Source organism: Adiantum capillus-veneris, chromosome 26 (genome assembly GCF_014529385.1).
Source record: "Adiantum capillus-veneris isolate H3 chromosome 26, ASM1452938v2, whole genome shotgun sequence".
NCBI lineage: Eukaryota > Viridiplantae > Streptophyta > Polypodiopsida > Polypodiales > Pteridaceae > Adiantum > Adiantum capillus-veneris.
The window spans coordinates 109,540,570-109,612,658 of record NC_140956.1 but is presented as its reverse complement, the minus strand read 5'-3'; the positions used below and the strand labels follow the sequence as shown (position 1 = coordinate 109,612,658).

Below are 72,089 nucleotides of genomic sequence, written 5' to 3'. Positions count from 1 at the left end.
TGATCCAACCGATGTGTTGCATTGCTCATGAGAGATGTGATTGTTCTCGAACAACCATCACCAAGTATCAAATTCTGTATGTTGCTCCCGATACTTGACCATCTCTCTGGTTGGTCGAGTAAGAGTGATATTTTCCTAAGTTAGCAATAACAATAACAAATCGTCAACTATAGTCTTTATAGTCACCGATTTAGGTTGTAATTTAATCAATCTTACATATTTGTCCTTCCAGGCTACCTTGCCTCCCGAACCATAGTGTGTGGGAGTTTGTCTGGCGTGAGCTTCGCGTTGTTGTCTATAGGATGAGCCCGTCGCAGCCTGATCGCTCTTTTCTTGCATTGCCCACTCCCACTCCGCATCTGCCATGTTGCCACCGTGGTAGCTTTTGTCTAGATCTCTAACCTGGTTAACTGCTGCACGTCATACACTGGACTGTTTGTTTTTTCAAAAATGTTTTTATGTAGCCCTCCAACCACTGTTGTGAAAAACGTTGATCGAGGGCATTTGGAAATTTACCATGCAACGCATCCTCAATGTAGCGTGCATGATCAGGCAGTTGGTCTCTAAACTTTACAAAAAACTTCTATTTACATTGAATGTATAAGAATCTTGTTAGGAAATAAGACGTAGCTAAATAGATAATTGAGTAGATTACTTAATGGAGAGAGACAGATTTATATACACGAGATTATAGAGTAGAGAGAGAGAGAGAGTACACACGATATACGTGGTTCACCCAATGTGGGCTACGTCCACGGGAAAGCAGCCACTTAATGGCTTTAGTACTTCAAAACAAGAAGTAGTTTACAAAGGGATTATACCCTTAATGGAGCTCCCGCCTTGCTTCACTCTCACCACCTCACACTCACCTTGTTGCATCAACTTCACACTATGAAATGTGTGTAGAAATGGCCTCCTTTTATAGGCCAAAAGGGCTGCCCTCTCTTATGAGAGACAGCCATGTGTAGCCGCCCTTGTGCGAATAAGTCCAAATCGGACCCTCCAATCCGCCCATGTGTGGCCGCCCTTGAGAAGACAAGTCCGCTTTTGAATTCGGCCACCGGCCACCGGCCATTGACTTCCGACCACCGGCCACCGGCCATTGACTTCCGACCACCGGCCATCGGCCATTGACTACCGGCCACCGGCCAACCGACCGGTTGTTTTCCGACCACTTTCCGGCCGCCGTCCGGCCATAATATTCTGGCAAAAAAGAATATTCTGGCGAAAAAAAAAGTCTCAGGGGGCCTCCACCCCCGAGGCCTTTAAAGTTGCCCCTGATTCTTGTCCGTGAAAATTTTGGTTTCCGGTGAGTGATTTTCCTTCACGCACGATGGCTTCTCCTCATAATGGGGGCCTTACAAATGTGCGCTTTTACCACAGAAAATTACAAGGGTAAATCAGGCTACATACTTAACAAATCTAAAGATGGCGTCAAAATTCCCTACCCTATATTGTACCAAAGCCCACCTCCCACCATATTTTACCCTATAGTAGCGCCCATGCGTGTCTGGCATGGGTGCGTCAGTATCCTCGTCCTTTGTGTCACTGGCAGCACGCTCTAAAATAGGAGACTCCATTTCCCCACCACTACCAAAACAAGCGAAGCCACAAGATCCCCCGCCGCTTTATCTCTCGCGGCACTCACTGCCTTGAGACGAGTGTCGAGGCGCACCGCTAGAGGAAGTACGTCGACGGTTTCTGGCAAAGCAGGAGTGGAATGGAGTGGTGTAGGACCCTATGATGCCATGGGAGTGGGACCCTGTGACTTTATGGGAATGGGACCCTACGATGAAAGGGGAGTAGGACAATAAGAAGGGGCCGTAGACTGAGGTGTCGTTGATGCGAGGCTCTGGATGTAAGGAGTCCATCACCGCGGAGAAAGCCCGTAGGTCACAAGCTGCTGTGGAGTGTAGCGGCCAAACAATCCCTCCATTGAACGGAGGTATTGGTCTCGTAAAGAGGGAGCCTGTTGTAGGTGTGGATCTACGACCGGTGGAGGAGCTTGAGTAGAGTAGATGTAGGATGGCCATGCCTACAAATACAAAAATAAACCTGTGACACTCATGGTTTAGGATTAACTAGTAAAAAATAATCTTATTTCTTTGCTTGTTCTCACCGCCTCAAGACTCGGGTCCATTGGAGGCGATGCCACCGGGATGGGATCCCACCTGGTGTTGTGGTAAAGCCCCATGTGGTCGGTTAGGCCAGGTGCCCATCCACTATACTTATTCATTATGTATAAGGGGGCTCACATGTATAGAGTGAGTTTTAGCCCCTGCAAACACAAGGTCTCCTCTCTTCTCCATTGTTGTACACACTCACACATGCTCTCGCTCGCGCACTTCAACTGGTATCAGAGCTCAGGGATTGGGAGCACCATTAGAGCTCCGCGGAAGGCAGGCGGAGAAGCAGCAAAAATTTCAACACGTTTTTGCAAATTTGTTTTGGCCTACCAAAACGTCTTCATTCAAGCCGATTTTTGCAATTCTTACTCAGTTTTTTGTCCTCTTCAACTTTGCAGAAGAAAGTTTTCTCAAAATCTTTACCAATTTTGAGATATGTCACTCAGACTGCCTGCATGTCTAGGGTACACAACTGCAGATTTTTACATATCTGTTTCGACTTGTAAAAACAGCACATTTCAGTCCATTCCCTTCCGTCCCGACTGTTTTCGCATGGTCTACAACTTTGCAGAAGGAAGTTTCTGCAAATTCTAAGCGGTTTGGAAGATATGGACTGACAGGCTGTAGGGTATTCGGAAAGTTGAAGATTATGTATACCTATTGTGGTGATTTGCTACATTCGGAGAGCTCGAGTTGAGCTTTTGTCATTCTCTTGTTTTGCGCATTGATGTTTTTCTCTCAGCGAAGAGAGTGTGGGTTGATATGTTCAACACAATTATGGGCATACCTTGAGAACACTTTGTGGATGTATGCATTCTTGTGGACTCTCAGGATTCGAGAGTGGCTTCATCATAGGTTATGTGCATTGACTTATGCAATTGAGCAGATTTCAGAAAGTGTGGTGCACAGATTTGCAGAGAGTTTTACAAGCATTTTTGGCATGATTGTGAGCTCAATTTTCAACTGATTTGGATGCTCATTTGCTACACATTTGGTACATGCTTGATGCTCGTTTATATTGCCATGTGGTTGCACATGATGTGCGCTTTTCGGCGAATGGTATTCTTTGCCTTGCAATGGCATATGTGGGCTGGTTTTCAGTTGTTTTGAGCATCAATTTGTGTGATATTTTGGTAGGTTTGTGTCCAAGTTTATGCTAGTATATGCCTCGCTTATAGAGTGCGGTTGATGCACTTTGTGTTTCGGATTACAGGATTGTTTTCCAAGTTTAGGGAGTTGAGAATTTGGGGTAGCTCATGTATGCTTGAGTGCAAATTTTGTGCATGATTTTCTCATGGTTTTGAGCATGTTTATGGCATGTATGGTTATTATGGTTAGATAGCCAAATACTGCAGAAACTCTGTTGGATATTTCTTGCGAGTTTATTTGTTTATGCGCATGGTTTGCAGTCGTGTTTTGATTGCATTTGGCACTCAGTGGTTGCTTTGCCATAGTGTCTTCGCATCGCATTGTGAGAGTGTTTGCTCACCAAATTACGTCATTTGACATACATGTGGTAATCTCTTCAGAGGGAGATTGTTGATGATAGTTTCATTGATTACCACATATTGCTCTTGGATTAGAGCGGGTGTTTTGGCATCATTTGAGCGGTTTTGCTCACTTGTTCGTTACATTCATTTCCATATTTGTTGATACTTCCCTTAGACAACTTCTGCCAGCTTATGTTGTATTTTGACAGTATTGGTGTATGCGTTAGCCAGGCTTTGGCTATTGCCAGTTGATCGATTTTGTCACAGGTTATCGCCATGGATTTGGCATGTACATCATTGTCAAGGTTTGCGCTTGTTCATACAAAGTTTGATGGTTCAAACTTTGAGCATTGGAAAGCAGGTATGCATGATGCATTGACTCAGTTGGGCCAAGTGTTGCCACTACAGGGCATGGATGCTAGGCCAGAGTCTATGACTGACGATGAGTGGGAGGACTTGGATGAGCTTGCACGTTCGACGATCAGGTTACACCTTGGTGAGTCTACCTATCGCATTGGTTTAGATGCATGTACAACTAGAGGGATATGGTAAAGATTGTGCAATGCTTTTGGCACAAATGAATCTAGAGAGATGTCTATAGTCAAAGGACGATCTCGCAGACATAGATGTTGTGTGTTGGCATTGTGGTCATACAGGACATGTACGTAGGCGTTGTTTTCGACGGATGAGACAGTGCAGGAGACAGCACAAGAGGGATGCTATCACTTTGGATGATGTGGGAGCAGATGTAGCGTATGTGGTTACGCATGACGGAGATGTCGCCTTTGCTCCCATGTTTACTCTTGACTTTCTTATGTCGGTTTTTAAAGACGCATTACCTTCGTATTGGATACTAGATGTGAGTGCTAGATTTCATGTCACACCGAGTCGTGAGTGGCTTAGCACATATGCTAGTGGTATCCTTGGACGTGTGTGTCTAGCTAATGGTTCAGTGCATGACATAGTTGGTGCACGAGATGTCACACTATTTTCGCCAAGTGGTGCATCATACGTGTTGCAAGATGTACGCCATGTGCCAGGTTTGACGTAGAGCTTGATCTCTGTGAGTGAGTTACGAGACAGCGGATGCCAAGTAGTGCTGGATGAGCACGGTTTCAGATTGCATCGTGGACAGCTAGTCATAGCGAGAGGTGCTACTGTTGGCACGATTCATGTGATGCGAGTACATCACGTACGAGACGACACAGTCTTCGTGAGTACGCAGCCATGCAAAGAGACGAGGCATGTCTCCTTTGCGGATAGGTTGCATGATGCTCCAGTTTGTGAGCATGTTGTGCTAGTTGTGCACCAGGGCATGTCATTCATGGATAAGATGAAGGATATGGATGGCTTGAGTGTTAAGGATTCAGTCATGATTCAGTCATTCATGGATATGCTTAGGCCAGAGGTTGATGTGTGTGAGCTAGAGCTAGGCATTGCTCTTACCACACAGGGTTCAGGACAGACAGATGCTCTTGGTGCGCATGTGACATGCGATGGACACAAGAATGGATTCCGGGGATCAGAGTTCGGGTGTCAGGGTGATTGCCACCATGAGTGGAGTTCTGAGCCAGATTTGACTGAGATGGTTAGATTGACAGATATTGCTAGGATTGCATCAGCATTCGAGAGTCTCATATACAAGATACTGATCTCGAGACCCGAGATTGCATTTGCAGTAGATGCATTTGCAGTGGGAGCAATTAGTCGTGCAGTGGGGGCTGACGTTGGCCTTGAGCATAGGGGTACTTTGCAACGTATGATGAGATACCTGCAGGATGTGTGCGGCTTTGGTGAGGAATATGGTGTTGATCGCTCTATACTTTCTCTATGATTAGAGCTGGATGCACACATATTCAGTGAGCCAATGGGTGTTGGCTGAGGTCATACTTGGGATGGCCTTGTACAGGTTTTGTACGGTTTTCTTTTCTCTCTCATGGCCACATTGGCCTTTACATGGGAGGTTGTTGGGGTAAAGCCCCATGTGGCCGGTTAGACCAAGTGCTCGCCCACTATATTTATTCATTATGTACATAATAGAATAAGGGGGCTCACATGTATAGAGTGAGTTTTAGCCCCTACAAACACAAGGTCTCCTCTTCTCGTCTCTTCTTCATTGTTGCACACACTCACACACGCTCCCGCTCGCACACTTCACCTGGGAATGTGAACCAACCAAAAGAAGAGCCAAATGGCTGCTCTGCACGAGGTGATCTCTCGTTTGACATCTACATTACAAAGAGCAATATGAGATTTAGCTTTCCCCCCTACTCACTCATCTATAAACACGTAGACAAGTATATTAGCACAAAAGCACGTAGATACATATACATACTAGTAGACCTAAGTAGAGGCTAGTAGTGCCAAAGGTCAAGTGGCACCTCTTTAGTTATCATCACAATCTCGACCGTGGTAAAACCAAAGGTACGTTGCGGTAATCCATGCATGAGTCGATCAATGACCGCAATGCCACGATTAAAAAAGGACTATACCCAAGAGGAAGCGTCTAATCTTCGGGTACTATGCTCCCGTACTTAGTGCTTACATACATGCATAAACAAATATATATGTACACATAAATATATATACAATTACGTAAATGTAGCCATCATTTTGAGTAGAGATAAAGAGTTATGGTTGTAAATGTAGCCATCGTTTTGTGTTGTGCGTAGTGCGAGAGTGCTCCTGCTTCTGTAGAGTGCTATAAAGAAGAGCTTCTTTATTGTGCTTCTCTTCACAGCAGCTCCTTGTTCGAGGGATTACTTTGCACATTGCATGCTTGCCTCCATTCTGAGGTACCGTACCGTTGAAAGTTGTCCAACCTAATGCCTATTCCGTGGGGAGAAAGAGAGAGAAAGATAGAGAAGCTAAGGAGAAGAGAGTATAAATTAATTTCTGAATTCCATAGGCTTCACGTAAAGAAGGTTTTTTTCATAGCACTCTACAGAAGCAGAAGCATACCCGCACTGTGCACACCACAAAATGGTTGCTTCGCCTACAACCATTGCTCTTTATCTCCCTAATTCTTTATCTCTCTCTCTCTCTCTCTCTCTCTCTCTCTCTCTCTCTCTCTCTCTCTCTCTCTCTCTCTCTCTCTCTACCGTTTTTTGACCTAGTAGACAGCAGTTCACTCTTTTGATCATAACTCCTTCATTTGAACTCCAATTTAGATGATCTTTAGCTTCAATCAAAGAGCACAAAGCCCTCTACACAATGATGTAAAGACAAAAAAAATCTGAGCAATGGAAGGCTTTGCTGTAACAGCGTCTCAGAATTGAAAAAACTCTCAAAAGTTTTTGTTGCCAACATGAAGGCAATGGTGGACAAAACTCGCAAGGGTGGAAAATCCACACTTGCCATGGAGAATGATGCAAAATCTCCAAGGAATTTGGATGCTAATCCAACCACATCGTCTACAACAACGGAAGCAATGATCATGGCTTACTTGGTCTCATTACAAGAAATCATCAACAAGCAAGGTGAAGAGCTGCGCGCACTTGCAATAGAGAATGGCACTTTAAGAGTTTTTGTTGTGGAGAATGAGCACCTCGAGAAGGTTCTTGAAATGCAAACAACACGCTTGATGCATCTTGAGAATGAAGTTCAAGGATGTAAGCGCTCTCTTGTTGACATGAATGTATTGAAAGAGCGGTTGAGCAAAGTTAAGACTTATCATGTATTGAAAGAGGAAACGATAAATACAATACGACATGATGTATGTGAGATGAGAAATGTATCCAAATCATGGGTTGATATATGTAATGATAATGTGGTTTCTACATCTCCTATCACGCAAGCTGTTGTCCAAGCAAAGAATGTAGAGAATGTGGACACTCAAGAATTGCAAGAACGGCAAAAATGCTCAAAGAACATCGTCATTCGTGGAATCAAGGAGGAAAGCATGGAAACTCCCCAATCTCTTGCGGTTGCTATTGAAGAGTTTTTTGCTACATACTTTGGCATGTCTGGAATCATGCCTTATGGTGCACATCGAGTTTGGAAACAAGGAGTCCCTCGCTCGGGAGAAAGACCTATTGTATGTACCATGGCTGATCAGCTAAAGAGAAATATCATCCATGACAATAGTTGGATCTACCTCAAAGGAATGGGTTGTAATGTATATGAGGATCGCACTCTTATGCAACAAAATGTACGTCGCAAAGCATATGAGAAAAGAATCAAGAAGGTTAAGGTGTCATCTCAAGAAGAAAAGCACTTGAGGAGGATGCAACTCCACCCAACAAATAGGGACACATGATCTATGAAACCAACTCACACTTGCAAATAAGCTTTTGGAATTGTAACAGGTATCCATGGAATGCGAGAATTGGCATTGATGAGCTTACCAATGACTCCAATGTGATACTTCTTGTCGAGACATGGGAGCATGATGTGCAACAAATTCTTGGATTTGACAAATACTGTTAACCCTCACGGCTCACGGACACCCCATCACCTACGACGGACGTGTATTATGTATTTGGTAGAGTCAGGTACCGGGCTTGTCGAACCAATAGGAAAAGGATAAGAGTGATCGCCGATGAGAGGCGCACTCTAACTGGGACATTCAAGGGATTAGTTGGCTAAGCATGGGCGCCCAAGTGTGAATGGAGTGAGCTCATATAAAAGCCAACTAAACCTAAAATTCACTTATTCTCTCATTTGTGCAATAGAAGAGTGCTCTTGCTCCATCTCCATCTCCATCTTCTTCTTCTTCACCTCCTTGTGTGTGTGTGTGTATGTGAGAGAGAGAGAGAGAGAGAGAGAGTGCGATCGAGCATTGCGGTGGCACGACGGCGGTGAAGCGGTTGAGCGCGACGTAATGGCGTCTCCTTCTTCTTCGCGGCGAGGAATCCTCCACGACAGGAGCATAGAGCGGTGAGTGACACACCATTGCCCTCTTTTGAGCTTACTAGTTAAGCTAGTTGTGTGCTTGGAGCCGTCTGTGGCTCGCACACAGTGTTAGGCAAGGCCCTTGCTTCGACAGTGCGGCAAGGAGCGCACATTTTTTGTGCCGCTGCCGGGGAATCGCCCTGCACTAAGCCCAAGAGGCACCTTGTGCTTCTCCTATGAGTTGTTTGTAGTAGGAAAGAAGAGGAAGAGGAAGAGGAATGAGTTATTTTTCTGCAAGTTGTTAATTTATGTATTGTCTGCAAGTTCTGTGATTTCTGCATAATGTTGTGTTTTCTATTTACACACAGTCTTTGCACAATTAGTAGTCGTTAGCTTGTTCGCAGTGAATGAATAAGTAGGTAGACAGTTAGCAATTTCAATTTGCACACAGTCTGTACACAGTTTTCTGTCAAGGTTTGCTTGCACACAGTCTTTGCACAGTAAGGTAGTGAGAGAGGAAGTAGGTGGACAGTTAGCCCACTGTCAGTAAGCAGTTAGCAGAGTGGTTAACAGATTAGTTAGTAGATTAGTTAGTGGTTAGCAGCATTGTTAGTAAGTAGATAAGGTAGTGAGCTGTCTGTGAGCTATTGACAGAGGGGTTAGGTAGGTGTTGACAGTGTGTGTGGCCAAGAAAGGGTCACCTAAACCGCGCGCGGTCGTCGCCTCAAAAAAAAATAAAAATATATATATATATATATATATATATATATATATATATATATATATATATATATAATTTAAAAAAAACCGAAAATATTTAAGCGTGAGTGACTAGGGGGCAATTTTGATCGAGATCGGGATCATTTCTCCAAGCCCAGGCCCAGGCCCAGGCCTCAGTCCTCAGTCTTATGATATATACTAGACTCACTCTTATATATATACCCTACCCCCTCAAGAGGGAATGAGAGCATGTGGAGCAAGTCCTCCACATGCTCCCTTCTCTTTCCACTTACACCCTTAGACTTTCTAATTTGGGCCTAGTTCCCTACTAGAAATTGACGGTTTTAGGGATTCCGAGGGCATAAAGTGACCAAACAGAGGGCTGTAAAGCACGGCACGTCCCTCTGACCGAGACGCTCGTTTTGAGAGCATGTGGAGCAAGTCCTCCACTCTCCTCCCTTCTCTTCCCACTTACGCCCTTAGACTTTCTAATTTGGGCCTAGTTCCCTACTAGAAATTGACGGTTTTAGGGATTCCGAGGGCATAAAGTGACCAAACAGAGGGCTGTAAAGCACGGCACGTCCCTCTGACCGAGACGCTCGTTTTGAGCTATCATACGTTCTATTCTATAGCTGGGTCAGAAAAAAAAGGACCAAAAAATCAAAAAATAAATAAATAAGAAAAGACTTGGGTTGCAAAACACCCAAAATTACTAGGTGAGCAGCCTTCACGAGCACTCACTGACACTTCTAGGGAATCCAAGTCATATGAACCTACGCTCTGGACGAGTGTTAGAGCACGAGCATATTGGTAGTGCCTCCATTTACGCGGGCACACATTATTCCTCCACCCTAGGTTCTGGACCTTCGACCGGGACTCAAGGTAGCGCGACCCAAGATCCTCATATCGCGTCTAGTGATTCTTCCTTTGACTACGAAGTCATGGAGGGGTATCCTACACCAAACCCTGATAGTTCAAGTCAAGACATGCATGCCATGGGCCCACAGCCCGGGTCTAGCGTGTTTAGCCGCTTAAAAGAGACCCTTAGTAGAGCTACTCGCTCCGAACATGCGGTTAATGAAATAAATGAAGGGAGTGGGGAAGTAAATTCGTCATTCATGCCTAAAATAGACCCTATGCTTCTTGAGAGTGTGCATGTGAATGTTCCATCCACTGCACCTCATGATCCTTTAGGACTATCTCCCTCTGAGGTTTTACTACCCGATGGTAGGAGTCTTGCCGAAGTACAAGAGATCGAACGCTATATGCAAGCAACAAGGGAGAGGGAAATTGAGAACCTACGAAGGCTAGAACAAAGTCGAGCCCTGAAAGCAAAGGCTCCTATGACAACAATCATGCCAGCCGAGCAACCGAGTGCTCCCAAGGTAGCAGTCACGGAGAGGCAAGTGATGGGGAGCAATAATGCTTCCACTTCGAGGGAAACCTCCAGCACCCCAAGCCTAGATGGGATATTCCTAAACGAAAATTGGGAGTATGACCTACAAGCAGAGGCTTTAACTGATCGCTACACAGGACACACCTATCATGTGGGTTGGTTAGATGTTCTACAATCCACATCGGGTGCTACTAGCATAGATGAGCAACAACAGAAAGTCTGTGATGTCCTCCATAGGATTGTCGAGTTAGAAAGACAGAACACAAGGATCAACATGCCTTCAACAGGCCTAATGAGATTCTTGGATACGGGAAAGGCCAACCAACCAACCCTATCACAAATGGAGACTCCCTCAGTGAGCCCCATTGATCCTCCATATGTTGCTTCGCCAGGAGCCTTAGTACAATCTGAGCCCACAAGTGGCAGCTTTACCTTCCCAGATCTAGCTCATCTTTCTCTTAATGACACTATGGCTACCATGCATATCCCAGTGGTGAGCATGACAAGAAGTACGCCATGGAGTTCATTTGTTAACACTGCACCGATGCCTAGTAGCACAATGCCCCCAACTATACCTACATGTATGTATCAATCATGTGCACCTGTCGTACCTCAGCCTCATGTAGCTCCTACACCTCTGATTATTCCTAGAGCTTACAATCCACAATGGCATTATCCAAGCTCTTATACAAGTGGAGCCATGCCATTTAATAATAACATGCCATATCAGGCACCCCCTATGCCTAGGGCCACGCCTGTAAACTTTGGACCACCGTCTGGTACACCACCATACGAAATATGGGACCCAAGAGCCGCGCGTATGCCAAGGCCAAGGCCAACTCCCATCTCACATGTGGTTCCAGGAGCACATCCACCCATTATACCTACTCAAATAGGAGATTTGGCAGCATTTGCTCAAACTATCGGTCGCTCTATTGCGGAAAACATGCGTAGTGCACCTGATAGAGAGCCTAGGAGCAAGGCAGTTCAAGTAGCTAAGCTCACACAGAAATTCAGTGGAGACGAAGATGCTAGGAAGCATATGGAAGTCTTTGAACATGTGTGCGATTCCTTGGAAGAGCACAATGAGCTACATAAGTGTAAGGCTTTGAGTTTGACCCTAAGCGGAAAGGCTGGAGATTGGTATAGAACCTTAAGAGTAGAAGAGAAAACGATCTACTCTACTCTTAGGAGACTGTTCTTAAAAGAATACATACGAGAGGGAGTACTTTGGGGTGTAGCCTCTCAGCTCCAAAAAGCCCAACGAGAAGAAGGTGAATCCGTGAGAGACTTCATTAGTCGCCTAAAGAATTTGAATTCTTGATGCAATCCAAACGAGCGATTCAACAACAACCAATTGCTCGATAGATTCATTAGGGGACTACGACATGAAAGTATCTATAATGGCCTAGTCATTAGAGGTATCACTACTTGGGAAGCAGTCACCATGAATGCAATCCAATTGGAGGATAATTTAATGATTGCAGGAGAAAGAGTGTCTGCCGAGCCGAAGTCTAGTAGCTCGCAAGCATCAGGGCATGAGCCAATGAAGATAAAGCCAATCGTGAAAGAGCAAACGATATCTGAGATGACTTTGGCAGATCTCACCAAGGCCATCCAAGAAAGCCTTAGGGGTAATCGTGCTCCACAAAACACTCATATGTATCCAAGAAGGGAGCAGCAATGGTGCTCAATCTGCTTGGGCCCACATACTACGAGTGAACGCCCTACTTTCATAGTAAAGTTTAACGGGACTTGTAACGCGTGTGGTAGGTATGGCCATCAAGCGAAGGATTGCCTAATGCTTAAACGCATCATGGAAAATAGACCGCCTATAGCTTGGGCAGACTCACCTTGAGTTCCTGCATTGATGCCTACCCCACCCATGGAGCACCAATTTCCATTATAGCACATGGTCCCTAGAACCCAAAATGTGGTCCAAACCACTCCGTTGCCACCTCCAGTGCTAGGACCGCAACCCCCTCATCCAAGAGTTACACCTATGAACCAAATAGGTTGCGAGTCATCTAGTACTTATGTAGATTGCGAAGAGGACATAGACTCTAGTATCACCTATGGAATCGACATGCTTGAGGAGTGTCCCATGTACTATATGGAAGACCATTGGGGACAAATCAAACCGGTATATCAAGCTACTGCGCTAGCAGCAAGAGGCCAAAACATTAATAGTTTTGCCAGGAGACCACCTCTTCAGTGCTACGAATGTGGTGGACCACATCGAGTAGCTGAGTGCCCCATTAGAATGCAAAAGAATGCTGCACTAATGCAAACAAGTCAAGGGAGTGCATTGGCAATGCCAATACTCATTTGTAATCGTTGTGGCATAGATCATTTGATCGCACAGTGTCCTAACAATCCAAACGTGCCGAAAATCACACCATTGAACTTAATAGAGATTGTTGATGGGACACCACCAACTATAAACATAGCACCAGTGAATGCACTCACACGGTCGATGCTCCAAAAGCAAAATTACATCCTCGAAGAGAGAGATGTTGCATCCATTGGCCGAGCGAGAAAGAAGAAAACACGAAGAAAGAAATCCCTTAATGCTTCTAGCTCAAAACCTAGTTCAAAGACTAACATAGGGACATGAGAGGATCCCGTGTATATGAATGACCCTGAGGATGACTCAGATTCGATAGAGACCACGGAGACCAAAACTGTTACTACAAAGGAAAAAGCCAGTGAGGAGGATCACGAGAGGGAATTATGACGAACACCAAAAGAGTATTCAAAGTTAAACCACCCAGTTGCGAACCCCCAACATAAGCCACAAGAGACAAAAAATGAGGATTGCAAGAGAAATATTGGAACCTATCCAAACCCAACAGTGGAAATTGAACGAGTCCAACAACTGAGGGGTTTGGTGGAAGAAACTCAACGAACATTAGAACCTGAACCCAAACATATCCAGATGTTGGACACCGTGTTTCCCACACAAGTTCAACCTCACAAGAACTACAGGCCGTTAGCTATACCCAGTATCATTCGGGAAGAGAGTGAGGGTAGGACATCTGAAAGTGGACACACACCTTTCCTACTAGAGAGAATGTTTGGTGAGGGAATGCCCGACCCCCTTGAGGAAGTGGAGATTCCATCTTCACCATTCTCTTGTCAGGGTCCTACGTCCCACAAGATGCCATTAAATGTTGCCAAATTGATGGATTTCATGTCTTCAGAAGTTAGAACCACCATCATGTCCAAACTATATAAAGACCCCGAGCTAGTCTCAGATCTTCGAGCCTTCCTCAATGGAGAATTACACGCCGGATTACCACAGTTTGCACATATGAACAAACCTGACTCGGTAATGAATGATGAGGAACATTTAGCACCACCATCTGACCTAGCGGGACATGAATCTGTAATTGAAGTACCCGTTAACAAGTTGGGGCAATACTTTGAAGGTGATGAATCTAATGCTACTCTACCAATCACTACTAAAGGATTAACTGTAAAGGGGGTCCTTGACGGTGGTGCGGGAGTCAGCATGGTGACAAAGAGTTGTTGGGAGTCTATGGGGCGACCTCACCTTGAAGCCACAAGCGTAGTGGTAAAAATGGCTAATGGATCTATTGTTACGCCTATTGGAATGCTAAAGGATCTCAGAATCAAGGTCTTGGGACACAAGGTAAGGCAGACTTTCATTGTTATGGATTTTTCCAAGCATCCTATGTCATTTGAGATGATCTTAGGGCGTCCAATCATGAGGGAAGCAAAAATGGTGCATGACTGGTCCAAAAACCACGTCTACTTATAGTTCCAAGACTCTGTCATTCGAGTTGATCTTTTAAGTGGTCGAACGCATCCTCTAGGAAATAAATTCATCATTGATAATCGATCAGACACAACAATTCACTCAGCTCTATTACAGTATTGTTACACGTGTAACGAAGATACAGATATTGGGGAGAACTCTCCTTATATGGATATCCTACTCGGAATGGGTACACCTAGCGGCAACTATAGATACATGGGGAGCTAGAGGAACAACCTGGGTAACACCAGATGGGGAAGAGATACCACACATTGCACCAGTAAACATGTTAGGTGTAGCGCATGTAACATCCGATGATAAGAAAGAGGCACACCCACTTGAGAGTGAAACCGATGATTCCTCAAAGGCTTCAGGCCAATACACATTAGAAACCAGATCTCAGGGAGAAATGGATTCAGAACCTGAGGAAACATCGAGTGAACCAAGTATAGAAACTGAACACTCAAGGCCTAGTACGACCATCTATGGTAATTTATATGAGAGTGAAGAAGATACAAGCGAAGACCTATCAGCCGAGACGAGTTCAAACATTTACCAAAATCAAAACCTTAACAAGAAACAAAGGTCATATAAGAGACGACGATATCGAGCAAACGTGAGAGCTAGGATAAACAAGGAAAGATCTATTGCAGAATGGCTTAGCTATCTAGGGGCATGTGATGCTCATCGAAAGCTAGTAGACAATTGGGGTGAACATCTCCAGAGTGTCATGTGGTGCAGCCCGCGACCCATTGACCTCGCTCAATTGGAGGTTAAAGAGCCGAAATTGAGTCGAACTATAAGAAGACGTCAAAACCGAGAGTTAGCACAACAACAAAAGGAGGCAGAACTAAAAGAAAGGTCTCCGTTAGGACAAGAGCCTGCTGACTTACATACGGCTCCTGAACATTTTAAATCTTATACCACGAGGGAGCAAAAGGTTGTGTATGCCAAAGCCCAACGAATACCTACCAATGGAAGCAGTGGAGTCTATGATGGTCCAGCGGTAGTTAAAGAGATAGAATTAGCAGAATCAGGTGAGGAGTCTAAACCAATCTTTATTGCTCAAGACCTTACCGAAACTGAAGAGGTTGTACTTAAGGAGCTCCTCAAGGAATACAAGGATATCTTTGCTTGGACATATCATGACATGAAGGGCGTTCCACCTTCTGTGGTGCAACATACAATTCCCATGATCAACATTGCTAAACCCGTCCAGCAACGACCCTATCCAATGAATCCTAAGTACGCCAAAATTGTGCAAGAGGATATTGAAAAACTTATCCAATGTGGATTCATATACCCTATTGAGCACTCAGAATGGGTTTCTCCAATAGTCATTGTGCCAAAAAAGAATGGGAAACTAAGAGTGTGCGTGGACCTCAAGAAAGTTAATGTAGCTACTAGGAGAGATCATTATCCCTTGCCATATTCAGAACATGTGCTTGAGAGAGTTGCAGGCAAGGAAACTTATAGCTTTTTAGATGGGTACTCTGGTTACAATCAAATCACAATTGCATTAGAGGACCAAGCTAAAACTGCTTTTATCACAGAGTTTGGAGTGTTTGCATTTCGTGTTATGGCTTTTGGCTTAACAAATGCCCCTGCTACATTCCAACGATTAATAAACACTGCGTTTAAAGAATTTCTAAGGGAGTTTTGTGAAGCTTTCCTAGACGGCCTTTGTGTTTATTCTTCTTGGGAGAAGCATTTGTTATATCTACGAAAAATATTTGAAAGGTGCAGATTTTATCGCATCTCATTGAACCCTTTCAAATGCCAATTTTGGGTTAAGCATGGAGTCATTCTAGGGCATATAGTGTCCAAGAACGGGATATCCACATATGAGAGTAAGATTAAAGCCATTGCCGATTTGCCACCACCTACGAACTATAAAGGAGTTCAAAGATTTATGGGCCATGTTGGTTATTATCGAAGGTTTATTTTAAACTTTGCCGAGATAGCGCGTCCATTGTACAAGCTTCTTATCGAGTTTCACTGGACGGACGAATATCATCAATCTTATGAGTTATTAAAGAAGGCCCTAACAAGTGCTCCAATCCTGCGAACACCTGATTGGAATGTACCTTTTCATGTGCATATTGATGCATCAAATTTTGCTATTGGGTGTGTTCTAACTCAACCTGGAGAACATAAATTGGACTACCCTATTAGCTTTGCAAGTCGCCAATTAAATGATGTCGAGATGAACTACACTACTACAGAGCGCGAAGGTCTAGCTATGATTTACGCAGTAAAGAAATTTCGCTATTACCTTCTTGCTACCAAGTTTGTGTTTTATGTTGATCATCAAGCATTGCTATATTTGGTAAACAAGCCGTGTTCCACGGGTCGAATTACACGATGGTTGTAAATTCTTTTTGAGTTTGACTTCACCATTGTTGTGAGGCCTGGGAGGAAACATGTCATGGTGGATCATTTATCTCGTATCCCTAATGGCGAAGCTCCTACGGGGGTTGATGATGAATTGCCTGATACTCCTTTGTTCATTGTTGAGACAATGCCTGAATGGAGTGAAAAGATTGTTAACTTCTTAGTTAATGGTTTTCCACCCAAAGAGCTGCGAAAAGATATAGCTCGAAAATTAATCAAGGAATGCGAACCCTATTGCTTACTGGCTGGAACTCTCTATAAGAGAGGAAAAGATGATGTTCTTAGACGATGTGCCCGCGAGGATGAGTATTTATATATTCTACAAGAGGCACACATGGGCGTAGCAGGTGGTCACTTTTCAGGAAAGTTGACTTCCCGAAAGATCTTACAGTCAGGCTATTGGTGGCCCACTCTGTTTAAGGATGCATCACTTTTTGCAAAGGGATGTGATGAATGCCAACGCTTCAAGAAGCCACAAAGAGGGGATAGGATGCCTCTACATCCCATCAAGGTAACCCAACCATTTGAAAAGTGGGGCTTAGACTTTGTAGGACAGATTAGTCCGGCTGCACGTAACACGCAATCACGATATATCATTGTGGCTACCAACTATGTAACCAAATGGGCTGAAGCAAAAGCAACACGAAAGGCGGATGCAAAAACAACAGCTAAGTTCCTCTTTGAGAACATTATCACACGTTTTGGATGCCCCTTTGAACTTGTGAGTGACAATGGAACTCATTTTATAAATGAAGTAATAAAAGAACTCACATCAAACTTCATGATATCTCACCACAAGTCTACACCCTATTATCCCCAAGCAAATGGCCAAGCTGAGAGTACCAACAAAACTCTCATCTCCATTTTGACAAAGACAGTTGAGGCTCATCGCACTGATTGGGACCTAAAGCTTACATCAGCTTTATGAGCTTATCGTACTGCGTATAAAGTTGCTATTAATTGCACACCGTTTAAGATGGTGTATGGCCAAGAAGCAGTTATGCCGTGGGAGTTTGTCATTCCTAGTCTTCGAGTAGCTTCTCAAGAAGGTTGGGATGGTAACCCCTTAGTGGAGCGATTATATATCCTGGAAAGGCTAGATGAAGAAAGGCAATTAGCTGTGCGAAATGCTCTAGTGGAGAAGGATAGGAGAAAGAAGTGGTTTGATAGCCATTTAAAGGATAAAGACATCAAGGTTGGTGATAAAGTTCTTATGTACGGGGTACGTAATGAAAAGAAGAAATTGAAATACGCTGGTAAGGGACCATATCGAGTGTGTGAAATTACCCCGCAAGGTACCATTCGTGTGGAGACTCTAGATGGAGTTGAAACCATTGGATTCCTTAATGGGAGTAAATTCAAAAGATATTATGATCCTTTAAGCCAGGAAGAGTTGCAAGCCATCCATCAAAAGAAGGCTGCCAAGGAACAAGCAGAGCTTAAAAAAATCCAAGCAAGAGTTGAGGCTCGAGAACGACAACAACGTCTTAGACACCAACGAGAGGCTAATCTGGGAATCACGCAAGTATTTTCGAGGACACAGATGACGACTCATTAGAATCTGAGCCACCCCTACGATACCCAATTGAGCTAAATAGCCCCTATGGGAAAGTACTATACAATGCCTTATTAGATACGGGAGCTAAACACAATTTGTTGTCCTATGGAGTTTGGTGTCAATTAGGGAAACCGACCCTATCCCCGAGTACGATGCAAGTCAAGGGCATTAATAAAAAGAAAACTGCTATTCTTGGAGTCCTTCAGACCCCTGTTGTCTATGACAATGGAAGCATAGTGCAGAGGTTTCTAGTCATGCCTGCGGGAGCTATGGAAGGCAACGTAAACCTGAGACGCACGTGGATGTTGGCAACCAAATGCACTATTGATTGGGATATTGGTAGTGTCACGACGCGACCACCGACTCTTACCCTTATCATTCAAGCAAAGTCACCTACGTTGCAAACTCTAGCAAAGTTGAAGGATAGCCAACATTCACAAGCCAAGGTGGTTAACTCGTCTTTGCCGGCTACCCATGAACCTAGCTAGCACTTCAACACTTGTAGTTGCAGCAAGCAGTAATATTGCAAGTACTCAACCTACACGACCTAAGAGTACATATCAATGGGTCCCCAAGGCCTTACTTCCAACTACCTCAACCCTCCCATCCATTCCAAGAAAAAATTCCCCTGGAAAACCAAGAGCGCGCTCTAGGAGAGTCAAGACCAAATCACGATGGATTCCAAAACGACTATTAGAAGCCCAAGGCTACTATGATGGAAATGAGCAAATTTGGGTACCTAAACGTAAAATGTGTCCTTCCCTATCGACAACAAACCCATATGAGTCAAATAGTGTAACGCTAAAGCCAATGGCAGACCGTGGGAAGGGAAAGATCACAGAATGCTACACACCTAGTCCAGAGCTAGTTTGGGCTCCAAGGCCAAACCAATTTATTCCACCTAGCTCAGGAAGGGGGGAGTTCCATGAAGCTTCTAGCTCCTCATGTAATACATCCATAGAGGTAAAAGCTTCTACACAGCCTCCACCTACAATAGTGGACCTCCATGAAGCTACAAAGGAATCCACACCTTCCAGTGTTCAAGAATCACCTGATGAACCACTTCAAGTTCGATCCTGGGAGAGTACCTTACCACCCTTGCAACTCGACGAGGCACCTAAGGTAATAGAAAACTACTGGCAAAAATCTTCACCTATAACAACTTGGAACAACTGGTTTCAAAGGGTGACGACATCATTTCAAACGGTATGATCTACCCAAGGAAGGGGGGAGTGTTTGTGGACATCCATTATTCACTTGCTTCCCTCTCAACCTTTCTCCCTGACCTCTTAATCTCCAATCTTAGGGAATGTATATATAAAGCCTTATACTCACAAAAACAAGATAAAAAAGTAAAAGAGCAAGAGCCATAACACAAAATCATAAAAACAAATTATACACAAGAACACGACCCTTGTAATATTTGCACTCTAACCATCATCTATTTGCGTGTACAGATATGGCTAGTACGCTAGAGTCATCCACTCCTGCCTTGGGTGAGAGGTACCCTCGTTACTTTTCACAAATATTTCACATGGTCTTTCTAGTGCTTGCATGTGAATGGGATTTGATAGGTACGCTAGCATGTGAGAGGAATTTTGAGGAGTTAGAATGGCTGATACGCCTCTTGACCACGTCTGATCCATACTTAGTAGAGAGCGTTTCTCCCATTGCACAAGCCTACCCTTTTGACCAAGATGACTATAGGCGTCTAGTGACCTTCTTAGTAAACATGGGCACCTATGATGAAGAAGAAAATTTACAGGACTACACGGATGGCACATATGGTCTCATGGATGATGACTTTGTTTATCTCGACAACGAGAATAGGGGTTTAGCCTTAGGGTTTCCCCCCAACCTCTACAATATCCTATTCCCTTGACTCTCTAGGGGGAGTGCAAATAATTAGGTTAGGGTTCCTTATGTTTTTTGTTGTGTTCAATAAGTGTTGGTACCTTTTCCCACTAATGTGCCTCCTGGAGTTATTCCTTTTGTTTCCTAGTGTGTACAGGAGCGTGTTGCTATTGATAGGATTTGGACCTTCATGGAATCTTTATCTCGACTCACTCTTCAAATCAAGCGCGACCATCGACACAAACAGGTGTTTCTTGTCCATTAGTATTGCCCCTTATCTTTTTTGCATCTATGATTGTCTGCTTTAATTGTGATTGGTAACCTAATATTCACCGCATTTGCTTAGTATCAAACATTTAATTCAATGTAATTTTTTGTCATAATCACTTGTCTAGGTTTAAAAATCAAGCAGTCCGACTAAGCTAGTTTGACCAAGTTAGGTGTTAGAGATCTTCTCTTAATACCATGGGGAATGCCTTCCTAATAATCAATGGTTACTTAGGTTCTTAATCCGATTTAGGCAGCATTGTGTGAAATGTACTAGGGCTTTCTAGTGGGACCCTATTGACCTTTAGCTTAAGTATTATAAAGGGAGTTTACTAGTGTGATGAGCCTAGGGAGGTGTATCAGTGTTATATGACCCCCCAAAGTTACAAAATTAAAATGTTGAAAATGAACAAACAAAAAATCAAAGTGCCACACTGTAAAATCTTAAGCTGGAAGAGAAATCTCAGCTTGATTTGGTACTTCACTGACATGTATTGCCTATGGTGCTAGAGCCCTAGAGGTTCCCAGTGTGGGCGCTTTTCCTTGAAAAGCAAAAAACCCAAGGCATACAAAATAAGCACACACATAAAATTGAATCACTGTGAAAAGACTTTGGGGGGTCAAAGAAAAAGTAATCAGTCAGGCGATGATTTCATGAGAAATTCCTTTTATGGTAGCTTAACTACAAGGTCTTCTAGATATAGCCTCTAGTCAGCCCTCGAACATGAATACTTGGCTCTCGCGATTAAACAACTTAATTGACCACAGAAAATTAAGAAGCTTACCCATGGTCTTAATATTCGATCTCTAGTGCCTTTCGGCCGTCAAATTAGCGACCCCAGACTTGTTTAATTTTTTACCTTTACATCTGTTTATGCATTTGATTACATTGAAATTTAATGTTCATTGCTGACAAATTGTTTGAAATTCTTTTACCAATCAATTTGTCGACCTAAAACTGCATATGCTTTTTAATCACTTATGAGAATGCAATTACTGTGCCAATGTTGTTTGATTTTGCAGTGACTGAAGAAGGCTAAGGACATTCATCTCAAATGCTCTTCCACCTCGACGAACGAGCTTCAACTCAATAGCTTCCGAGGACGGAATCTACATCAGGAAGGGGGGCATGTTGACCCTCACTGCTCACGGACACCCCATCACCTACGACGGACATGTATTATGTATTTGGTAGAGTCAAGTACCGGGCTTGTCGGACCAATAGGAAAAGGGTAAGAGTGATCGCCGATGAGAGGCGCACTCTAACTGGGACATTCAAGGGATCAGTTGGCTAAGCATGGGCGCCCAAGTGTGAATGGGGTGAGCTCATATAAAAGCCAACTAAACCTAAAATTCACTTATTCTCTCATTTGTGCAATAGAAGAGTGCTCTTGCTCCATCTCCATCTCCATCTTCTTCTTCTTCACCTCCTTGTGTGTGTGTGTATGTGAGAGAGAGAGAGTGCGATCGAGCATTACGGCGGCACGACGGCGGTGAAGCGGTTGAGCGCGACGTAACGGCGTCTCCTTCTTCTTCACAGCGAGGAATCCTCTACGGCAGGAGCATAGAGCGGTGAGTGACACACCATTGCCCTCTTTTGAGCTTACTAGTGAAGCTAGTTGTGTGCTTGGAATCCTCTACGGCAGGAGCATAGAGCGGTGAGTGACACACCATTGCCCTCTTTTGAGCTTACTAGTGAAGCTAGTTGTGTGCTTGGAGCCGTCTGTGGATCGGACACAGTGTTAGGCAAGGCCCTTGCTTCGACAGTGCGGCAAGGAGCGCACAAATACGATGTGCATTCTTTGATGTGGGCCAAAAATGCAAAGCAACATAGAGGCCAAGGAGGCATAGAATGTATGACTGAAAAGGGTTTGAAAGATGTTTTGTCAAAGAAGATAAGTATAAACGCTACTTATGGCTGAAAATCAGTCCACCAAATGGTCAAGTCATGTTTGTGGCTGGTTGCTACGTTCCTCACTATGACTCCAAATTTTATGCTCGCTTGGATATGAATAGAGATCAGTCCTTTGTTGAACTAGAGGAAGACATTGCTCATTACAAGGACCAGGGTGAAGTCATTGTCTTTGGAGACATGTATGCTCGCACAAATACGTTACAATACGACACACAACAAGTCGACATGCCGCATGTCTCAAGAAGAATGGATGACTCGTACATGTATAATCGAAGTTCTAATGATGCAAAAGAATAGGATCTGTTGGAAATAGGGTTGCAGAGAAACTCACACAGCTTGGAGAACATGAAGGAAGCTCAAGGCACACAATAGAGAGTGTGTTACTTAGTGTGAAATGGAAAGATAGATAGCCCTAGAGTGATGGGCGTATATACAATGCTTGGGGGGGGAAATCTCCTAAAGAGGAAAAAATGCCCCGGCAGTCCTAATGTGTTCACACACATCACTACCACATGTATATGGTAACATATCCCCCCTGGAGTGATGCGATAAACGAGAGCTGGCACATGAGTAAAGGGAAGCATCCTTTGGAAACTTAGAATGTTGCATCTTACCCAAAATACAGCCTTCACAAACATGTTTGACAGGTGCTTCAAGAGGCGGCAAATAAGCAACCATATGAGATTCCAGCAAACGCAGCAAACTGGCAAAATTCAGATGACCAAAACGTGCATGCCAAAGTTTTGCATCTAAAATAGCCCTTGAATCTGCAACAGCATTTGCAAAAAAAAATCCACACTTGTCATACAAAGTGAGCTTATACAGGCCACAACACAAAAGGCCAGATGCAACAATTTCATCACCAAAACTGAGATTATGAACTGTACATTTGTCATCCACAAATTTGACTACAAGTCCAAGTCTAGCAAGTGCGGATACAGATAAGAGATTCTTCTTGATCCCAGGTACATAAAGTGCATCAACAAGTGTGAAAGAACTGCCATTTGCAGCAATAAGCACAATCTTTCCAAATCCCTGAACCGGGTAAGAGGCATTGTTGGCACAAGTGACTGAATTCCAATGAGGGACAGACTCGAGAGAAGTGAACAATTCATGATGTGAGTTAATATGCTTTGTAGCACCACTATTGAAATACCACACATATGAATCTGCAGCAACTGACAAGCATGCATCATGGACAATAGGATTGTAAGTGCACTCTACGCTAAAAGCCCATTCTACATCAACATCAGCAACACAGTCTTCTTTTACAGAAGACTCAACAATGGCTGCATTTGTAGTGGAACCAGCATTTGCAGTAGAACCACCCTCTTTTTTCTTAGCCTCTTTTGCCTTCAACTTAGGACACTGCTTGATCAAGTGATCATTAGCTTTACAATAATGGCAACGCATCTTCTTTTTGCCCTTATCACTAGAATTTCCAGACGAAGTGCTGCCAGCAGAAGCATTAGGAACATAATTTTTGTCACTCGCAGTAGAACCATAAGAAGTGGCTGCATTGTTGTTACCACCCTTTCTTTGAGAAGTAATAAAAGCCTGTTCAACTGCACACTGTCTAGTCCTGTTTTTTCTGGAAAGTGACTCTTACAACAGTAATGTGCATAATACATCAAACTTGACAAGTTCTGGATTTCCTTGGGTCATAAGTCTCCAAGTACTAGCAAAAGTCTAGTAAGAATCTGGTAAGGCATCAAGAACAGTCTGCACAAGGGAACTGTCTGAAATGACTTCACCTATCGAAATAAGTTGCTCATTGATATCCTTGACACTAGCAAGGAAAGTGTCCATATCATCTTCCTCATGCATAATCTTTGACTCCAGCTCTTTACGCAGCAAAGCAATTTTAGCCTCATTGCAGCTTGCATAAAGACCTGCTAGAATATCCCAAGGCTGTTTTGCAGATTTTGCTGAACGGATGTGAGGAACAATGGTGCGCTTCACAGACAATGCAATCAATGCATGAGCCTGCACATACTTTACATCCCAACAAGCTTGTTCTGCAGTAGGCAAAACAACTCTAATAGCAGCAATCCTTGCAGCAAGACCTGTAACATCCTCAACATCGCCTGCATCCTCAGAACCAGGACGTACATCAATGCCCTGCACAATATTCCAGACTCCCTTTGACACAAGAACGTGTTGCATCATATAAGCCCACATAGGGTAATTTTCTCCATCCAACCTGTCCTCAGCAGTAAACATCTTGAAGACATCTGTGTTGTTATCAGCCATGGTAAATGCTGCACCTGATGTGAAAACTGCCCAAAAATAGAAGAGACGGATCGGGAACAACACGTGCTATATAGCACAAACCGTAAAAGATTGTAAGGCACCTGTTATGCAAAAAAAGGCACTGATAGAAATTATGCACAAAATGACAAAATAGCGTGTGCAGTACTGTTTGTAGTGGAAACGAAGGCCGAAATGAGCCGGAATCAAAATTTTGAGCAGACTGAGCTCTACGAGTGTGCCCGAAATATTTGTCGACCTATGAACGCTTGCCAAACCTCACTGTGATCAGAGAAAGTGAGTAGGCGTGTGCTGGAGCAGCTGGCGACTAAGCCCAGGAGGACATAACCTGCTCTGATACCAATTGTTGGAAATAGGGTTGCAGAGAAACGCACACAGCTTGGAGAAGATGAAGGAAGCTCAAGGCACACAATAGAGAGCGTGTTACTTAATGTGCAATGGAAAGATAGATAGCCCTAGAGTGATGGGCGTATATACAATGCTCGGGGGGGAAAATCTCCTAAAGAGGAAAAAATGCCCCGGCGGTCCTAGTGTGTTCACACACATCACTACCATATGTATATGGTAATAGGATCACTATGGAAAGTCATTTTTACATATGTGCAATAGTACCGGAATGCTCATTGCAAATGGTGTATCTTTATGGCAATGCACCGATGACTTTACATGTAGAAAGCACAATGGTGATAGCGTGATTGAGTATATGTTGTTTTTGGAAGCCACTCTAGAATGCATACAAAGCTTTACACTTGGTGAATGGAATCCGGAATCGGATCATAGGATGTTATGTATTGACCTCAAGTGTGGTAAAGGACCCGAGCGTGTAGCCTCCAATCATGATGTGAATCATTTGTACCTACGTCTAGACTTCAAACGAGAACTTATATATATGATATGGTGGACCAAATGTTAAGCATGACAGAGCATAAAGAGAGCCCAACATTAGAATGCAAGTGGAAAGTTTTCAAAGAAGTAAACTTCTCTTGTGCGAAGGAATGCTTTTCGGTGAAACACATGTCTTGCAAAAGGTCTAAAAAGGGTAGCACCAAGAAGAAATGGTTTGACATGGAATGTAGTCAAGCCCGAAAACACTTGCTAAGGTTGGATGCAAGCAAAAACAAGGAAGTTTACTTGGAACGTTCACACACATGCAAAGCACTTGTTCAAAAAAAGAGGAGAAGGTGGGAAGTAAAAAAACAACTTCTTTTAGTGCAAGAGAAAGCACATGCATGTGGCAAGTTTTGGCAAAATCTAAAAGGCAAGCATGTTGAGAGCTTTGGTGACTTGACACTTGAGGATGTGTATACGCATTGCAAGAACCTCTATGAGCAACCCAATGATAAGACGGAGTGTTGTAGCTCCCTTCTATTTATGCCTCCCTTCTTTACCATTGAAGATGTATGCCGCGCGCTTGAGAAACGCGTGTCAAGGCTGAAATGATTAAATGGACAAGCAAGAAAACACAATATTGGATACGTGATATGTATAACCTTGCGCTTTAGCATGGCATGCCTCATGATTGGAGTGCAAATTGGATCAACCTTTGCACAAAGGAAGAGATGTAAACAATGTGAACAACTATCGCACTATAATGGTTGGTTCTTTGTTGGCAAAGCTATTTGGATGTATCATGGAGATGAAGACAAGTGAATGGGCTAAAAAGAACGGCAAACGTGTGCTTGGCCAAGTAGGTTTTTGAAAGCATCATAACACTATTGATCACCTTGTCAATCTTCGAGTTCTTATATAAGCATCTTGATTGAAAGTAAAAAAGTTGTATTGTTGCTTTGTGGATTTCAAGAAAGCTTTTGACATGGTTACCACGAGGAAATCTTTGGAGACATATGCAAAGCCTTCAAGTGCCGAGAGAATTTATGCATGCAGTTTTTCGCATCTACCAAAAAGTGATATGTCGACTACATATGGGAAATGGAATTTCAGAATTTTTTGCAAGCACCATTGGTGTCAAACAAAGTTGCCCACTTTCCCCAACCCTCTTTGGGTTACTTATTGATGAATTGGAATGCATGGTTCTTGATTTTATACAACAAGAAGGCATAGAAGAGTTTAAGATCGGAAATGTGGTGATCATGCTTTTGCTTTATGCCAATGATGTAGTGCTCTTGGCACATACCTTAGAAGATGCACAAAAGCTTATGAGTATCTTGGAACGCTTTTGCCTACACAGCGGGCTGATCGTGAATGGATCCAAAACCAAGGTTATGCTTGTAAAGACCCTCAATGATGAAAATCCATGCATTGTATACAACAATGAGCAACTTGAAGTGGTAAATAGCTTCAAGTACCTTGGCCTTGAGGTTCCATCCAATCATAAATGGAAGGATTGTGCAATGCGTCGCTTGGAAGCCGGAAAGAGGGCTTATTATGCATTTGAGAACATGTGCAATGTTGGAGAGATCAAGTGTTGGGCTCTCAAAAAGTACCTCTTTGACACATTGGTGACACCGGTGCTTCTTTATGGAGTGGAGGTGTTGGGTGGTAGCATCGGGAAGTCTACTTGGAAAGAGTTTGAGAATGTCCAAAAGTGTTTTCTCACCAAATTTCTCCAAGTCAAAACATAAACACCCTACATGCTCTTACTTCTTAAGTCCGGATCACTTCCCATTGAGGTCTTGGGCATGCAAAGGGTTGTGGAGTACATGCTTAAGACACAACGTAGCCCTTTGTATCGACTTCCTAGAATCGCATATGAAGCAAGTCAAAAGGTCCAAAAGACATGCAAGAGCAAAATACTAAGTTTAGAGTGGATGCTTGACATCAACTCTCTCTCTCTCTCTCTCTCTCTCTCTCTCTCTCTCTCTCTCTCTCTCTCTCTCTCTCTCTCTCTCTCTCTCTCTCAGTTTCTTCATTTATGCATGTAAATGTGTGTGTGTGTGGAGCGGGAGCCATCGGGGGGGAGGGGGGGGGTTGTTGTTTAGTGATTACCTTAGGTTGTAGAAAGGTTGCCCGCTAGGTTGAGCTTCCATGCAGCTATGCACTTTCAAAAGTCCGCCAAACAATGGTGGTCTAGCTTACGAGCCAACGGTGAAGCTCCACGAACATGGAAAGCTTTAAGAGCTTCCATTATGAAGCAGTTTTTGGCCACCGATGCCAAAGACAAAGTACTCACCGAATGGCGAAGCTTAAAGCTCTCTCCCAATGAATCCATCCACAAATATGTAGACAAGTTTTGGGACCTACAACTCAAAGCCACTGTCTTTAAAAAGTTGGATTTTGGAGAACAAAAGCAACAATTTTGTGCGGGCTTAACCGAAGAAATGGTGGAGTATGTCAACTCCCAAAGGCCACGTACCATATCGGCGGTAATACACCATACTATGGTGGCCTCTCGAATCAATTTCCAAACGGGGGCTAAAAGAAATAATAAGCCCACGGAAAACAAGGGTTCCAATGAGCCTAAGGGGAAGGACAATGTCCAAAAGTCTCCTAAGGGAAACTCCAACAAAGTTAAAGAGAAGGGAGTTTACAAAGGTAAGAACAAATTGTCTCCTGAAGAGCTTGAGCGTTATCCTAAGGATAACCGGTGTTTCAAGTGCGGCGAGCAAGGGCATGCGTACCACGCTTGTCCCCAAAAGAACAACCACCAAGATCCTCATAGAGCTTCCTTGGTTGAAATCCAAGAGGAGGAGACTCACCAAACTCATCACAAAGGATCTCCTCTATGCCATGCTTGGGGAAAGGTAAGATAACATGATGCTTTTATTCTCTTTGACCCTGGTTCTACTCACAATTTTATATCTATAGAGTTGGCTACCAAGCTAGGCATACAATCCTATGAGATGGGAGATGTCCTACCCGCAGACAGTGCCTTCAAGGGGCAAGAAGCTTCAGTCACTCCCTTAATCGGGAAATTGAGGCTTCATGTCCAAGGCTATGTGGACAAAGAGGACTTCTTTATCTCTCCTCTCAAGCATGAGGATGTAATCCTAGGGGCACCATGGTTTGACCGCCTGGCTACCGATGTTAAATTTCCTGAAAGGAGAATCTCCTTTAAGTTCAGGGAAAAAGACATGTATATAGATGCTAAGGAAATGGGTAACACTATTCCCATTGTACATACACCAGCTTTCAACAAGTCAATAAAGAGCTCTATTTTCATGTACGTGATTTTTGTTAAAGATTCTCAAAATGAACCTAATGCTTTAGCAAAAGAAAATAAAAGCAACCAAAAGGAGTTATCCAATTTTCTCAAGGGGTTTCAAGATGTTTTTATTGACGACATCCCTTATGAGCTACCTCCTAAACGAGGTAATGATGACCATGCAATTGAACTTCTTCCAGGAAGTTCACCGCCTAACAAACCTCCTTATAGAGTTTCACAAGCTCAACAAGAGGAGATTATGCGGCAAGTGCATGAGTTAGTTGAGAAGGGCATGGTTAGGCCTAGCTCATCTCCATTTTGCTCACCTGTGCTATTAGTGCAAAAGAAAGACGGCACATATTGTATGTGTGTCGACTATAGAGCACTAAATAGGATCACTATCAAGAATAAGTTTCTCGTTCCACGGGTAGAAGACCTATTTGATAAGCTAAAGGATCAACCTACTTCAGTAGGATTGACCTAAAAAGTGGCGATCATCAAATAAGGATAGTTGATCAAGACATTGTAAAGACCGCATTCCCCACCACATTTGGTCTTTACGAATACATTGTCATGCCTTTTGGCTTGACCAATGCACCAGCCACATTCAACCGCTTGATGGAGAAGCTATTCAGGCCTCATCGAACCTTCACTGGAGTGTTCTTTGATGATATTATCATCTACTCTAATTCATTAGACGAACACAAGCAACATCTCCAGGTAATATTTCAAATTTTAAGAGAGAATAAACTTTATGTTAATCGAAAGAAAAGTGAATTTTTCTTGCAAGAGATTCAGTATTTAGGTCACATTATCTCAAGATGGCATCCAAATGGATCCATCAAAGTTAGAGGTAATAAAAGGATGGCCTAAACCAAGGAATCTTCATGAACAAGAAGCTTTATAGGTATGTATGCATACTATAGACGCTTCATAGAAAAGTTCTCAAAAATTGCGGGACCATTACATGACCTAACAAAGAAAAGAGTTAGGTATACATGGTCTGCTAAGGAGAACAATGCTTTCGAAAAGCTTAAAGAAAAGCTTATCTCTCAACCTGTGCTTACACTACCGGATCTCTCAAAACCATTTGAGGTCCAATGTGATGCTTGTGGTGATTGCCTTGGAGCTGTTTTGCTCCAAGAAGGGCACGCCATAGGCTATGAGAGTCGAAGGCTCGACCCTGTTGAGCAAGCTCTAGGCATATATGAAAAGTAACTCCTTGCAGTTCTACATGCCTTAGACTCATGGAAGCACTATTTATTGGGGACTCCTTTCATTCTGCGAACGGATCACCAAAGTCTTAAGTACTTCATGACGCAGACCAAGCTCTCCGACAAACAAATGAGGTGGGCAAATTTCCTTTTGCAATTTCATTTTCATATTGCTCACATTGCTGGCAAGCATAATCAAGTAGCTGATGCACTCTCAAGACAGCCGAGAGTGAATGTGGTTTCCATAGCAACTCACAATGATCTATCTTCAATGATAGATGAGTACGCTATCGATCCCAATTTTAGAGATGTGATTTCAGCCCTTGCATTAGGGAAGAAAGAAGAACCATTTACTTTACAAGATGGTTATCTTCTCTATGGCAATAGACTATGCGTTACTAACTCACTACGTGAGAAAGTAATGTATGAATCTCATGCTCCACCTTATGCGGGGCATAGAGGGATTCAGTCTACCTTAAAGGGAATTGAAACATATTTCTATTGGCCTACCATGAAAGTGAACATGCAAGAGTATGTTTCTAAATGTGTGGTATGCCAAAAGACAAAATTTGATATAGGGAAGCAACTTGGATTGCTTCAACCCTTGCCAATCCCTAATTCACCATGGGAGAGCATATCCATGGATTTTATCTTTGGATTGCCTAAGTCTATCCATGGGAATACGGGAGTATGAACGATAGTAGGCAGGTTCAGTAAACAAGCTCATTTTATACCTGTCAAAAAGACTATCAAAGCCCATCAAATGGCAACCCTCTTCATTTCACAAATTTTCAAGTACCATGGCTTGCCAATGTCCATAGTGTCGGATAGAGATCCTAGAATGACCAGTAATTTCTAGAGGGGTCTGTTTGAGAATTTAGGGACAAGGCTAAACTTCTCTTCGGCCTATCATCCACAAACGGATGGCCAAAGTGAAATAGCTAACCTAACCATTCTCGATCTACTAAAAGCCTATGTAACGGAAGTAGATCAAAGATCCCAATGGGAGAAGTACTTACCCTTAGTGGAGTATGCTTACAATAACATTGTACATACTTCCACGGGAAAAGCACCTTTCGAGGTAATTGAGGGAAGATCAAAAAGTCCCTTGCTACTTAAGGTACATGAGAAGATCTTCGCTGCAGATGAGTATAGCTGAGACCTACAAGAATCTTTTCAAAAGATTAAGGATGCTATCTCTATCTCACAGCAAAGGCAAAAGGCTGCTACTGACAAGCACAGAAGAGCTCAAGCCTTTAAAGAAAATGATTGGGTCTTATTAAAGTTTCCCAAGGCTCGATTAAGGCACACGACGGGCAAGAATCCTACGGGCCACCAAAAGTACTATGCTAAACTAGCAAAAAGGTACTATGGTCCCTTCCAGATTCTTAGGCCAATCAATGAGATGGCCTATCAACTCAAGTTTCCAAATCATTGGCTCATACACAATGCTTTCCATGTGAGCCTATGAAAGCCTTACAAAGGAGAGCCACCTCAAGAACCAACTATTGAAGACCCACCGGAGATCGAGGACCAAGAGGAGGTGCTGCAGCCCGAGTCCATTCTCCGACATGAAGACAAGGTATTAAGAGGCGGTAAGACTATTCGACGATATCTTATTAAGTTTAAGAATTATCCTTTTGAAGATGCTAGATGGATACAAGGCATACAATTAAAGGATAACATAAACCTTGTCAATGCTTACAATGCTTCCCAAGAGTAAGCAAATGTACAAAATGTTAAAAATGAACAAAGTTTTTTTTGTCTTATAAGACTCTCTTTTTCTTTATTGTGCACAAAAATGAAGTAGTATGCATGCTTAGATCAAGTTTGCGGAGACGACGTCTCCCAAACACCAAGTAGAGCTTGTCACTCTACTATGGAAGATTGATAGGACTAATGTGCAGACATGCTTGCGGCAGCCTCAGGCTCTCAAGCGCCAAATGGACTAGTCATCCATTGTGGAATGATGTCGTAGGGTAACATAGGGATCCTCTACCCGCTAAGAAAAGGACTCATGAATATGCTTTATCTTCTCTACACCATAGTCGAGGACGACTATGATTTCAAGAGAGAGGTAATGTCATAATAATCAATATCTAATTCTCCTAAATGATTTTCTCATATTAAACTGATCATTTAATGTGGGGAAGTGCCAGGGGAGAAAAAGCTAGAATATTGGTTAAGCTAGCAGACCGGCCACTGTAGGGGTCTAAAGGAAGGAAAATAGGGATCCAAAAGGGGGGCCGTCTGCAAAAGAGCCATGTGCAACAATGGGCTAAAAAGACCCTAAGGTTCAGTCCATTAAGACTTCCAAAATGCTAAGGTTCCAAAATTCAAAGGTTGTGTCCAAAGGTCAACCCTAGGGGAAATTGGATGCTTTGTGTGTAACTAAAAAGTCTTTACATGTCCCTACATGGGAGGGGGCAAGCCCTTCTTCTAGGAGATGAGAGAGAAAGTCACACACACCCACACACACACACACACAGGCTCCCTTTACACAAAGGGAATTAGGGACACGTGTCAGCTCCCTAGCCCAGATGCCCACAAGGTGTGCCCAATTCCTATTGGATGGCCTTGGAGGTGGACCAATGAGAATTAGGCTAGAGTAAATCTAGTTTAATTAATTCAAAAACACTTAATAAAAGAACCAATCAGAATTAAGTCTCCTAGAAGACTATTGGACAGTCTCCCAAGGGGTCCAATGAGCATTCGGGAGCCCAATGGCTTGCCTGATTCCTATTGGCCAGGAGGCAAAGGGGTCCAATGAGAGTTTAGTTTAATTATTAAATTACCTAAAGCTCTCACAAAAGGGGAAAGGGGGACACATGTCAAAAGGCTATCACTTATGCTGCTTAATAGTCATTAGCTTGACTTGCGGAGGGCCAATGAGGCTGGAGCGAGAGCAAATAGCAAGAGGGCTCGCCCAAGAGTGAGAGGGGCTGATTTTTGCAAGGCATTATCACACACACACTCACACAATCTCATGTGTGAAGAAAGAGAAGACTATCTCTTCCCAAGCTTTAATGGAGAGCTCATCACCTACTCCAAGCTTGTGAGATAGAAGCCTACATCGACACACTCTTGGCTTGTGGATGCAAATCCAACCAAGAGCCAAGCTTCAATGCATGCTCATATCCTCTACCAAGCTAATTACTAAGCTAAATCTATGCTAATATGAGTGATTATGTGAGGAGATGTATATCTTTCTCGTAAGATACTCCTTCTTCCTCTCAATCTACTCTCATACCCTGCTAGCTCTCACCATCTTCGAAGGTGTGTGAGGTCTTGGGTCTGAGAACGGGGATAATTAAAGTTGTGTTTGCTAAGTGTTTTGCTTAGTGCATGAAGCTTTCATCTTCATTGCACTAGCTAGTCTTGAAGGAACACAAAGAATTGTATTGTACAATGTCTCTCTTGATGGGAGAAACCATAATACAAAGCCTTTTGGAGGGAGGACCGGCTCCATGCAAATCCGGTCCTCAACTGTTGTCAATAGCTTAATTTCTCTCTCTTTTGAAAGTATTGTCGATGCTATCTAACTAAGTGTTATGCTTTTTGTTGCTCTCTCCACCCAAGCACTCTTGTAATTCTCATTAGGAATCTATTCTAATGAAATGCCCACTATGTTCATGGTAATTTCCGCTACACATAAGTTTTTAGGCCATTAAATGTTACATTGGTATCAGAGCAGAATGTGTGTGTGTGTGTGTGTGCGTGTGGGAGAGAGAGAGTGAGGGTGTGGGAGTGGGAGGTGTAGGAGGGGGGGAGGGAGCTTGAAGCAGGTGTGATGACGGAGAGGAAGAAGGCAGGGTATGCCACAAAAATGCGGCATACTCTGTCCTTCCTCTTTTTTAGGCACCAGGCAATTACTGCGACTATTAAAAAGGTTATTATTGTGACCATTACCGCGATTATTGCCGCGCAACGTCATTTCAACGGATACAAAGTATCCAAAGTTTTTTTTTTTTGGGGGGGGGGGGGGGGTTACAAACCACCCCTCTACCTTTAGATATCAATAAATTTCTTTTAGCCTTTTGAGTTTTTTATGAAGACTTTTATTTTTTTTATGAGTACTTATTTTTGTAGTACTTTTATATATTTTTAAAGTGCATTTTTAAGATTTTAGACATTTGCGATTAAAAAATTGACCCATTTAGTGCACACACCAATTGTACTTTATTTTAAAAAATAAAGGTACTCATTGCACTTTATTCTCTTTGACTATATAGTCATTTTTTAAAATTGAAATATATCTATTTTTAAATTAATTATTTATTTTTTAGGGCACATATGACTAAATAAAAAATTTGTCGTGTGTGCAGGACGTCGATTGGGATGATCGTGGCTCCTATGGAGTGCCTAAACGCGTTCGGTGGCTCAAGGAAAAACTCCATTGTCCTTGCACCAAGTGCAAAAGGGCAATCCCTCGCTTGAGACGCATTGCATTGGAGCACGTGGAGAACGAAGGGCTTTGGCATCCTCGAAAAAGCCCTCGGAGAGATGAGAGCACCACTCACCCCTCGCTTGAGCAGGTGCCCCATTGGTCTATGTTTGGTGGTGGTGTGCCGACACGCAAAGTCGAATAGCAGAGGCAAGAGCTCTTGGATGAATTGGGTGCACCGCATGGTGATCCTCCCATTAGCTCTACTTTAACAGCTCCTTTCCCCTCTCGGTTGCACTTTGAGGCAAAGGATGAGCCCATGTGCGATGAGTTACTGGCTCATGAACGCGACGTGTGCAAGGAGGATTGCCAACCATGCACTCAACGGGCAGCAACAACGGAGGACAGATTGATGGCGAGTGCCCGAACACCTCTTTACGACATTGCACAGTACTCGATGCTCCGCGCATTATTAGAAGTCCTCAACTTGCAAGCGAAATTTGGTTGAGCAATGCAAGTGTCGATGCATCCTTGGGTAAGTTTGAAATATGACTTTTTATACATATCTCTCACTTTATGGTACCGCCTCCTTGCAATTATATTAGTTTTCTTGTTTGTTGTAGTTTGATGGGCAAAATGTTGCCAAAAGATCACCATATGCCTCCAGATTGTCAACGAGTTAGATCATATGTCATTGCACTTGGAATGGAGTATGAGTGCATCTATGCGTGCGTCAACGATTGCATGCTATATCGCAATGAGCACGCACATGCTACCTCATGTCCCGTGTGCGGGGAAGCATGATACAAGACCGGAGTGAGCGGGGTGCACCTACCCCGCAAGGTATTATTTTCCTTTAATTCCTCACATTCAACACATGTTTTAAAGCAGGTCTACCATGGAGCTTCTTGCTGGCATGCCAACCACCGCTCAAATGATGGAATGATGTGTGTCCCTTCCGATTCACCTGCATGGAGGCACATCGGAACTCAATGGCCAGAGTTTGGATTGGAGCCTTGACACTTGAGGCTTGGATTAGCAAGTGATGGTGTCAACTCCTTCGGCACTAGGTCTACTTCATGGAGCACTTGGCCTGTGGTGATTGTCAACTACAATATTCCACCATGGGAGACAACCAAGAAGGCCAATATACTTCTTTCCTTGCTTGTGCCAGGGAAGTACAAAGTGTCAAATATTGACATCTACCTCAAGCCCCTCATCGAGGAGTTGGAGGAGTTATGGAGAGGCATTCATGTTGTAGATGTCTCACTTGCAAAGGGGGGGAGAGAAGCCATTGTGAGGGGAATCCTTATGTGGACTATGCATGATAATCCTAGGCTTGGAGAGATTTTTGGTATATCCTTTCTCCTCTCTCTTTCTCTATCTCTCTCCCTCTAGCCCTCTATCTCTCTAACGATATGATATGTATGCAGGGTTGTCCACATCGGGTCACAATGCATGTCCTACTTGTGGGCCATCATTGGTGATAGCCCGATGCCTTGCGAAAGGTAATCTATCCAAACAACCATCGTTTCTTACCCCAAGGTCATAGCAAGCACAAGGCTCCAACAAATAGGAAGACACCTCTAAAGCTCACGATGACAAATTGGGCAACCATTTGGGAAGAGCACTACAACAACAATCTAGCTCTGTGTCCTCCACCAAAAGGTATGTCAAGGTATTCCATATTTTTAAGGCTTTCATATTGGAAGGACTAAAAATACAACACCTCTTGGATCCATGCACATATTCAAGAATGTAGCCCAAACACTATGGGACCACATTATTGGCGAGAAGGACTCATTGGGTGTGAGGGAGGATTTGAGGCTTTTGAAACGTCTCCCCGCCTCTGCTACTCCACGTCGTGCCCCCAATGGAAAGATTGTGATTCCTAAATCACAATGGATGCTAGCCAAAGAGGAATTAGACAAAGTGAAGGGTACCATTGCTTCTATTCGCACACCAACAGGATACGTGAGGTCGCTAAAGGGAGCTTTCACAAAAGCGAAGAAGGGTGGAAGCGTTCAATTGTATGGATCGAAGTCCCATGATTGTCACAAGATGCTTCAGGTAATGTCCCAATCCCTATTCTATCTATAGTTTGCATGTGTGACTTTCTCTCAGTTTCCATTCCCCTAATTTACATTGTAGTTCATTCTACCGGTGAGTATGTTTATATGTTGGGACAAGAAAGTCAAGGATGCTATTTTCAAACTTGGAGAGCTAGCAAGGGACACCACAAGACTCCACTCAACTACACTTTTTTTAGGTACCCAATAATCTCAACTAGCACTTAGTAAATCCTTGTGTGTTTTCTTGCAGATTTGTGAGCTCCAAGGAAATTGAAATAGATGTTATCCCTGCTGCTCAAACACTTGCAACAGAAACTGTGTGCGCCATTGAGGATGCATTTCCTCGATCGTTTCTTTGTAGTCAAATCCACCTCTTGGTTCACATGGTGGAGGAGATCTCTATATGTGGAGTAGTGCACGCATGATGGATGTTCTTCTTACAGAGGTTTTTAAAGACTCAAAGATTTTGTGCGGCTAGGGTCTCAACCAGGGGCATGTATGGCTGAAGGGTGAATCGTGCAAGAGGCATTTGTTTACATCTCATAGTATTTGGCACAAGTTGATCCTTCATGCCTCACATGTGGTCAGACGAGGAAGATGCAAGGATGACTTTACACTTGCCAATGGAAAGGGAAAACTACTTAACATGGATATGAATCTATCCAGAGTGGTCAATAACTTTTGTATTCTCAATGCAAAGATTATGACCAAGTGGGTGGACTTGTGGACAGTGGCAAAGGCAAGGTGTTTGTACTCGAGAGAAGCATGGAAACAAGCACATGGAAGAAGGAGGGCACCCCCAGTGCCTAGACACCTTGCATATTTCCTATATCTCATTATTGCGGAGTGGATTCATGAAAGAATGACCAAAGCAAAAGCGCGCGGAGAAGACATCACCAACAAAGAATGGAAGTATGCACGAGGCTGCGTACCAAAGGTAGAGTACTCATATACCTAAACCATATTGCAATTTTTTTCTTCATGTTATCTTTGTATTTGATAAAAGATGTTTTCCTATTTTGTAGTACCTTTCCTTTAACTCTATGTGGTCAAAGGGTCATCACTTTCGTATGTGCTACATTGACGAGCGTAGAACCGCCATGGATTATGGCATCATGGGCAACTTTGACACAGATGGTGATGAAGCCAGTTACTATGGAACTATTGAAAGGATACTAACGGATAATTTTAGAACCTTTCATACCTTCATCTTTTGAGTGCAAGTGGCTTGCAAATGTGTCTAGAAGACATGAGAATGGCCTCTACATGGTGGACTCTAGTGTGCATCACACAGTGAAGTATGACAATTTAGTTTTACCGCGCAATTGTGAGCAGGTGAGTGACTACCTTTTTTATTCTTATTTGCTTGTAACATTAATTATACCAATGTTACTCACTTTGAGCTTCTCTTCTATAGGTCATCTGTATCCCAGCAATCCACCAACCAAAACTTTGGTTCGTAGTTCCCGTAACACTTCGAGGGAGAATCATTTTTCCCACTAATGAAGTGGAGACCATCTTTGACCCCCTTCCACCTCCTACTTTGGATGAGGTGGAGACAGAGGAGAGGGAGGTCGATGAATCAAGTCCGGCGACAGCAAGTCTTAGCGAGGATGATTGTCATGATGATGAAGATGGAGGATGATGAATTCGAAGACTATAAAGCCAACACATCCACAAACGACAATCCCGTTTCTCTCTTTATTGATTTAGGAGCCATGGGCTTAATATTGGATGATGCTTCATGTAGGGATCTTTTGGAAGATGATTCATAAACATTTTGCATACTTTAAGTTATGAAGATTTTTGGTCGTGTAATCCATTCATCTCTCTCTCTCCCCTCTTCCTCTCTCTAATTTTGTGAAGATGCTCAATTATGTTAAATAAGTGACAATGATTAGTTTAGTTGTAACCAAGTGTAATCTTAAATAGCTAACTATTGTTACATGTTTTCATATCTTTTATTTTTTAAATTTGAAAGTTTCATATAATATTCTTTAGTTTTTATTGAGAAGAGGGAAACACCAAAATTTGAGAAGGGAGGGGGGGGGGGGGGGGGGGGGGGGGGGGGGGGGGGGATGTTTAAGCCAGAATTTGAAAGTTTAGGCGATAAATTTCACCACGAAAATAAATGCGGTAATAGTAGTGGCAATAACTGAGGTAATAAACGCGATAATAATAGCGAAAATAGTCGCGATAATCTGTCCTCCTCTCTCTTCCCTCTCCAGCTAAATTTGAATCTTCTCTCTACAAAACACTGTAAAAGACCGCGGTAAACAATTAGAGATTTTCATAGTGAATCAGACACGACACTTAAGTGATGGAGATGCATGCACAGAAGATGAGTATAAGTTAGAGATGGAGAGGATAGCTTCAACACAGTGTTTGTGGATACAAAAGAGTTGTACCTCTTTTGGTTTTAAAAAAAATTTAGATATAGTGTAGGATTATACAATCACCCGATAAGGGTGTGGTGCGAATATACAACTACCCAATAAGGGTGCAGATGGGCACGTGGCTCCTTATCCCAAAAACCTCCCACCTAAAGGCAACGTGCCTAAAGTGGAGGAAAGAACCAACTATGTACAAAGCTGAAAACACCTATAGCTATCTAACCCCATCATCTGTCCGGCAATGAGCAAACCTCTCAGCTGGAAGACCCTTTGTGAGAAGGTATGTAGGATTATCATCCGTATGTACCTTGACAAGATCAATGCTCTTGTTGCGGATAAAGTGATACTTCACTTGTATGTGCTTTGTCTTTGCATCAAAGACAAGATTTTAAGCTAGCATGTTAGCACTCTGACTGTCATAATGGAGAATCAGAATCTCTAAAATGCCAAGCTCTCCCACCAAGCATGAAAGCCATAAAGCCTCCTTGCATGCCTCAGAGCAGCAACATACTTTGCCTCTGTTGTAGACAATGCAACACACTTTTGTAGCCTGAATATCCAAGAGACTGCTCCCCCTGTGAACATGAAAACATACCTTGAAGTAGACTTCTTGGAGTTTGCATGACCATCATAGTGTGGGTTCAGATTGGAGACGTGGAAGAGAAGCACCTTTCCTGCACTTCCAGGCGGAACAGAGAAATTCTCAGCTATGTCGTTGCCCTAGCGTTCACACAAGATGGTAGCTGTAGGGGGTTCCTTCGCTTACATATGGCGGGGCTCCATTGGCTGGAGAAGAAAGGCATCAAGGTGGAAGTGCTCACGGGCGAAGGGGGAGGGGGTCGGAAGAAAAAGAGGGCAGGGTGGAAGAGAAAAAGGGAAATTCTTCCTCGATGTGGCAGCCTAGTCAGCACCTTCCACCGCCTTATGTGAACAAGGCAGCTAGCGAGGGTGATTTTGATTGGCTCATAGGGAATTAGCTGCTCTTCCGCGGCACGATGTGAATCCAGCCATAGTTTGCATTCGTAAAGCCCGCCATAGATGCCTTCTACTTTCCAAAGTAGATGCACAAATCCTTTATGCCCTTGAGGTACCTCATAATAACCTTCATTGCTTCCCAACGCTTTTTGCCAGGATTTCCATGTACCTTGCCATTAAATCTAATATCTAACCAACCCAAATGATTTTATCATATTAAACTGATCATCTAATGTGGGATAATAAATGGGAACAAGGGTTAGAATATAACATGTGCTTACGGATCTATCTCAACACGGAGCCAATGGTAAAGGGGCCCAAATGAGAGATGGTCTGCCAAAGAGCAAGGTTAACTAATGGAGCTTAAAAGACCTTAAGGTTAGCTTCATTAAAGACCTCCAATGGTTGGTGTTAAAAGTCCTTTGACCTTAGGCAAGCTAGGGCTGAGCTTGAGGTGGGAACCCGACTAAACTTGTCTTTGACCTTAGGCAAGCTAGGGTTGAGCTCAAGGTGGGAACTCCACCTAAGGTCTTGTCATGCTTGATGACTAAGGTACTTGAGGTACTTGTCATACTTAATGAGGAAGGTGCTTGAGAAGCTTCCTATGCATGAAAGTCCCAAAGTTAGGGGAATCTTTGACCTAACCTTCCACTCACCCAAAGGGCACCCCTTTTCTCAAAGGGCACATGGGACAAACGTCAGACTCTCCCTAAGCTTAACCACATGGTGTGCTTGAATGCTATTGGTTAGGATAAAGAGGGGTCCAATGAGCTTCTAGTTCCATCCAACAAATATCTAGATATTTTCAAGCTCTCTCTCTCTCTCTCTCTAAGGGGTAAGGAGGACACTTGTCAAAAGACTACCCAGGTACTTGACTGCATGCTGCGTGTCATTGGCTAGGGGGAGAGGGGAGAGGGGTCCAATGAGCTTGAAGCATGTGGAAAAGCCACAACTCGCCCCAAGCAAGCAAGGGTGGTGCTAGGGGGATATACATCACACACACATAAACACTCATTTTGTGGATCATTCTCACTTGGTGAAAGTTGAGAAACTCCACCTCCTTCTCCAAGCTTGTGAGAAGTGAGAGCCTACATCAACACTCTTGGCTATGGAATGCAAATCCAACCATGAGCCATGCTTCAATGCTTAAGCTTGCCATCTTCATTATTATGTTATTATGTATGCTAGCAAGAAGAGTGATGATAAATGAGGAATTATTTCTTTCTCCTATGGAATGTTTCTTCTTCCTCTTCCCTATCCTCATTCCCCGCTAGCTCTCTCCACCTTCGAAGGTGTTTGAGGCCTTGGGACTGAGGCTTGGGATAGTTAATGCATTCTACAAAGTTTATGTTATGCTTGTGATGCATGAAGCTTTCTATCTTCATTGCATCACCTAGGTCACAAGGAACACAAAGATTGTATTGTACCAAGTCTCTCTTGATGGGAGAAACTATAATACAAATGCCTATTGGAGGGGGGACCGGCTCCATATGAATCTTGTCCTCAACTATTGTCATGTTCTCTAAACTCTCTCTCTTGCAAAAGTACTGTGCATGCCAAGTTAACTAAGTACCATGTTTATGTTGCTACCATCAATTAAGTTCACCCGCTATGCTCACAAAGTAATCTCTCAAAAGTGCTTCACCTAATTTTCTAATTCCGCTACTTTCAAAGTTCATAGGCCATTTCAATTACATTGGTATCACAGCATTTGGTTTCTCTTTTCTTGCTTACAAAGAGAGGTCCTTCAGTAGCCTGTTAATGGTTGTTTTTGTTAATTATATTAGGGTAAGTGGGACTGGGATCTATTATCGGTTTTGTTGAGTCCACTATGTGGAATATGGTGCACACCTCGGGAGCTTTGGTCTTAATAATGGAGTCTTAAGAAGTCCAAAAGGAGCTATCCCTCGGCAACTTCGCTATGTTGGATTCACTCCACTACTCTCTATAATTAACCAATTCGAGCCGTGGGTGTAGATACTTAAGTGTCTATTTTCAAAGGCTAAGAGGAGTAGCAACTAAGGTTTTGAATTGCCAAAGCATACACTAAGTAAACACATAAGTTTAATTTACATGGTTGACAATAACCAAGAGAGTAGAATGAACATTGATAACTTTGATTTTGCACATGAAGGTGCCAATGATGATGCCTCCATGTTTGTTAATTATCTTGTCACTAGGTTGCAACAAGCTATGGGCAACCCCGCTTTGCATGCCAAAGTTACTCAACAACTTCGTGCTTATGGGATTTCCTTTCCTCTCCAAGAGGAGAGAGAGCTTAGGAGGCCTCTTGATGAGACCCCCAAAAGAAGACTCTCTCCCATACCAGAGGAGGAATCCAAAGATCAAGAAAGCAATGAATCCCTGAATTCCTCTGAAGATGTGGCTCCACGAAGAAGGCAGACTAAACGATCGCCAACTCCTCCCAAGAGGAAACGGTTAACCCATAGTCCTTCTCCTCGTCACTCCAAAAGGAAAGAGAGGAAACCACGAAAGAAAAGGGCAAGAAAGTGGTCACCCTCTTCTCCTTCTTGTTCACCTTCCTCCTCTATCCAGTTAAGCTATGGCTATTCTCCTAGAGAATATAAGAGGGGAGGACATCGCAAATCTTACCCTGCATGGTGAAGGTCACAAAAGCTAAAGAAGTTCAAAGAGGGAGGAAAGAGTATCTCTTTTCTCACCTATGATGGCACCTTTGGTGCTACTGACAAAGTATTGGCCTTCATCCAACAATTGATGCGGCCGTTGGAGACGAGGGATTCACGAAGTCCTCCTAGCTATGCCATGTAGCTATGCACTTCCAAAAATCGGCTCGTCAATGGTAGGCTAGCCTTCGTGGCAACGGTGAAGTCCCAAAGACATGGAAAAATCTACGAGTTTCCATCATGAAGCAATTCCTTGCAAGCGATGCAAAGGACAAAGTGCTCACCGAATGGCGGAGTTTGAGGCTTCTCTCTCATGAGTCTATCCACAAATATGTGGGCAAGTTTTGGGATTTACATCTCAAGGCTACTGTCTTTCAAAAGATAGACTTTGCTGAGCAAAAGCAACAATTCTGTGCGGGATTACTTAAAGAGATGGCCGAGTATGTCAACTCTCAACGGCCTAGTTCTATCAGTGAAGTAATCCACCATACCATGGTTGCTTCACGCATCAATTTCCAACAAGGGGTTAGACGGAATGTCAAGCCCATGGACAATAAAGACAAAAGTGATGCAAAGGGGAAAAATTAATGCCTAAAATTCTTCCCAAGGCCATTCCAACAACAACAACAGGGTCAAAGGAGAAAGGGGTTTACAAATGTAAAAATAAACTCTCTCCTGAAGAACTTGAAACTTTTCGCAAGGATCACAAATGTTTTAAGTGTGGGGAGCAAGGACATGCTTATCATTCTTGCCCCAAAAGAAATGCTCGCAATGAGACTCTTAGAGCTTCCACTATCAAAGCTCCAAAAGAGAATGCTCAGTGCAAAGGATCACCTCTCTCCTATGCTTGGGGAAAGGTAAGGGAGCATGATGCCTTCATCTTGTTTGACCCTGGTTCTTCTCACAACTTCATATCAATGGAGTTGGCCACCAAGTTGGGCATGCTTTTGGCAAATGCACCAAATCCCCAAGTATCATTCTTCTCCAGAGATTCCATTTTTGACAGCAATGGCCCTATACCATTGCCCGCTGTCCGGGCTATCCAATGCTTCCTTGAAGCAAGACGGTCCACCACAATCTGTCAACATGACATAATCAACACCAAGAACAAATTATCTATTCGATAGACTTGATGGTCGGGTTGACCTCCAAACCAAAGGCTCCATATTTCCAGCTTGTTGTCCCAACTACAAATCTTGAGCTTACTATCTTGCCGATTGAGACTGACTTGATTTGTGCTGCTCCGACTGTGGACTATGATGGGCAATTTTTGGCTAAGCATTTTCAACACCATTCCTTGCACTTTCACGTACATCATTATAAATTTGTTGCTGACCTTTGGGCATACACTGTTGTCCAAAAGGTACATCTTCCCGAAAAACAACTCTTCTAACTTCTTTAGTCCTTTGAGGTTGTTTCTGCATGCGATCCTCCCAGAAGATTACATGATGGCAGCAAAAAATTATCCTCTTTTCGGGATCCCATAATCTATACCCCATTTCATCATTGTCGCCGTATCCTAAGAATACACACTTATAGGAATTTTGATCCAATTTGTCTTGGTCTTCCTTACCCTTTTCAGTGTAAGATGCTTACAACGAATATTGCAAGGAGAATGTGTCCACTTGGCGAGTTGTAATTGGGTAAAAAGCTCACCTTGAAAAATAGAGGGCATCCCAGCCAAAGAAATCCGTTTGGTGAGTTGTATTGGGTAAAAAGCTCACCTTGAAAAATAGAGGGCAGCCCAGCTAAAAAGAGCAGCGATCTCTATTTCTCTGCAGCAGTGCAGTGTGTTTCTTCTGTGTGTCAGACAAAAAGAGAGAGAAAGAGAGGGAGCTCAAACTGTTGATTTGAGACGGGAGAGAGCAAACTACTTGCTTTTCACACTGTGTGTGTGTGTGTGTGTGAGAGAGAGAGAGAGAGAGAGAGAGAGAGAGAGAGAGAGAGAGAGAGAGAGAGAGAGAGAGAGAGAGAGAGAGAGAGAAAATGTGATGTGCTTAAGATCTTCATGAGGGTGGCAGGTTGAGAGCGAGCAAAAATTCGGACAGATTATGGGTTCAAGGCCAGCCTCATGACAGTTAAGGCATCTCGAAGGAGATGGAGACAATTGGCGCAGGTCAGACCAAGGGGGGTGGCTAGTTTTAAGGACAATAGAGCGGGTATGTCTGGGTGGTGACAGGCGCAAGTGTTGACAAGGGTCATGGTGGGCAGCATGCCATCTCGTGAAGAGTAGCCAGCCGAGATGAAGGTACAACATTCATGGAGCTGAAATATTGCAGCAGGTGGGCCGGCCTTGAAGGAAGTGGTGTGGAGGCGGAATTGTAGGGCGTGGTGTGTACACGGCCAACATCGACAGTAACACAGAGCTTGCAAGAGTGCGCAGGATGGTACAACATGGGGCTGGTGGAAGAGGCAGTGCTTCAAGGGCTGATTGGATATCATTGATATTGGGGGGTGGTCCCGGTAGGTAGTTGTGCGGGTGGGGCGTCCGTAGGACAATTGGCGAGCAGTGGAAGCGCACAACCAAGGCGGGTTCAACGACTCGCTAAAAACGCACACTCCACCATCAACTTTCAGCTGGCCCTCCTGCCTCTTATTCCGGAATGAAGCTGGCCACTAGTGTAGGATTGATATCACGTGCTTCTGTACAATCAGAGGGCTTTTGGAGCCCAACTTCAAACATTGCAAGTGGAATATGGTCAATCGAGAATGATTTGGAGGTCCCCGAAACCTTGTACTCGGGTCCTTATGCACAAGGAGGGCAGGGCTCACCTCCCATGTTGCAGGAACGTTTTCAAAGTGTCATAAGCCAGCTTTTTTAGCATAGAATAATCCGTTGTGGTGGATTCGTTGAAGATGATATGGCTAATCTGATTGTGGCCAAGCTTCTTTACTTGGATGCTGTAGATCCGAGTTGGGATATTGTAATGTATGTCGATTCTTTGATCTTGGTGGCTCTGTTACAACAGGGATGGCAATTCTTCGATCCTGGTGGCTCTGTTACAGCAGGGATGGCAATTTTTGACATGATGTGGCACATTAGAGTTGATGTTAGCACTGTGTGTGTCGGATTAGCAGCGAGTTTGGGCACCTTCTTGTTGAGCAGTGGAAGCAAGGGCAAAAGGTACAGCTTACCTAATTCACGAATCATGATTTATCAGCCTCTTGGTGGTGCACAAGGCCAGCAGACTGATATTGAGATTCAGGCTGATGAGATTCTAGATCACAAGGCAAATCTAAATGGTCATCTTCCTTACCGCACCGGGAAACCTTTAGAGAAGATTGTACAAGATACAGATAGAGATTTTTTTATGAGTGCTAAGGGGACCAAAGAGTATGGCTTGATTGATTCTGTTATCTCGAATCCCCTTAAAGAACTGCAGCCGCTATCGCAACCAGAGCCTAGTGCAGCTTGAGCCAATTGTAATAATTAGTCACGATTAGTCACGTTTGTAAGTAACGATCAATTTGTTGTGCAATTAATTAACATGACAATTAAAGTGTATCTTTGAGAAATTTTCACCCCTTAAAATCTGCTCATAGTCTCTTTGGCATCAGAGAGAGAGGAAGGAAGGCGGAGCTAGACATGTTCTGCGCAATTTCGGGCACTACACCCGAAGAACCAGCCATAAGCAGACCCTCGGGCTTGCTTTTTGAGGGAAGACTCATCGAGAAGCACATTGAGAACTATGGCACTTGCCCAGTAGCAAAGGAAAGCCTCTCAAATGAAGATCTTATCCCTATTAAGGTCAACAAGGTTGTATAGCCAAGGCCATTGCAAGCTACCAGTATCCCTGGGATGCTTAGTCTCTTCTAGAATGAATGGGATGCAATGGTATTGTCAAATTATGTTGTTGAGCAGCAGCTTCACAATGCTCATCAAGAGCTTAGCCATGCTTTGTACCAACATGATGCTGCTTGTAGGGTAATTGCAAGATTCAAAAAAGAGACTGGCTCTTCCAATAAGGCAGTCAAAATCTGGCAAGCAAATGAGGATGGCGTTTATGAATGCAAGCACACTGGTCGGGATCACAGTGGAGAGGTTCGTGCTGTGACGGTGCATGCAACCAACAACTATTTTGTGTCTGCATCTTCTAACAAAAGCTGGTGTTTCTACAATCTTACTATGGTGACTGCTTGGTTTCGGTAAATGAGACGTCCGTGTAGGAAGCCTATACATCCGCTTCATTTCACCTTGATGGGATTATTTTAATGATGGAAGCAACAAAATCTCTAATGCAAATTTTAGACGTGAAGCCAATGTTGCGCAATTTGAAGAGCATAGTGGACCAATGACCGATATATCTTTCTTGAACAATGGTTATTTTCTCGCTACTACTGCTTAGTATGGTGTAAAGCTGTCGGATTTGAGAAAGTTGAAATATTACCGCTCCTTTTCCCTTATGATACTGCAACACCAACCAATGCAGTGGAGTGCGACTTCAGTGGGAATTATCTTGCTATTGCTGGTTCGGATGTGAGGATCTACCAAGTGGCAGGTGTTAAACATGTGTGAGGATTGGCAAGTGGGGGTTGGAGATGAACATCACGCATCAGTCACGTTATTCTCCCAGAGAGAGAGAGAGAGAGAGAGAGAGAGAGAGAGAGAGAGAGAGAGAGAGAGAGAGAGAGAGAGAGAGAGAGAGAGAGAGAGAGAGAGAGAGAGAGAGAGAGAGAGAGAGAGAGAGAGAGAGAGAGAGAGAGAAGAAGAAGAAGAAGAAGAAGAAGAAGAAGGAGGAGGAGGCTATGGTGGTGGTAGCAAGCAAATTAGGGATGGCATCTGCAGCTTCGTCTTCGCTGGCTGCATCGTCTTCATATGGCTGTCGGGACTCCATGACAACCTCTTTGTCCTCTCTCAGGCTTGTCAGAGTCTCTAGGGATGCCCTTTGCATGCGATTCTCCTCAGCTGCTATAACTGAAGCTCCTGCTCCACTATCAAGGTGCCCTGTCTTAACTCTATTTACATCAACAAGGTCATGCCCGCTCTCAAGGAGTTCCAATACACCAATACTTTGCAGATTCCCAGAGTAGAAAAGGTTGTTGTCAACGGTGGCATTGGAGAAGGCTCTTAGAATGCCAAGGTCTTGGAAGCTACCATAAAAAGGCATGGCCATTGTTATAGGGCAAAGGGCTAACATCACTCGTGCAAAGAAAGCCATAGCTGGTTTCAAGATTCGTCAGGGTGTACCCATCGGTATAGCTGTCACCTTGAGAGGAGAGCTTATGTATTATTTCTTGGATCGACTGCTGAACACCTGGTGCTTCCTCATACACAAGACTTCCTGGGTGTCAATCCTTATAGCTTTGATGAGAAGGGGAACTACAATCTTGGTCTGAGAGAGCAAGGCGTGTTTCCAGAAATTAAATTTGACAACATAAAAAAGCCTAGAGGGATGGACATTGCCATCGTTACCTCAGTAAAGACGGATAAGGAAGGTCAAAAGATGTTGACATTGTTAGGAATGCCATTCCATGTAGGCGATGTATCAACAGGGCCACCTACCATCAGAAAGAAGAAATGAAATTTCAACATCAAGGGTGCTAAAGGCAACGCTAAGAAGCCTGCTGCTAAGAGTGGAAAGAAGAAGAAGTGAGGAATTGGATGTAATAGCTGGAGTCGACCCAGTTGGTTCTCTCTTTATTGGATGGAGGTTGATGCTTATAGCGCAAAATCAACGTCCTTCAATCTTTCTAAATTTAAAGGTAAGATTTTCTTCTTGTATAAGTGTACTTTTCAAAAAGAATGTCGTCCCTCCAACACCGGAGGAGAAGCATTGGCATCCCTCCAACACTGGAGGTGAAAACATGTGACCGGAGAAAGGCACATTCTCTATGGTTTATAAAATTTGGGTGAGGATGGTGCCACCTCCCGGCCATACATTATGTATGGTTTTTTCATTTCTTTGCGGGCACAGCATCCCGTGCACATATTGCATCTCTTTGCATAGTAGAAAGTGCTAATCTTGAAACAATTTTGCTTGATACATCACCTAACTGTCAACTTTCAATGATGTGGTGAGGTTGTGGAGGCTTGGGAGCAACTTTGAGAAGGGGTGCCTTTGGATCAAGCTGCATTGACAGATTAAATGAGGTACATTAATACTCAAGCTTCTAGTTTTGTTTTCTTCATTTCAAAACTACTACATTGATTCATACCATTAACACTCAAACCAAAAAGGCACACTAGTTACATATATGCACAAAAACTTGGCAACCAAACACTCTCAAATGAGCGTACGAAAGTGGCTTTGCCCAACCGTGCTTCCAGGGGAATTCCCCCACCCAAAGACCTACATGATGACCGATTAATCAAATTTACGGCTATCATAACCTCTGGCCAACACCCATGGGGTAACGCAACATGAGACTTTTTCTTGAATAGTCCAATTCATCCACTCTCCAACATCATTCTAAGGTGCAATTAGCTCCCTCTTTATCCCTTTAGAGTCGTGTAAAAGTCCCAAAAAGACTTTGACACATACTCACCCAATGTGGATATGTTAGAAGCGTTTCTCTCTTTCATCAATGACAGGTAGCGTTGGCAATAGAAGCCCCTTTCTATGCCACATCGACGAGTCTAAATAGGGGGTCATTGTTATGATGTACAATAGATTTCACAAGGTATTTATTTATCCGCATGGACATTTCATGAGACAAAAGGCAACAGAAAAGGATCAATGAATGTAGCCTAAATTTTATAACGTTCTAGGCTAAAGGGGTCACAAACTCACGAAGAGAAGGGACTTCTCAAGCAAATGCGTGCCCGTCTCTTGTGTCTCCTTCCTCAGCAATTGCTTCCTTGCTGCGTGGACTTTCCTTTCTCACACGCGGCCTGCCGGAGGCACGGGAACGCACACGCGCGCGCGCACACACAGTCCCGCTCTCGCTCCTATTTCTCTCTCTTCCTCGTCCTCTACCACCCCCTATCATACACGCCCCGTTCCCCTCCCGCTACCCAGATACGTTGCTCGCCCCTTTCTTGGACGCCATCGCCGATCCGGAAGGGATCTTCTGCTCCACTTCGCTTTCTTCCTTCGCATTTCCCTCCTCTTAGACAGTTTCGCTCACAGGAACTGCGATGGAGGTGATGCCTCTAGCTGCGGCCTACTGTGGAGGTGCTTCCTCCATGAGTGCCGCAGCAGCAGCGAAGAGGCACCACAAAGGGGCTAATTTCTTTAGTGTGCGCCATGGCAGCGTGCCCCTCTCTTGTAGAGCAGCAGCGAACCGCTTCTGTCTTGTAAGATATCAGGGCCTGAGAACTTCTAGTTCCGTTGATGCCATCTCTAACTCCCCATCAGATACGGAGGCTTTCTTTGCAGTAGTTTCCCGCCTCCTTGATAGTCAGGTTATACATGCAGGCTCCATTAGGCCTGTTGTATCCGCTGTATTTGAGCGCTTCACAGAGAGAGCGATCAAGACTGTAATGCTAGCCCAGAGAGAAGCTAAAGCTCTTGGGAAAGCAGAGGTCGGTACAGAACAACTTCTGCTTGGCCTTATTGCGGAGGATCGGGCCAGTGAAGGGTTTTTGCGATCAGGTGTCACGATCGAAAGAGCACGGGAGGCTGCCAGGATTTTATCTGGTCAAAACGAGAGTGGTGCTGTCCCCGACAGTAAACCGGCTACAGATGTGCCCTTCTCGGTAGGTAGCAAACGTGTCTTTGAGGTCGCTTTGGAGAGCTCCAAGACAATGGGCCACAACTACATAGCTCCGGAGCACATTGCTCTTGCTCTCTTTGCAGTGGATGAAGACGGCCCGGCATCAAGAGTGCTGGAAAGGTATGGGCATTTGTGGAATATTTTTGGTCATCACAGTTGTAAACGAGCTCGTAAAGTATATTTTCTGTCTTGTCTTTTTGTCGGCTATTAGGCTGGGTCTGAAAAGAGAAAAACTTCAGACAGAAGCTGTTTCTAGACTTCAGGGAGAGCTTGCCAAGGATGGAAGAACTCCCTTTGTTCCTCTGGCAGTACCGGAGAAAACTGCTGCTGGCACAGGGACCATGTCAAAGCGTACCGTGGGCAGGAAAGGTATGTTTTTTACTGTCAGTCAGATGCTTTATTTGTATTTCCTGCTTATATGCTTAGACTTAGGCTTGACCCACAGAGAAAGGTGCTCTTGTGGATTTTTGTGTTGATATTACTGCCCGCGCAAGTGAGGGCAAAGTTGATCCTGTCATTGGTCGAGACAAAGAAGTTCAAAGAGTGGTACAGATCCTAGCACGACGCACTAAAAACAATCCAATGCTCCTTGGAGAACCTGGAGTTGGAAAGACGGCTATTGCGGAGGGTTTGGCTTTGCGAATAGTCGATTCTAATGTGCCAGAATTCCTCCTTGTATGCCCACTGTGCCCTTTTGTTTTCTTTCGTCCTTTACATGGTTTTCGCAAACTGACACAACCTTTGCCTTGTTTATGGATGCTTCATGTTTCAGGGGAAGCGTGTTATGTCCTTGGATATGGGGCTTCTCCTTGCAGGAGCCAAGGAGAGGGGGGAGCTGGAGTCACGAGTGACAAATCTTATCGATGAAGTGAAGAAGTCAGGTGTTTGTTCATTGATCAAATATTTGTAAAATTAAATATATGTAACTCCCTTCTCATGTATATGCTGAGTGTGGCAGGGAATGTAATATTGCTGATTGATGAAGTGCACACTCTAGTTGGCTCTGGCTCGGTGGGAAGGGGTGGAAGTGGTGGTGCAGGTCTTGATATAGCTAATCTCCTGAAACCGCCACTAGCGAGGGGTGAACTACAGGTTGGTTGTACCGTGCAAATGGCTGTCGCTATTTTGTTTTGATTAACCCCTCGGTAACATTTTGCCAATTGCTGGCACATTTCTTGTAGTTGTTTGGAATTGCTGATCACTCTTAGAGAAATGATTCACATCAGTAGGGATAACTTGCCTTTCCCTTTTCTATTGTAGTGTATTGGAGCAACGACAGTTGTGGAACATAGAAAGCACATAGAGAAAGATAAGGCATTGGCAAGACGCTTCCAGCCAGTGATGGTTGACGAACCTAGTCAGGTAGTAGTCTTTCGCGAACCTATTACTGGTTTAGTTGCAGATTATTCTTTTCTTTTGTTTTGGTGTTACTCATGTTAGCTGTGTTTACAGGAAGATACTGTCCAAATTTTGTTGGGTCTTCGTGACAAGTATGAGAATCATCACAAGTGTATAATAACGGCTGAAGCTGTAGAAGCAGCTGTGTCTCTGTCAGCCAGATATATAGCAGACCGATTTCTTCCTGACAAAGCGATTGACTTGCTTGATGAGGCAGGGAGCCGGGCTCGCATTAATGCTTACAAGAGGCGGAAGGAAAATCAGGTCGCAATTCTGTCTAGGTCCCCAAGTGAATACTGGCAAGAAATTCGTGCAGTCCAGGCTTTCCAGGAATCGGTGGGTGTTTTAATCCCTTTTGAAATTGTTTGTTTGATTGACAGCGCTGACAAGGTTGTGATTAATGGAAATTTGGTCCGTTACATGTCTTCTGTTGTGTGACAACACCTATCTCAGAATGTCATGGTCCCAATAGAAGTTCCCAATTAGTTTGACAAGTTGATAGAAGGCTGTGCAAGTTATAAACATCAACTTATTCCCTTAAGGTACACAGATTTCTTGACATAGTCTAGAGGAGCTGCCTGTCAAGTTTGAGGATCCACCAGCTGCCACCTCGGTGGATGGCACCTCGCTTGTGTGTGGATTTGTAGGCAGCACTGTTACTGCAGCAAAGCTGGCTTAATCTTTACTGGGAAAGCCATGGTCTTCTACAAAGCTCGATGCTTGTAACTGCAACTCCGTTGCAGTCCATTGCAAGTCAACTTACATAGGTATTAGAGCCATACATAGGTATTGGAGCCTAGATTCACGTAAAAGTAATTTATGTAGTCATACGATGACCAAACACACGGACAACCGTATGTCTTTAGCTTCAACAATGTTATCTCATGCCTGGTGGTGTCAAGTGTTGGCCCTAGGTGGCATTCTCGGAGGCCTTGGTTGTGTAGTGGGCGCACCTGTGACAAGCTTGTAAGGTGCAGTGGAAGGAATGTTGAACTTTGCTCAAGATGAGTGCTCCAAACTGTGCTCATGGGTTCCTTTTACTTAGAGCCTTCCGTTCCTTTAGTGAGAGAGTGCAATGAACACAAACAAAGTGGATAAACACTGTGAATGAAGGTGCATGAGACTGAGAGATAGAGAGAGAAGAATACGACACCAGAATGTTGTCAAACCCTCCTCTGAAGGCCCCACTGTCTATGGCAAGAGCGGTCTACTATTGATTGCACAAATCTCTACAATGCTTTGGACTTGCTGACGATGTCGACGATGACGAGGCAGGCTGAAATCTGAAAATGCTAATGGCTGAAATCTGCAAATCTTTATCTGCCGAATTCTGACTCTATGTCGGTGACGATGTCGATGACGACGATGCAACGACGATGTGCTGAAAATGCAGATGTTGAAATCTGCGTTTTCCGTGCTGAATCTGTAAACGCTTGTTGATCTGACTATGCGGCGAGAAACTGTTGCGGGAAGGTGAGATCTGCAAGGTTCGGGACTTCTACTGCGGTGTCAGACTGCTGAAAATTGAAAATGTTGATGCTTCTGATGATCTTGTCGCGATGAATCTGCAAAACGCAAATAAAAAACGCTAGGGCTGAATTGGGGTCTGCTGTAAAAACGCTAGGCTTCTGCTGGTCTCGTTGTTGTCGGGCTGATATGCAATGCAAAAATGCCAGGGCTTGGTGATGGCTGAAAACGTTGAGTCTTCTTGCCGGGGGGGGTCTTGCTTGAGAAGGTGGACTGTTGGATGTCAGGTCCTTGTCGCCTCTTCTGCCAAAAAGTGCTAGCGCTAGGGTTTCTTATATACTTCCTGACTCAAATTGCCCTACGCAGTTTCCCAACAAAAGTCACTAAAAAATAATAAGTGAAATTTGGCTAAAATAAGGAAAATAGGTCTATTCACTGAAAAAATGCTCCTGATGGGTTCTAATTAAAATCTAATGATCATGCTGTGTGCAACCAAAGGATATGCATTTACTCTAAGTGTCTGGACATGCACGGTCTACGAACAGACTCACAAAAGTGCCAGATCACTTCCTAAACTAATTGAATTGAACCCATATCATGAAGTAGCTTGTCCACGTACACATAGGGTTAGATGTGCACGTGACATCCCCTCCTTTTCAAAGTAAGGTACTAGTACCGATCTGTATGGCGTCGAGGGAGATCGCCAACAACATTTGGAATCTTGGAAAGGACTCTTCGCTGGGCCGACTCTGATGTGTGGGTCATGTGATACTTGAACTTCATAAAGGCTTGCAACGCTTGCTTCTTTGGGCCGTGCCGAAAGCGACAGTCATTTGTGGCTCCTTCAATGCTTCAACTTCGTCTATAGTCATGCGTCCACCTTCTTCAAGAATCTCTGAGGATGAAAACTCGTGAAACCACTTTCAACACAAAAACATGAACATACCCATTCCATGTGTAAGTGACTAGAAAAATTCTAGTCTTTTTAAAGACTGTGCATGCAATGTAGATGAACATAGAGATGGAGTGCCAAACCGTTCATCAAACACACGCAAACAATGGGGTTGAAACTTGCCTTTCTGATCTAAATCAATCAACTGTGGCAAATCACAATGGACATGCTGATGCTTGATGCTCAATCCTTCTTGTGCTCTTTCGGATACTGTGTCATGCCAAGGAAGAGTCATGGAATGTGAATTTCTTGAATGCAAACATTTCTTCTTTTCATGAGTAATCCGCATACATTCATGCTCATTCATGAGTGAATCTTGTTCATCGTGCAATATATAACAGACTTATACACTCCAAGTCAAGAATCTACCGCGATAGCACCCAAATAACCACTTCAAAACAGTTCACAGTTCACAATTTATTCGACATTGGCCCGACGGAGTTCCGTGCCTAGAGTTATTGGCCCCAAAGACTGGCGCCCCTTTCGGTATTTCTTTTTGTATTAATCTGAGTTCAAAGTACAAGAGTGCGGGCAGATGCTCACACTCAAACTCTACGTCTAGATGCTCTGAGTTATGAGGCCCTGTCCACGAATTTAAAGAGTACAAGAGCGCGGGCAGACGCTCACACTCAGACTCTGCGTCCAGATGCTCTGAATTGTGAGAGGCCAACCCACTTATTTAAAGATTACATGGGATGCCAAAAGTAGAGCCCCCAAAAGCTGAAATCAAAAGCTTTGGAAAACTAAAGCAAAGACTCTTTCTTTCTCTCTCAAGCTTTAATAAAGCAGAAAGCTTCTCTCTCTTGTTGCCTTAAGTGAAATAAAGCATTGCTGCTGCCAGAACTGCCACAAATCACGTCGCAAATCGCGGGTTGCCACATTAGCAGGTGTACAGAATTTCTGCATTTCACTGGCCTGCCCTGCTCACCGATTCTGCTACCCCATATTGGCAATGTGTCTATGTGTGTTAGGGTTTGCCATGTCACCATTTTGTGACATAAGATGGCATGCCTATGAAAAGGGATCACATAAGGACAAGGACGGTGACTAAAATACAGGAAAGCATCACGAATGAAACACTCAAACAATTCGTGGTGACTAATCATTCGAACACATAATACTTCTTGTGGGGGTTCTTTGGAACTCGACTCGAGAGACAAGATCGATTCTTCGTGATTGATCGAATCTGCATTGAGATTAGCTTCACTAGAAGAGCATCAACTAAACCATCATCCTTGTGAACAATCACATCTTTATCTTGCAAATCATCATGCTCGTGAATAATCACATCTTGATCATGCAAATCATCATGCTCGTGAATAATCACATCTTGATCATGCAAATCATGATGCTTATCATTATCAATCATTTCGGCATGCTTATCCTGATCATGCAATGCATCATGCTTATCATTATCATGCAATTCGTCATGCTTGTCATTATCATCCAAATCATGTGTGTCATGCTTTGGAAAAGAAGAGACTGAGAGTCTCCTTTTCTTGATTCTTTTCAATCTGAGGTAACATAGGTTGAGGTAACGCAGAGAAGTGGTCCCACACAGCCCCTCCTGCATCCCTTCGCTCATTGTCCAGCACCCCATCAAACTTCCGCCCAGGCAGGCTTGCAAGAAGTGATCGCCGTTGCCTTCGCACTCCACGAGTTGCAGGGTGGTGAGGTTGCTTATAATTGGCCAATTATAAGCTGCGTTAATCAAGCACAGAGTGTGTTTCTGCAGGGGGCTCCCCTCGCTGATTTACAAGCAAATGCAAGCGATGATACGATGGCAGGAATGCTCCGAGCCGTTTCTTCTCCTCTCCTCCAAGAACCACTCCTTCACCAAGGCTATCGTTGGCTAACCTTCATGCTTTGATACCATGTCAAAGTCGGCGATGCAGAAGCGTGCAGACCAAGGTGAGAAGACACGGGGGGGAGAGAGAAATGAAATGTTATATTAACGTCTTCAAAAGGCCAAAATGACCTATGAGACCAAAAAGTTACAATTGGTGAATCTGATACCATGTCTGAGTACGGAAATTACAGAGTTACAAAGAACTAAAAAACACTAAGGAGAAAGGAAATAGGGGGTGGGGGGGGGTTTGTGGGTTCAGATGAAATCTCTCATCGGTCGTTGTCGGATGGAGATATATATATATATATATATATATATAGAGAGAGAGAGAGAGAGAGAGAGAGAGAGAGAGAGAGAGAGAGAGAGAGAGAGAGAGAGAGAGAGAGAGAGAGAGAGAGAGAGAGAGAGAGAGATGCATTGAACCAATCAACCAAGGTAATGAGATAACAGATGATAATACAATGGGGGCTGAGGGTTTCTTATATAGAAACCTTAGTAAATTGCCCTACCCAAACTTTGACAAATAAGTGAAATAAATCCCTAAAAGCCAAAATAAATATTGGGTTCACACTGGGTAGTTCACTTGAGATGCCTAAACGTTAACAGTTCCATCGTCAAATTCTTCACTTTTCTTGGTATCCAAGATTCTAGGAATGCTCTTTGATGTCGAGTTCCTTTAACAATTTTTGGTAATCTTCCGCATTGGCCTCTTTTAGAGGAGTCTAAATGTAAGGTGCTGCGGAATTGAATCTTGAACTTTGCTCAAGATGAGTGCTCCGAACTGTGCTCAAGGTTCCTTTTACTTGCGAAGGGAGAGCCTTCAGTTCCTTTAATGAGAGAGTGAAACAGACTTGGACACTCCAAGTCAAGAATGTACCGCGACACCACAAATATTCACTTCAAAACAGTTCATAGTTCACAGTTCACAATTGATTCGACATTGGCCCGACGGAGTTCCATGCCTAGAGATATTGGCCCCAAAGACTGGCACCCCTTTCGGTATTTCTTTTTTGTATTAATCTGCAACTCAAAGTACAATGCGAGTCTTTGGGACTCACTCTTAGACTGCGCCCAGATGCTTTGAGAAGTGAGAGCCGAAAGACTCTTTTAAAGAGTTTACAAGGGATGCTAAAAGCAGAGCCCAAAAGCTTCAAAAACTGTCCACTCAGGACCTCATTGATGCCCGATTGACTAATGCCTATTGCAACCATGTCTATCGAGATCATTCAGATCAAAATGCTGCAGTCATTTCGTCTATCAGTTCTTGCACTTAAACACGTCAAGAACAAATCAATTTCATATCATCCGGAATTCTATTTCATAAAGTCATACAACAGAATACTGTCAGCTCTTAGTATCCCTGAAGCTCAAAGAGACATTAGTGACTAGTATTTAAAAATCGAGGCATCTGTTGACAAAGGAGTGGAGTAACTTCCCTCTTGTGCAAACCCATTGCACCAGATCTTCGGCCAAGCTGAATTTCGGGGTTTCATTTGGAGTAGACTATGCTAAACCAAAAGCTTCAAGGTAAAGTTTCACAATCTGAGGAGTATCTACTAGGTCCTCCTCCATTTACTTTGCATCCAATGCAGGATAGTTCTTGAATTTAACCAAGAAACGCCTTCTTACTTTACCCTTATTCTTTCTGTCCTTATGTGCCAAAATCTGTTCAGGAATAAGGATCTCCTCGTTTTCTTCCACTTCGCGTTGCTCATCAGGCTCTCCATCTTCGGGCACCTTTAAAAGGTTTCAAGAGACTCACATGAAATGCATTGTGAATCCTCCAAGTGTCAAGCAGTTTCAGTTGGAAGGAGGCATCGTTGATCTTTTTGGAGATCGGGAAAGGTCCGTAGTATCGCATACTAAGCTTTGGAAAAAGCCTCTCCTTTCCCTTCTTCTTTCTCAGGCGTGCCTTCTCAAAACGTAAGAGCACCCAATCATCCTCCTTCAATTTCAAATCGCAAGGATGACGATTTGCTTTCTTTTTCTGTCTTTCTTGAGATTTCTGCAAAGCCTCGCGGACCTTGGAAAAAGCCGTGTCCAAGTTGCGCGTGTACTCATCGGCTTCAAAAATCTTATCTTTCGTGCTTAGGAAGGGTGGAACCTTCGCAGCACCTTCAATAATCTCAAATGGCGCCTTCCCCGTCGGAGAGTGTATCGTGTTGTTGTAGGCAAATTCCAGCAAAGGTAGATACTTTTCTCATTGAGTCTTTTAATTCGAGATATAAGACTTCAATAAATCTAAAACCACTTAATTGGCAATCTCAGATTGCTCGTCAGTCTACAGGTGGAAAGATGACGAGAACTGCAACCGCGTGCCAATGTTCTCTCAAATTGCCTTCAACAACAAACTCGTAAATCTCGGGCATGCCATGTAATCTGAAAATCTGGGCACAAACAATCTCGCTAAATGATCCGGCTTGACTGTTTTCTTTGCTGGAATGAAATGAGCTTGCTTGCTAAATCTGTCAATAATAGTCCAGATACCATCATGACCACTCTGTGTTCTCGGGAGATCAAAAATGAAATCCATTGCAATACTTTCCCAGGGGCTGGTGGGTATGGGCAAAGGCTGTAACAATCCCTGTGCTTTATGCCTGTCAACTTGACCTTCTGGCATACCAAGCAACTGCGCACAAACTCGTCCACATCCTTCTTGAGTCTTGGCCAAAAGAAGTATCTCTCTATCCCTTTCAAGGTGGTAGCAATGCTGCGGTGAGTCGTGACCCGCAAAAGGTGGACAGTGGCAATTAGTCATAACCTTTTCCCTCAACGGCTGTGGAACGCACAACATGGTCTTCTTCATCAAGTAGCCATCCCGAATGGAATATCCCGCTACTGTCTCCCCATCCCGTATCCGTGTAAAAATGTCTGCAAAATCTGTATCTGTGGCATACTGATCGACCATATCTTCGAAGCTCCTACGATGTATCACGGAAATAGCCAGAACCAACGGTTTCCGAGACAAAGCATTTGCCACCAAATTCTTCTGTCCCTACACATCGACAATCTGAAAGTGAAACTGTGACAAGATGTTCGCCCACCGCATCTGCTTTTTCGATAGCTATTTCTGTGACAAGAAGTAGCGTAAACTCTGATGGTCTGTAAAGACAATAAAATCCACTCCGAGTAGGTAATGCCGCCACCGAGTAAGAGCATGGATAACCGCCAAAAGCTCTTTCTCATAAATATGTGTTGTAAAATTCCGGTCTTGAGAACAATCGGCTCTCGTAAGCAATGACATGGGCTTCTTGCATTAAGACCGCACCCAGACTACGACCACAAACATCACAATATACTTCAAATGACTTTTGGAAGTCCGACAAAGTCAAAATTGGTCCCGTAGTCAATTTCTCTTTCAAAGTCTGAAAGGCAGTCACCTCTGCGGGTCCCCACGAGAAAGGGACTCCTTTCTGTGTCAAGATATGCAAAGGGGAAGCAACCTCTGCAAACTTTCGAATGAACCGCATGTAGTACGAACACAATTCCAAGAAGCTTCTAACTTCATGGACATTCTTCAAATTGGGCCAATCACGGATAGTCTCTATCTTGGCCGGATCCATCTGCAGTCCCGTTGTTGAGACAGTGTCCCAAAAAGTGTATCTCTGGTAGGAAAAATTCACTTTTCTTCGCATTAATCACCAACTTGTGATCTCGTAATGCGTGAAAGACTTGAAGCAGATGTACTCTATGTTCTGTCTCATCCTTGGAGAAAACAATGATATCGTCAAAGAAAGTGCCAACAAATAGTCTATACTCTCGAAAATTCCTGTCCATCATCCGGTGAAATGTCGCAGGAGCATTGGTTAGGCCAAAAGGCATCACCAAAAACTCAAATAACCCAAAAGTCGTTCGAAAGGCTGTCTTGTAGACGTCTCCCCGCGTGATTCGGATCTGATGATATCCACTCTTCAAATTGATCCTGCTAAAGCATGAGGATCCCTGTAATCTGTCGAGTATATCATTGACCCTAGAAATCGAAAATCTGTTCTTGATGGTGATTTTGTTGAGAGCTCTATAATCGATGCACATTCTCCAAGATCCGTCTTTCTTCAAAACCAACAACACTGGAGAGCAATATGGTGAAGTACTAGGCTGAACAAGACCCTTTTCCAAGAGGTCTTTCACTTGGTTCATAATTTCTTCGTTCTGGGCTCGGCTCACACGATAAGGTGGCCGGTTTGATGGTGTGCTTCAAGGTATCAGATCAATGGTATGATCTTCAGGACGAGCGGGTGGTAACTCGCTTGGCAGGCCCTCTGAGAAGCAATCGGCATGAGAGTAGAGAAAATCTTGGCGTTCTTTATCAAGTTCAGACATATATGTCCTGTCCTCATCACTCAACTCTTTCAAAAAGATCGAGTAAACTAACAGATTGGATTTCATTAATTTGGAAATGGTCGAAGCTGATACAATAGGGACAGACTCGCGCTTAAGTTTTACATTGAGTACAATGGTTCTACCCTTCTCTGTGGTCAATGTCGCTTTCCTCGCCCGATAGTCGACCACGGCGTTGTTCTTGTGGTACTAGCGCAAATTTCGGGTCCTTCGCAAAATTAAGCATCATCTTTGTTGCGTCGCCAATCAATTGTCGAATGCTCCATCTCTTGACGCTCTGCCTGAGTAGGCCGAGGCGGGCCATACTCGCGTGAATCTTCGTTGTGATCTTTCCCGCATCTTCGGATGCAGAGGAAGTCGACCGATCTCTGCTTGAAGCCATAAGTGCCGTGGAAAAAAAAAGGGATCAGATTTCCTGTAGAAGAGAAATCGGCCGTGCTTTGATACCACTGAAACAGACTTGGACACTCCAAGTCGAGAATCTACCCTCGACACCACAAATATTCACTTCAAAACAGTTCACAGTTCACAATTGATTCGACACTAGCCCGGCGGAGTTCTATGCCTAGAGATATTGGCCCCAAAGACTGGCGCCCCTTTCGGTATTTCTTTTTGTATGGATTTGCAACTCAAAGTACAATGCGAGTCTTCGGGACTCACTCTCAGACTTTGCGTCCAAATGCTCTGAGAAGTGAGAGCCCAAAGACTCTTTTAAAGAGTTTACAAGGGATGCTAAAAGCATTGCCAAAAGTTTCAAAAGCTGTCCATAAAAACTGCCTCTAAGATAGGCTTACAAAAATAAAGCAACTTTCAAAACTCTCTCTCTATGGTTATCTTGCGTAAAATAAAGCGAGGCCCATTGCGTAGCTTTATTTTCTCACGCACCGCGTAGCCAAAAGCATGACGAAATCTGCCGTTGCAGTCCGTACACAGTGCCACGTGGCTGTCTGCCTGATTTTGTACGTTGCTGCCCACTCTGCCGTACATTGCCTGCCACTTCACTACATCAGCCAGCCATGACGTATAGCAGGCCTGTTGGGGGGGGGGGGGGGGGGGGGGGGGCCAGCCACGTCACAGAGTTGTGACAGAGTGCTGAGACTGAGAGATAGAGAGAGTAGAATACGACACGAGAATGTTGTCAAACCCTCCTCCGAAGGCCCCACTCTCTATGGCGAGAGCGGTCTACAATTGATTGCACAGATCTCTACAATGCTTTGGACTTGCCGACGATGTTGACGACGACGAAATCTGAAAACGCTAATGGCTGAAATCTGCAAATCTTTATCTGCTGAATTCTGACTCTATGTTGATGACGACGGCGATGACGAAATGCAACGACGACGTATTAAAAGATGTTGAAATCTGCGTTTTCCGGGCTGAATCTGCAAACTTTGGTGGATCTGACCGTGCGGCGAGGATCTGCTACGGGAAGGTGAGATTTGCGAGGTTTGGGACTTCCGTTGCGGAATCTAAGTGCTGAAAACTGAAAACGCTGGTCTAACTGCTGGTCCGTCACGGAGAATTTGCAAACCGCTAGGTTGACTGCCTGATGCAAAAACGCTAGGGCTGATCTGTGAACTGTTGGAAAAACGCTAGTGATCTGATGTGTCCTGTTGTCGCCAGGCTACTGCAAATGCAAAACGTTGGGCTGATCTGCAAAGCTGAAAACATTGGCTTGTTCTTTGGCTGAAAACGCTAGGTTTTGTTGCTAGGGGAGGTCTTGCCTGTTGAACGTTGGGTTCCTGCTGCCTCTTCTGCAAGAAATGCTAGCGTTAGGGTTTCTTATGCTTGCTTGGCTAAATTGTTTCTTAACAAAAGTCACTTATTAATAATAAGTGAAAAATGGCTAAAATAGGGAAAATAGGTGTGTGCACTGTAAAAATGCTCCTGATGGGTTCTGACTGTAATCTGATGATCATGCTATGTGCAACCAGAGGATATGCATCTACTCTTAGTGTCTGGACATGCACGGTTTGCGAACAGACTCACAAAAGTACCAGAACACTTCCTAAGCTAGTTGAACCGAACCCTAGTCATGAAGTAGCTTGTCCACGTACTCATAGGGTTAGATGTGCACGTGACACTAAACTGATCTAAGTGTTTTTTCAAATGCAACGCCATGCAATGGTGGGTTGCACTCTAGATGAAACTTTGAGTTGGACTTAATCTCTCCATGGTCCAATCTGTTAGTGTGTTGCACCGGTACACTTGAATCATATAGAGTACAACCAAAGAAATTGCTCTGTATCTACTTGTCTCTACTTTTGGAGATTACAGCTCGGTGGAGCAGATTGCGTTTTACACAATCGGGCTACCTTTTTTTTTGAGGGAGTACTGTATTGGCAAGGTGGTTGTCAACAAGAGGTGGTTGCATAGTGAGTTCTCTAAAACATAACGGAACTAGAACAACAATAGCAAAAGATCTCAAAATAGCATCTACATGCTAATCCATCCCCAAAACCCCACACATAAAATACAAGCAACCAAGAAAAATAGAAAGAAATAAGAAGCATGAATGACACAATGAAGGTGAAGTGGAAATCAAAATGATAGAAAGCAAGAGCAGAAACAAAGAAAGAACTTGAAAAGTAGAGAATAAAAAGGTGGGAAGGGGTGTTTTTTTTTTCTTCCAGGGGTACCCATGTAGGTAGAGTATGTGCATGAATGTAGTAGCTTCAAGGGAGGTGTCAATGACCATATAGTAGCTGTAACAAACTGCTGACGTGTCAAAGCCTAAAGAATGGAGCCAACTTACAGATGCCGGCCGAGGGGCCTAAACCCTAAGAAGCAGTAGAAGAAGTGTCACAGAGTGAGGACGTGGTAACCCTAATTGCTAAAATCCTAATTCTGGAAACCCTAACCCTAAAACCTGCAAACCCTAATTTCTGCCAGAAACCCTAACTGCTGAACCCTAATTTTGGAAACCCTAACCCTAAAACCTGCAAACCCTAATTCTAGAAACCCTAAGAAGAACAAGCAACAGAAGAAGAAGTCCTACCAACTTATGGGGATCCCGTCCGATGGGGTCCCAAGTGGCATATAGGCATTAAAAATAAAGCAGAACACACTGAAAAGACTTTGCACATCAAAATATGATGATGTGGCACCTGTACGGACGTCCCGGAATTCGCGGCGGATTTTTAGGGAAATCCCGAAATTTTAGGAAAGTGATTTTTTGGAGTCAGCTTTTCATATTTGATGCTTTTAAGCTTTGGGCCTTTAAATATGAGCCTTGGGGGCCCTCTCTGGCACTCTTCAGCGCGCAGATTGCAGAGGAGGTGCTCCCCGGTTGTTGTACTTTGCGAATCAGCAGTAATATAAAGAAATACCGAAAGGGGCACCAAGGTGTGGGGCCAATACTCTCTGGGGTGGAATTTCGCCACTCCGTGTCGCGTGTCGTCTCTCTCTCTCTCTCTCTCTCTCTCTCTCAGTTCAGTTGTTATTGAACAGTTGTTATTGAAGTGCTAAAAGTCTGTTCAGTCTGTTCTTTTCTATTGGCACGTGGTGCCCGCATTTGTGACAGTGGTATCAGAGCATGAGGCGAGTGCTTTTCTAAAAGCATACCGGTCCTACAAAAGAGCAGACAGAGCTATTGGAATTTGATTCGAGAAGCAGTGCCATGCAGATGTTGACGTCTACAGCTACCAAGCAGCATACTCCAAGTACTTGGCAAGCTTTCAAGAAATTTTTTTGCCCGAAGTTATATGGTTTGTGACATCTTCCTTCGGAGTGCAACTTCTGGCAGAGTGGGGTATCCTAAAATGCTTGCCATGGAAACCCTAGCAGATTATAAATTGAAATTTCTCGACATCTCTCAGTAGATGTCTCTTCACGAGCAGATGACCTTGGAGGTTCAGTGTGATTGCTATCTCTTGGGACTACCATCGCCGCCAAAGAAACATTGTCTGTCCAAGAGCTGATGGACCATGTTGTGCTCGGCTACGACCTTATGGAAGAAACCTAACCCTAATTTTTGGTGCAGGTTTCAGGATGGAAAGTCAGTCGACTTTTCAAGCTCGATTGATGTCGAGATTGCTTTTTAAGTTTAAGTTCTGTTTGATCTTGTTTGGTGATCTTGTTTGGAATTTGTTTGAAATGGATGATATCTGTTTGAACCTGTTTTGGTGCCGATTTGAATTGTTTGACTCTGGTTTGATACTGGTTTCAATGATTGGTGATTTTTACTCCCGAGTGGAGGAGTGAGAAATACTATCTTGATATTGTTTGAACCTCGAAACGACGCAGGCCGATGCCTGGGGAGCGTTTCGTTGTATGCTTGAACCTCCGAGCGACGCAGACTGCAGTCTGGGGAGCATTTGGTTGTACAGTCCTCTGAGCTCATGGCCCGGACCTTCTTAGGTTATTTGCGGGGGGAGTGACGAGGTAGTCGTTGAGTAGCTTCATACCGCAGACCGTTTGTCTCGGAGGAGTGCTCAGCGGCGCTGTTTGTTGTGTTTTGTAACATGCATATGTGAGCATTTGTGTTGCATTGTGATGTGTCAATTACTGAATATTCCTAATTGGATGAGATTGCCTGGGTATGTAATTTTAGTGCATCAAGACACCCGTGGAAGATCAGTACGGTCTGGGTGTGATGGCTAATTTTACTACGCCGGAATATCAAGAGTCCAATCTGGACGAAAGGAGAAGCTAACTCCTTGATCAAAACAGCCGAAGGAGAAGCTAACTCCTTGATCAAAAGAGCGGAAAGGAGAAGCTAACTCCTTGATCAAAACAGCCGAAAGGAGAAGCTAACTCCTTGATCAAAACAGCCGAAAGGAGAAGCTAACTCCTTCATGAAAAGAGCAAATTGATTGTCCCTCGGAATGTCCCTCGGAAATTTTTGAGCTAACTTGAGTTGTTTTGCAGATATGCTGTAATCGCGGACGATTACTCTCTTTCAAGAAGGGGAGATGTAACAAACTGCTGACGTGTCAAAGCCTAAAGAATGGAGCCAACTTACAGATGCCGGCCGAGGGGCCTAAACCCTAAGAAGCAGTAGAAGAAGTGTCACAGAGTGAGGACGTGGTAACCCTAATTGCTGAAACCCTAATTTTGGAAACCCTAACCCTAAAACCTGCAAACCCTAATTTCTGCCAGAAACCCTAACTGCTGAACCCTAATTCTGGAAACCCTAACCCTAAAACCTGCAAACCCTAATTCTAGAAACCCTAAGAAGAACAAGCAACAGAAGAAGAAGTCCTACCAACTTATGGGGATCCCGTCCGATGGGGTCCCAAGTGGCATATAGGCATTAAAAATAAAGCAGAACACACTGAAAAGACTTTGCACATCAAAATATGATGATGTGGCACCTGTACGGACGTCCCGGAATTCGCGGCGGATTTTTAGGGAAATCCCGAAATTTTAGGAAAGTGATTTTTTGGAGTCAGCTTTTCATATTTGATGCTTTTAAGCTTTGGGCCTTTAAATATGAGCCTTGGGGGCCCTCTCTGGCACTCTTCAGCGCGCAGATTGCAGAGGAGGTGCTCCCCGGTTGTTGTACTTTGCGAATCAGCAGTAATATAAAGAAATACCGAAAGGGGCACCAAGGTTTGGGGCCAATACTCTCTGGGGTGGAATTTCGCCACTCTGTGTCGCGTGTCGTCTCTCTCTCTCTCTCTCTCTCTCTCTCTCTCTCTCTCTCAGTTCAGTTGTTATTGAACAGTTGTTATTGAAGTGCTAAAAGTCTGTTCAGTCTGTTCTTTTCTATTGGCACGTGGTGCCCGCATTTGTGACAGTAGCGGGTGGTGCAGATAGCATAGACTTCTTTTTACTATGTGGTTTTTTTGATGCTTGATGACTTTCCTACCTTGTCTCGTACGATTTCAATAAAGATGGTAAAGAGGACTTCCTACTTCTTTAACATAGTTTCTAATGATAGGTGAGCTATTTTAAGGGGGGTTTACCTAATAGAGAGGACGTGGTTAAGTTGGCGCATCTTTGGAATGGTTTGAATCAACCAATATACGTGTACTCATGATGTGTTTGGGGCATATTAGCGCCTTATATTGTTGCGTTGGAGATTGTCGTCACTTGGAGCAGCTATATCATCAAATGACCCTTATGAGATAGCTGTCATTATAATGCAGTAAGCCAAAGAGTTCAGCATTTATGACTGATCACATCCACAAACTATGGGCGTGCTTTGTGCTGCCTATTATGGAAGATTGCTCGTTATTGACGTATTTTCGTGTGAAGGTTTTTTGTTTATGCTTCTCTAGGATCCATCCTACACACATGGCATCACAATTCGCTAGCCAAAGTTGCTCATTAAACAATGTAACGAATAGATGTCCGAATCATTCTCAGTTATAGACCTGAATTGGTTCAGCCAGAGCCTCAGAGCTTGCGATTACTTTGACCTAGCTCCTCACTTCACGTACCTTTCCACTCTTGACCTTATGCTTGCCTCCTTCACCTTTAGCACTCTGCTCTCTTGTTATGTTCATTTCTTTTGGAAAAGGTTTGAATTGTACTTTCATGCCAATGCTTGTGTCCCTTTATTTCAGCAATTAAAAGAAAATGATATTTTTTGTGTGGTTAAGGTTATGGATTGTTTTTCTAGCATTTTATTGATTGTGTTTTCTTACCAGGTCCTTGTTCCTCAGGTAAGTGTCGTACCAGAATTGTCTTCTGGCAGTAGGGATTCAGCTTCAGAGATTGTAGAGACAGGACTCTCTGAAGCCCAAGATGCTACGTCTCTCAACTTGCGAAGTCTGCTTAACAGTGATGAATTTGAGAATGGGTAACCTTTTTTAAACTGTTGAAACAATCAATGTGAGACTCATTTGACCTCGTCTGTTTCTGAGAAGGGATTTAACTCAGTTCAACTCTGGAATGCAGGCCAGTTGTAGTTGATGCTGCTGAAATTGCATCTGTAGCTTCCATGTGGTCTGGTATTCCAATTGAACAATTGACCATTGATGAGCAAAATAAGCTCATAAATCTTGAGGAGGTGCTTCGAGGCCGGGTTGTTGGGCAGAATGATGCAGTGAGTGCAATTGCACAGGCTGTTCGAAGAGCGCGTGTGGGCCTTAAGGATCCAAATCGTCCTATTGCTGCAATGCTGTTTTGTGGACCTACAGGAGTGGGGAAGACTGAACTCACCAAAGCATTGGCTGAACATTATTTCGGTTCTGTAAGTGCCCCTTCAACTTTTTACTTAGTTGGGTGTCCTTTTTCTCTAGACTGGGTTTTCAGATTTTGTTTGATGTGTGAGCTTCTGCATTCCAGGAGTCAGCCATGGTCAGGTTAGATATGAGTGAGTATATGGAGAGGCATACTGTCAGTAAGCTGATTGGGTCCCCACCAGGCTATGTTGGTTATGGCGATGGTGGAACTCTTACTGAAGCTGTACGAAGGCGACCATTCACTGTCATATTATTGGATGAAATTGAAAAAGCGCATCCTGATGTATTTAACATTCTTCTACAAGTTTTTGAAGATGGGCATCTGACTGACTCTCAGGTACATGATAGTCCTAATTCGCATTTTTTTGCAATTATCTTGTTTTTTGCACATTTCATGATTCACAGTTTGGGTGATGTGGTTAGGGTATGAAGTTGGTTTGTGCTTGAGGGATTTGAGTTCGTGTAGGGATAGAAGCCAATGTAAGGCTTGTATGGAGATAGCTTCAGTCTTCCATAGTGGTGTGCAATACTGACAAATTTGTTGTTCTGATTCGTGAGTCTTAGGAGAAAGTGAGACAGATCTTTGACTTCCAGTTTTGACCTGCTTGAAGGTTTGTTCTATGGTTACTGGAGGTCATCCATTTTGCTTTTTATTTGTCCGTTTTTATCACTGAATAGTGGAGGCTGTATTTGGTTTGGTTGACCCAGATTTTAGTATCAAAGCTAGACTTATTTATGAATTTGGTGTGTAAGCTAGTGACGAGTTTGTGGTAGTAGGGGTCGAAGAGGCATTGAATAGTGTGCCAGAAGCCTATGGTTTTCTTTGACAGTGGTGTCCTCTCTCCTCTCACCTCCTGCCTTTCTCCTTCTCTCGTCCTCATGTTCTGTTTTCCTTTGTTTATTTTTGTGTGTTTTTGTCTATGTTTGTTTGATGTTGCCTGCTTGTGCGTCTGGGGGCTCCTATTCCTGCTCTGCCAATTTTCCGTCGCTGGTCGGTTCTGCCTTAGTTGAGTGCACTCAATTCTGCGGTTTTCAGCAGCCACTTTCAGTAACTGGAGTGGATTCTTAACAATCAGAGAATGTCTCCTAGATTGTTTCAGTCAGACCCATCCGTATTCCTTCTTTAGAGTTCAGTTGGGAGGGTTCTTGGTGTCTCTCTTGCACATTTGTTTGTTGGACACAGCTTTTAACTGTATTTAATGTTCTGGCTTTAGAGTTCGCCTCCAGAGACATGGAGATCGTTGTTTTGCAAACATTAAGCTCTTTCTTCAACTTTGCTTTTGATTCCTACAGGGTCGGAAAGTCTCATTCAAAAATACTCTCCTTGTCATGACGTCTAATATTGGCTCAACAGCAATTGCGAAGGGCCAGAGTAACAGAATAGGTTTTACATTCACAGATCAGACAGATGGAGGAAAGTATGGTGCATTGCGTGAGCTGGTCATGGAAGAACTAAAATCTTATTTTCGACCCGAGTTACTGAACAGGCTTGATGATGTGGTAGTGTTTCGGTCTCTGGAGAAATCGGATGTAAGTGCTTCAATGGTGCTCAGTATTGTCTTTATGGATGACAGAGACATGTCTGATATTTATTTTCGGTACAGGTTCGTGAAATTGTTGAAATAATGATCAAGGAGACTGAAGAAAGACTGTCAAAGCTGGGAGTTGGCTTAGAGATTTCTGAAGCTATGGTTAAACTTATTTGTGATCAAGGCTATGATCGAACTTATGGTGCACGCCCGCTTCGCAGAGCAATAATTCAGCTGGTCGAAGACAAGGTAAGTGAAGCTTTGCTGGCAGAAAATTATCTGGCTGGGGACACTGCACTAGTTGATCTTGATGAGACAGGAAATCCTGTCGTTGTACATCATCGCAAACCTGACAGGTGCCATGATGCAGTTTGTGTATCTGTGCGAACAAACTGACGTAAGTGTACATAATCATGTAACATATATGTAATCACTCTACATGTGTATATAGTCTCATGTATCCGTTTAGAGAGGGCCTCCTTTGGTATATGGCAAGGGTTCTATCATGCAAGGTTATGGGGAGGCTAAAGGCTAGTTCAAAGATGCAGGATACAAAAAATCCATTTTTTTGCACACATATGTGTGACAATTGTATGTAAGGAAACAACAGATAAGGGGCAAATTGTATGATAGATCTTCCAAGCTAATTTGGCTTGTAGATTAAATTGATGCTGTTCATAGTTAATTTCTGTTCATGCAACCTCACCTCTGTTTGAGGTCTGATGGTTTTGCTAATTCAAGTCTCTGATGCATGGTGGGTTAGGAGTCCAGCTCCTTCGGTAAATTTAAGAGCAGTTGGAGAAATGGCTGTAACTTTGGGAGTGGCACAAATTTGGGTTCCAGTTCTGTTTGTAAATGTGGGAAAGCAGTGACTGAAAAGGTTGACATATGCTGGAACTGACAAAGTAACTTTTTTCTGTGACTTTGGACCCGGGAAGACCTGTGAATCTGGAATATTGGTTCTTATGAGCATGTAGTAAATGTATTTGCAATCAAACCATTGACGGTGTATGGGAGATGGAAAACTTATCTTGGAAGTAGCTCTTCTTGTATCATTGCTGAAAAGATTCTAACCTGCTCCTTAGAAATGATATGCTCATAAAGCATCAAAGTCCTGAGTGCTAGCATGAAGAAAGCTGGATTTATGCACGCACACGCAAACGCACACCCACTCGCACGTGCGGGCATGCGTGCGCGCGCACACAAACGTACACATACTTTTTTTTGTAAGTCTATTGATTAATTCACTAGTGGGAAACCTCAAAGCTAGGAAAACCCATTGAAAGGATCATATACAAGGGGAAGAGCCCAGAACTACAGTTGTAGAGAGTAGCTAAAAACATTCATATGAAAGCTGATGCATCTCTAAGATGATATCACTAACCATATACATACACATACACATATATACATACCCATACCCATACACATACACGAACATATACATATATCAAGGATAGATACATATATACATATAATACATAAACATATATACACATACACATACACACACATACATATATAGCCCCCCCCCCTCCAAACACGCACATGTATCTATATCTTTAAATTCTTTCTGTTTATTCTTGTAATGACTCCTAGGAAAATAAATTGTGTCTCAAGGAAATCCTAGTGAAAGATTCATTAAAAGAAAAGGGAAACCAAATTAAAAAATAAAGGCTTTTGACTATCTAATTTATTAAACCTCCTAACGTTAGATTACCTAATAATCTTTTATTGCCCTATTCATACACCATTCAATTTTTCATCTTTGGATTTTTGAAATGTATTTATTTTTCCAAGATTGTCGAGGCTTACTAGCCCCTACAACCATACCAATGATTGCAAAAAAAGAAAAATCTATTAATTTCGTGGAGAGTTCTTGAAGAATTTAAACATAATGTACAAATTACTAGGTCATTGTTCATCCATTTCACCCTTCTTACGTTGCAGCAACCAATGCACTTTATGAATAGTTGCGCTTAAAGTAGTCACTCTGATAGATCATATAGGTGGTGTTAGGAAATAGGACATAGCTAAGTAGATATTAGAATAGTTTACTTAATGGAGAGAGAATTTTCACATAAGAGAGAGAGAGAGAGAGAGAGAGAGAGAGAGAGAGAGAGCACAAACGATATACGTGGTTCATCCAATGTGGGTTATGTCCACGGGAAAGCAGCCATTCAATGGCTTTAGTACTTCAAACTAGTACAAAGGGATTATAGCTTTAATGGAGCTCCCGTCTTGTTTCACTCTCACCACCTCACATACACTTTGTTTCATTAACTTCACAAAAGACATTGTGTAGAGGCCTCCTTTTATAGGCCAAAAGGGCTCTTCTCTTTCATGAGAGGTAGTCATGTGTAACTGCTCGTGTAGACAAATTTGAGTTGAATTCTCCCATGCGTCCATGTGTGGCCGTCCTTGAGAAAACAAGTCCGCCTAAAAATCGGCCATTGGCCCACCCACCGGCCACCGGCCATTGACTACCAACCAACCGACTGACCGTTTTTCAAACACCTTTCTGTCGTTGTTCGACCATAATATGGTGACAAAAAAGGGAGTATTCCGGCGATTTGGTTTTTCGGCAAGTGATTTTTTTCACGTAGGATGGCTTCTCCTCATAACGGGGGTCTTACAAATGTGCGTTTTTGAGACTAAAAGTTACAAGGGGTAAACGAAGCTCCATACTTAACAGACAGTTGAAACAATAGTAGCCCTTACATTAATGGACTGAGCCTCATGCCCTCACATAGTATCAGCATGCTCTTGAGCAATATTAACACAGAGTAAAATCATGAGATGAGCTACAATTGAACCATCCACTGTATGAACTTTGGTAGCTTTGGTTTGGTGTGATAATAAAGGTAATTGCACCCACTTGCATGTGAAACTACACTCACTTTTCAAGTCTTATGTGTAGATGCTTGTTGTGCAAAGCTCAATTATGCAAGAGAGGGAATTTTTAGCAATGATCAAAACCATGATGAAACTATGCAACTTCTTATTGCAAAATTGGTGTGGAGGTAGCTCTTCCATCTAATTTTCCTCAGCTAGTGCATTGAATGATAGATGGACACGATTTTTTTCATACTAGATCAAATACGCTTAAGGTTGGAAATAATTTCCTCTATATAAACGAGTCACCCTTTACTTTTTTCATACTACATTTAAGATTTTTCTTGCTTCAAAGTTAGTTTGGGATCATATGTGATTAGGGCTAGAATGAAAAAAAATGATTGGTCAACATTTAGTCACCATACCCATTTTGATTACTAAGAAGAAAATACATATTATGGAATGTAGCATGCACGTGAGTGTGGGCTAGGTCAATGTGTATAGATGCATCTATAGTGAGTTTGTAGTTCATTCTATAGGGC

At 43.4% G+C, this 72,089-nt stretch overlaps 1 protein-coding gene and 2 pseudogenes across 2 annotated transcripts; all 3 read left to right on the top strand.

Moving 5' to 3' along the window:
• The first annotated feature begins 44,774 nt into the window (after positions 1-44,774).
• Positions 44,775-45,806, top strand: LOC147423996 (ATP-dependent Clp protease proteolytic subunit 5, chloroplastic-like; annotated as a pseudogene).
• Positions 45,807-46,222: 416 nt separating this feature from the next.
• On the top strand, positions 46,223-46,906 carry LOC147423995 (pre-mRNA-processing factor 19 pseudogene; annotated as a pseudogene).
• A 2,240-nt stretch (positions 46,907-49,146) lies between these two features.
• On the top strand, positions 49,147-69,397 carry LOC147423994 (chaperone protein ClpD, chloroplastic-like). 2 transcript variants are annotated; one of them, XM_086502104.1, is made up of 12 exons: positions 49,147-50,166; positions 50,258-50,415; positions 50,492-50,721; positions 50,819-50,927; positions 51,005-51,138; positions 51,307-51,408; positions 51,499-51,780; positions 66,662-66,798; positions 66,897-67,191; positions 67,287-67,520; positions 68,477-68,713; positions 68,788-69,397. In XM_086502104.1, exons 1-12 carry the CDS (start codon positions 49,469-49,471, stop codon positions 69,106-69,108), a joined length of 2,937 nt encoding a protein of 978 aa, XP_086358230.1. In that variant the 5' UTR covers positions 49,147-49,468; the 3' UTR covers positions 69,109-69,397. The 2 variants fall into 2 exon arrangements, with proteins under 2 accessions (XP_086358230.1, XP_086358229.1); XM_086502103.1 differs by having other exon boundaries at positions 49,148-50,166; positions 66,647-66,798.
• The last annotated feature ends 2,692 nt before the right edge of the window (positions 69,398-72,089 follow it).

Coding starts and splice junctions, on each gene's coding strand:
- LOC147423994 (XM_086502103.1), top strand. CDS start 49,469: ATGGAGGTGATGCCTCTAGCTGCGGCCTACTGTGGAGGTGCTTCCTCC. Junction 67,192..67,286: donor CTGAACATTATTTCGGTTCT/GTAAGTGCCCCT, acceptor TCTGCATTCCAG/GAGTCAGCCATGGTCAGGTT. Junction 67,521..68,476: donor GGCATCTGACTGACTCTCAG/GTACATGATAGT, acceptor TGATTCCTACAG/GGTCGGAAAGTCTCATTCAA.